The 72,089-nt window shown below is 33.1% G+C and overlaps 5 protein-coding genes across 5 annotated transcripts; all 5 read left to right on the plus strand.

Moving 5' to 3' along the window:
* The first annotated feature begins 14,732 nt into the window (after positions 1-14,732).
* On the plus strand, positions 14,733-17,013 carry LOC132273348 (F-box protein At5g03970-like). The gene is made up of 2 exons (XM_059774314.1): positions 14,733-14,822; positions 15,693-17,013. Exon 2 carries the CDS (start codon positions 15,697-15,699, stop codon positions 16,909-16,911), a length of 1,215 nt encoding a protein of 404 aa, XP_059630297.1. The 5' UTR covers positions 14,733-14,822; positions 15,693-15,696; the 3' UTR covers positions 16,912-17,013.
* A 5,522-nt stretch (positions 17,014-22,535) lies between these two features.
* LOC132274387 (F-box protein At5g03970-like) lies at positions 22,536-24,812 on the plus strand. Its single transcript, XM_059775656.1, has 2 exons — positions 22,536-22,640; positions 23,419-24,812. The coding sequence occupies exon 2, from the start codon at positions 23,423-23,425 to the stop codon at positions 24,629-24,631; it is 1,209 nt and encodes a 402-aa protein (XP_059631639.1). The 5' UTR covers positions 22,536-22,640; positions 23,419-23,422; the 3' UTR covers positions 24,632-24,812.
* Positions 24,813-48,773: 23,961 nt separating this feature from the next.
* On the plus strand, positions 48,774-59,122 carry LOC132272846 (F-box protein At5g03970-like). The gene is made up of 3 exons (XM_059773925.1): positions 48,774-49,788; positions 58,790-58,855; positions 58,974-59,122. The coding sequence occupies exons 1-3, from the start codon at positions 48,774-48,776 to the stop codon at positions 59,120-59,122; spliced, it is 1,230 nt and encodes a 409-aa protein (XP_059629908.1).
* Positions 59,123-63,332: 4,210 nt separating this feature from the next.
* On the plus strand, positions 63,333-65,796 carry LOC132274388 (F-box protein At5g03970-like). Its single transcript, XM_059775657.1, has 2 exons — positions 63,333-63,615; positions 64,393-65,796. The coding sequence occupies exon 2, from the start codon at positions 64,397-64,399 to the stop codon at positions 65,603-65,605; it is 1,209 nt and encodes a 402-aa protein (XP_059631640.1). The 5' UTR covers positions 63,333-63,615; positions 64,393-64,396; the 3' UTR covers positions 65,606-65,796.
* A 3,646-nt stretch (positions 65,797-69,442) lies between these two features.
* LOC132272847 (uncharacterized) lies at positions 69,443-70,336 on the plus strand. The gene is made up of 3 exons (XM_059773926.1): positions 69,443-69,655; positions 69,764-69,775; positions 69,878-70,336. Exons 1-3 carry the CDS (start codon positions 69,443-69,445, stop codon positions 70,334-70,336), a joined length of 684 nt encoding a protein of 227 aa, XP_059629909.1.
* The last annotated feature ends 1,753 nt before the right edge of the window (positions 70,337-72,089 follow it).

Below are 72,089 nucleotides of genomic sequence, written 5' to 3' on the forward strand. Positions count from 1 at the left end.
AAAACATTTTCTTTCTTCCCCTTCTCACTAATTAATGGTGTGTTGGACCATTACTGCATCAGTGTTAATGGTGAAAACAACTTCGGACGTTCGGAACTTTGCATCAAAATATTGAATGTCTTGGTTCAATATCGCCTCCAAGTACTTGATCCTCATTTTGGTTGATTGCCTCTGTCCTGTCCAAATCCAAAACCATAGTTTCTTCCAAATTCAAAGAAAAAAAAAAACTCATTTACACCCAAAATCAAAACCAATATTTATAGAGAGCAAAAAGAAAGAAAAAGAAATTGATGGAAGAAAGAAATGTGAGGGTGACCATGACCGTGGTCAGGCCAGTCATCGAAAAAGTGACGCTGACGAGATTTTGATTTGCTGTGCGAGGTGATCATTTGGATTGCTGTCTCTAATTGCTTGCACTTTGCGGTAAAAAAAGGTATGAGAATCATGGCAGACGTTATTGGCGACCAGAGAGAGAAGGTTCGAATGAGATTTCCAATCTGCTAATTTGGTATAATGTTATATCTCAGTTCCATCAAATAAAATTCTTTTTAGAATGGTGGATGTCTGGGTATTGTATGCCTTACCAGGGTTATTTTTTTATTATTATTATTTTTTTATCATGATCTTAATGATTCAACACAAATACTGTACATATATATTTATATGGTGGTGGTTGGTTGCTTGGAGTGGTGGCGACCGGTGGGTGGTTGGACTGGTGGAGGGGTGTGCAGTGGGTAGGGCTGTAAATGAACCGAGTTGAGCCAAGCTTTGGCTTGTTCGGGCTCGGCTCACCATGTTCAAAAGGTTGCTCAAGCTCAGCTCAGGCTAGCTTGCCTTAGCCAAGTTTGAGATCGGCTCGCCAATGTTCGAACAAGCTCGGGCTCAGCTCGGTTCAAGTTCGCATTGCAAAAAATCACAACCTTGTCTACAGACTACCTCCTTCATCCTCTAATGATGCCATCAAAGTTTTAAAAAATGGCAACCAAAAGAGAACATGGCTCTAAGAAGAGAAATTATAAATGGTTCAGAGACCTTCTAAAAGAAAAAAAAAAAAAAAAAAAAAAGGGTTGAGAGCGAGAATATGGTTGTGAGAACAGAAAACATGGTTAAGAGACCTTCCAATAGTTGGTGTTGGAGAAAAATAATAGCAGAAATTGTCGGCAGAGAAGACGCAGACATGGATCTACCATGGACGGACTACGAAGAGGCTGTGGCCACAATATGAGATTGCAGACATTAGGTTTGCTGACATTAGGTGTATAAGAAGAGTTAGGGTGCGTTTGGATACATAGGAGAGAAAAGAAAAGAAATGATAGTATTAGTTATAAGAGAAAAGAAAAAAAAGAAAGGATAGTAATAATTTCTATTTATGTTTGGATAGATATGGAGAAAAGAGAAGAAATAATAGTTATTCTTGTTTAGATAAATAAGAGGAGAGAAAAGAAAAGAAAGGATAATGACTAAATCACTGTGCTACCCTTTCATAATGTCGCTAGCTATCCCCTTTTATTCTCGTTTGTGGAGTCTATTTTTGGTATTATAAAAATACCACTTACTTTACTATGATTTCACTCTCTCTCTTCTCAAAATGAAAAAGAAACCAAATAAGGGATAGGGAGGGATATCTCTTTCTATCCTCTCTTTTTTCTCCACTTAACCCACCCAAACACACTCACACCCTATCATTTCTTTTCTTTTCTCTCCCTATCTCTTCAAATCAACCCATCCAAACACACTCTTACGGTTTTTATTTTTATTTTTATTTTTTTTATGTAGATTATAACATGAATAAATGTAATCCAACTGGGCCAGCCGAGCTTCTCTTGCTCGCCGGCTGCCGTAAAAAACCCCCTTACTCGCCGATCACTGCTGAGCTCGATCTCCACCATGACTACGTAAGTGGGCAAATGGAGGGTCTTGTCGGAGATGTCGATGCGAGAGAGGAGGGATTTGAGATAAGGGTCGCGATTGATGAAGGCGGTGATGTAGTGCATGCCATTCTTAATGTTGGTGTGGAAGGTGAGGATGAGGAAGGATGAGGGGAATATACGCAAGGCAGTATGAAAACAAGCAAGGGGGTTTTTTGTATAAGGTTAAAACTGTCTTTTATCTTTTTCGGTGGCCTGAGTGGGCAAATAAGGAAAGTTTGAATTCTCAATTTATTTAAAATGAAATTTTTTTAGTTTTTTCATTGGGTAAATTATACTGATACTCCAATCAGGTTAGATAGAAATTTTGGTTTTAACTTGCATACAAATTTTGAAGAATTGATCTGTATTTTACTTACACCCCAAATGTCACTTTTTAGAAGTGTCAAAACACTTTTGAATGCTGAATGACTATGTTACCTATTTGACTTATTATTGGCTTACAAAAAATGTATTTTATTTTTTAGATATAAAATGACTTAATTACCCATATGACTCATTTTAAGTAACCAAAATGCCCCAAAATTAAGCACCTCTTTTTCTTTTTCTTTCACTAACTATATATATATCTTCTTCTCTCAGATAGATATATGTATATATATATATATATATATATATATATATTGACTTTCCCATAAACAAAGGGTATAATTTCTAAATGTAAGGTTAATAATTAGAGGGACAAATGAGTGCTTAATTTACCAATAAATAAATAATTTTTTTTTTATATAAATTTTATATTTTTATGATTACATATTATTCATATAAAATAGGATTAATTAAGTTGCAATTTAATGATTTATTCTTTGGTGAGATAATGTTATTAGTTAATTGTAGTATTTTGGATATAAAGTGGGTGCGAGAGTAAAAAAAAAAATGTCCATTGTCTTTTTTTTTAATCTTCTAGCTACATAATAAGTGCACAAAATTTATTATTTTATATATATATTTTATTAGTATTTTTATTTTTTAAATATTATTATATGTATATTTAATGTTTTATATGTGTTAATTGAAAAATGAGAAGGAAAGAAGCAAAAATGGAGAATAAGTGAAGAAATTAGAGAAAACAAAGGTTACATTAATTATAATCAGTGGCTTGACACAAGTACGCCGCAGCAGACCTGTTGGTAGGGTGCTGGAATTATATCCATGAAGTTCTAACGTTCAAATCTCTTGGGAGCAAAAAGATGTCTAACCTGGAAAGAGGAGAGTGTAAAAGAGAGTAAGTACAGTATTACATTTCATTTAATTTAAGAAATTGATGAAATGTTTAGATAAATATCTCTTATTTCTTGTATTAATTTGTCTCTAAGATAGTAGTTTTGTGAATCTTAATGATATAAACTTTTCAATGAATGTTCGGCTAAAAAGTAAAAGGACGAATTTTTCGTAATGGCTAATTAATGGACATACGGGAATGCCAGCTAATATTTACTTAGAAGTGGATAAAAATAGAGGGAGTATTCTTCGTGATGTGTCACTTAGCGTCCATAGTAGTGTAGTGTAGTGCAGTGGAAAAATGGAAAATCCTTAAAACTATTTACAATACATTTACTAGAGGTATAAGGGCGGATTCTACGTGGTGGCCAGATAATGGACATATAGGAAATGACGACCACTATTTATTCTCTCTGGCTAGCAAGAGGTAGTGAAAGAAGTCAAAAAGATTTTACAAGAATTTTTCTTGTAAATAGTTAAGTTTTAATGTCATACTTTCTTTCTTCTTCTCAAGGGTTGAGAGCGAGAACATGGTTGTGAGAAGAGAAAACATGGTTAAGAGACCTTCCAATAGTTGGTGTTGGAGAAAAATAATAGCAGAAATTGTCGGCAGAGAAGACGCAGACATGGATCTACCATGGACGGACTACGAAGAGGCTGTGGCAATAATATGAGATACCAAACATTAGGTTTGCTGACATTAGGTGTATAAGAAGAGTTAGGGTGCGTTTGGATACATAGGAGAGAAAAGAAAAGAAATGATAGTATTAGTAATAAGAGGAAAGAAAAAAAAGAAAGGATAGTAATAATTTCTATTTATGTTTGGATAGATATGGAGAAAAGAGAAGAAATAATAGTTATTCTTATTTAGATAAATAAGAGGAGAGAATAGAAAAGAAAGGATAATGACTAAATCACTGTGCTACCCTTTCATAATGTCGCTAGCTATCCTCTTTTATTCTCGTTTGTGGAGTCTATTTTTGGTATTATAAAAATACCACTTACTTTACTATGATTTCACTCTCTCTCTTCTCAAAATGAACAAGAAACCAAATAAGGGATAGGGAGGGATATCTCTCTCTATCCTCTCTTTTTTCTCCACTTAACCCACCCAAACACACTCACACCCTATCATTTCTTTTTTTTTTTCTCTCCCTATCTCTCCAAATCAACCCATCCAAACACACCCTTACGGTTTTTATTTTTATTTTTATTTTTTTTATGTAGATTATAACATGAATAAATGTAATCCAATTGTGGTGCTAGATAAGTGAGTTAATGGGCTTATGGGCTGGTGAAATGGATTTATTATAAAGCTTATAAATAACAAACTACATGGGCCTTTAGAAAGTCAATTGTTTGGGCTAAACTTTAATTGCAAAATTTTAAAAATAAACCCTTTAACTAAATGAGTATGTTCACGACCAAAGTGAGCCGAGCTTGATATTATTCAAGCTTCGCTCATTTATTAAATGAGCCTGATAAATGAGCTCAGGCTTGGCTCTTTTGCTAAATAAATGAGCCCCAGCCGAACTTTAAACGAGCCGAGCCCGAGCTGTTCATAAATAGCATGAACAGCTCGATTCATTTGCAGCCCTAGCGGTGTGATAGGTGGTGATGGTGCAGTATTTTGGTGGCTTTCTAGTTTCTTCCTTTTTCTTTTGCAATTACGGTGTGTGTGTGTGTGTGTGTGTGTATATAAACACCAATATATATATGGTGGGCTTCCTCTTTCTTCCACACAAACTTAATAAACTCAATACAGGGGGAGAGAAAAAAATAGAAAAAAAAGAAGAGAGATTTGGTGGGTTTTGTTAGATTAATGAATAGAGATATTTTTGTCATTTAAGGTATAGATAATTTGTATTAAATTGTATTAAAAAATTAGGGGTAAATGGGTCATTTCATATGTGTCAGAGTTCGAAAAATAATTTAAAAAGATTTGACCTAACCTGAAGGGGTTTCGGTGTAATTTGTCATAAATATAAAAGAAAAATTCATATTAAATTTGGAGCCAAAAAAAAAAAAAAAAAAAGCTTTTTAACTAATTAAATTCCTTAGGAAAAAAAAAAAAATTTAAATTACTAATTTTGTTACATCACAATTTTAGTTGAACTCTAGTAAAAGGAATTTTTATTTTTTTGGGTAAATTACATTCACCTCCCCTCTAGTTAGCTAAAAACTCAAACTGTTCCACTCAATAATTTAAAATATCATTTTCCTCCCTTAGGACCAATGTCTGTTAAGCTCAATTAACAGATTACGGGATTTTACTAAAATGACCTCACATTTTAGCATATTATTTTAATATAATAATGGTAAATTTTTAATAAGACATTTTTGCCCTTATACATATATCCAAACACCTACACACGTTTTCCATTTTCTAACTAAAAAATCACTAACACATCCATTTAAACACATCTCCATTCTCAAAACTCTTTAAGAAACAAAGGAGAGACTGCAGAGACAGAGAAAAAGAGTATTGTACAAGCAAAGAAGAACAAAGAAAATCAAGAGGTTCCATTTACGTTTGAGGTAAGTTCTTCAAACTCATTTATGTTATTGTTTTGAAATTTGGGTTTTGGGTTTTGTTTAGAGTTTTAGATTTTCAAACTCGTTGGGTTTGCTTTGTGTTTTAGGTCATGAAATTAGGGTTTTGGTAATGTTTTGAAATTAGGGTTTTTTTTTTTGTTTTTTTTTTTTTTTTTGTTTTTGTTTTTTTGTTTTTCTTGTTTGCTTGTTTGTGATCCTCGAACTTGTATAGTGTTCATTTTTTTTTTTTTTTTCAAATGAAGTTTCTTGTAATGTTTTGAAATTAAAGTTTATTTCCATTGTTTGTGTTACTGAAAATGGTGTAGCAAAATAGGATACGAATATATTACTTGATCTCTGGTTTGTACTTGTTTTCTAGAAAACTAAAGTTGTTGGTTATGTTAATCTGTACTTTAAGGTTTTGAAGGTTTGAAGGAATTTGTATGTATTTGTGTTAATTATTTCTTTATACTCGTATGTTTATGCATTATATTACTACTCTGTTGGTTATTGGCAATCTGCAAATACGGTTGAAAAGTTAAGGCTTTCTAGAATTTGGGTTTCTTTGTATTGATTAGGCTAATTCCTTTCTTATCTAATGTTGATTCAATTTGGCCAAGATATCCATTTTTTGGGTTTTGCAATCTTTGTTAATGTTCAAGTATTTCTATATTCTTTATAATTTTTTCTTCTTAATTTTGTATTGACAGTGATGGATGCACCCATTGTTTATGACTTAGTTGTGCATTATGGTGAAAGTGTTAATGTGATAGTGAATACAGATCTTGGCGGATACAGTTACTTAGAGTTCATGGATCACGTTGTGGAGCTTGCATTATCTAATGTATCAGCACAAATTGGGATAGACGTTAACATATATCATGACTTACCTAACAATAATGAAAGGGTCTTAGTTAACAATGATAAAAAAAGTTAAGGACATGTTTATGTTGAATAGGTTTAGGTATATGATTAATGTGTTTGTAAAAACTGAGAAGCCTGTAAAAGTTGATCTTGGTTTGGTTGACTTAATGTTAGGTCCTGCAACAAGTGTTTAACCTACAACAGGTGTTGGGCCTTCACAACCTATATCAAGTTTTGCTCATGTTGATGTGGAAGATGAGGAAGCTGATGATGATATTTTTGGTTTTAGTTCTGAGGATGAAAAGTGGAAAGCTGTTGAAAACTAATGATTCAAGTTCAGAGTCATCTGGTGGTGGGTTGGTGAATGAAGAAGATGAAGGAATAGAAAATAACAGCAAGGATAGGCTTAGTGATTACCAATCTAATAATGATTGTAGGTCTAATTCTAAGGATGATGTTGTCAGTGGAAAAAAAAGATAGGAACATGGTGGGATTAAGCAAGGTACATAAACACTCTAAGTTTGGGAAGGAATTTCAATTAGAAGAAAATGGAAAGATCAAGTTACACTAGGGGCAGATATTTGATAATGTTAAAAAATATAGAGAAATATTGAAAGATTATGCAATTCAAGAAGGGTTTAAATTATGGAGGATAAAAAATGAGAAAAAAAGAATAACTTGTAAATGTGCAGCTAAGAATTGTCCATGGAGGATTCATGCTTCACCTCTTCCTGATTTGGTCACTTATCAAATCATGCTTTAGAAATAAGAAAAATAAGGAGGCAAGTTCAACAATGATAGTAAAGAAATTGGCTAATAGGTTCAAAGAGATGTGATACCCCCGGATTTCCGGATGCGGGTTGGCCAGGCCCACGCCCGACTACCCGAGGATATCAAAACAATTAGCAATAAACGAACACAGAATACAATGAAGAAAATAAGAATAAATAAATTGCTGAAAGAAACTAGGATGATAAACCAAAACTGGAAACCTCAAAATAAAGTTTTATAAATAAAGAAATAATCTGATACATCCAACTTCTCCAATTCTAATACAACTCGGGAATCCATCTGGTGGACCCCTAATAAAACCAACACTGAGAAATGAACCACCGAAAAGGAATCCAATGCTAAATCATACAGGAACCTCCTACGTCGTTGGTAGAGTGAGTAGTCGTCTCTGTTCAGCACGAATAAGCTCTAAGACTTGATACCGTCCGTTACCTGAAAAATAATAGTGGGTCAGGTCTACGAACAAGTTCTATCATAACTACAATTCAAACAGAGACCCGATACGCAGATACATCCTAGATGTCTCAATCATATCTATATAGCCCGTATATATATATATATATATATATATATATATATATATATATATATAACCACATTACAGGACTCTCACTAAGCTATGCTGAGGGTTTCAACCTGAATAGAAGGCAACATGCAAAAACGCACCTGAGTGGGCATGACTACCTAAGCCTAACAGGTTATACCTCAACCAGCATAGCTAGCTACGCATCCTACTGCATATACGCTCCCTAACCGTCGACTATGAAACTCAAGCTCAGACCGCAGTACCATAGTTTATATATATAAATTCCATCCAAACCAACGTAGTGCCGCTCAACAGTTCGTTGCCATGACACAACATAAAATTAGGGTTTAAGTGTTTTAATTAAATCCCTATCCATTTTACTAACATAAAATATAAACAACCATCCGTTATGTCATTCAATTGTTTTAGTTGACAGGACATGCATCCATGTAGGAATTAACTGTTTTAGTCAATTCATTCCGTATGTATGAAGGGGTATGACTTAGCTTTTTGATCTAATCCATCCCTGATATGTCACCGTCCCATACCGGTACATATAATGCAAATGATTCACAAATGATGCAACATTTTATACAGTACATCAAGCACATCCATATAATCCAAATAGATAATAAACAGAATCTAAATAGTTCATCATCTATAATCCAAAATCCATCCACGTAACTAACAAGATAAGGTTTAATAGTTCATCAAGTTAATTATCCAGCATCAATCCAAGTAATTGACAGAAAATATATATAATTAATTCTTCAATTAATTCTAGACCAACATCCAATTAGATTAACAGAACCTAAGTATTAGTTCAGCAATCTAAGTCCAAACTATAACCCAAATAATTGCAGAACAGTGTTTAATAGTACAACAATTATACATCTAAAATACAATCTAGTTCAAAACTATGTAAACTACAGAATTATAAAGAGTAGTTTAGCAACTAAAATCCAAAGCAGGCACAGGTCCACTCTATGAAATAAAAGACCCTACTGTGCATCTAAAACATGATTTAAAATTATATTATACTCCCTTAAGTCGCCGAATTACAATTAGGCAATTAATTTCCTTCCAATCTGTTAACAGCATGCGAAGTTGTTAAATTGCGCACTGTTGATTCCATTCATAACCCGGGGTAACTTGTGCAACTAGAGGCTTTGGTAACCCCTAGAGTTAATTATTAAACCCCCCAATAAAGTCCCAAAATTAATCGGTACAGCCCAAACATCCAACAGTTCTTAAAAAAAAATTTCAGAATGCGCAAATGGAGAGAGCCTGCTCTAAAAATAAAAGAGCAGGCTCCTTTTTAAACATGGAGCCGACTCCAAAAACATTTGGAGCCGCCTCCAAATAAGTGTGGAGCTGGCTCCACTTTAATAGAGCCGCCTCCATTGAAGGGTGGAGCCGCCTCCATTCTTCCCAGCCTCCGTCTTCTCTGACACCGGCTGTTTTTTGACCTCTGCTTCAACTCCAGCCTCTTCCTACCCCTCTGTTCTTTCTTACAACTGATCTGAACAGTCTAATATATATCCAGTAGCATCCCAATGGTTTGGTTTGACAATTGAAATTTATTACAGTGATCTACCGATTCCTTATGCGTTAACATATAACTTGATCTTCGATTTGCAGACATAATTACAGGTAATACGAGAACATATACAGATAATCAAAATCGATCTTAACCATCCTATATATATTCCATGACATCCTAATCCCTTGTTTATAACAATACGAATTAAATCATTCATTAAAACAGAACCAATCTGTAAGCTTAAAACAAACCAAACACAAGTCATTCAAGAATTGTTTTAAACAACCATATACATACTGATAATCAACTTGACATATATTTCACATGCCAGATTAGAATAAAATTCAATTAAAATCCTAGAGACATCTAGGTATGCACAGAACACAGGACAAAGGGATAGAGAGAGGATAGAACTTGCCTGCGATTTCAATTATGAAATCTCGGCGTCGTGTCCACTGTTTCGGCAACACGAACCTCTGTAAAGCCTCCTAGTGCTCTGGAATAATCCACCAAAATCCCACCTTGGTCCCCTCTGTTCTTCTCTTTGCCACCCATACAGTGTTCTGTTCCTTCTACCCTCTGCTTTTACAGAATTATCTCCCCGTTTTTGTTCTATGAGTTATGAGCGTAAACCCTAGACTATAACATAATGGTTGTATTTATCGACTTAAATTCTAAAATCCTCATTCTTGTAATAATAGAGACAGAGCCCTAACGTTACCCCAAGTCGGCTATAAAGCAACCAAGATGTATCCATGTTGGTTAAACACACTATCTTCCTAGAGACCCTAGTTAACTAACGTAATAACCAAAACTCATTTAACTTATTTATATCAAAATTAATAATTACTAAATTAATCCATTTAAACACACAAGCCAAATTAATTTAATTAAAAAAAATACAAGAAAAGAAAACAATCTATTTAAATCAACCAATAAAATAAAACCAACAATTAATTAAAATAAAATCCAACAAATAACCAATGTGACACATAAGCACCTAGCCACAAAAACAAATTAAAATTTCACACAAAATAAAATTTAAATTCCAATTTTATCATTTTGAAAATTAGGGGTATTACAAGAGACACCAAACATCAGTTTAAGTTCTTTATATGATGCAGTTCATACAGAGTATGGGGTTGAAGCTCATAGGATGCAACTTGATAGAGCAAAAAAGAAGGTTCTAGATGAGCTTGAGGGAAACCATGGGAAGAGTTATAGTTTTCTCCCTATGTATGCTACTGAGGTTATAAAATCAAACCCAGGAAGCTTGGTAGAATTTGAGCACCACTGGCCAACTCCCACATCCACACCAGAATTCTAAAGAATTTTTATCTCATTTGAGGCAATGAAAAGTGGCTTCCTAGAAGGTTGCAGGCTTTTTATAGGATTGGATGGATGCCACCTCAAGGGTGTCCATAAAGGTGTGTTGTTGGTTGCAATTGCCCTTGATGGGAATAATGGACTATTTCCTATTGCATTTGGTGTGGTGGACAGTGAGAGTAAAAGTAGCTGGACAATCACTTGCACACCGTTATTGCTATTGGGACTGAACCAAGGCATTGGTGTTTCATGTCAGACACGCAGAAGGTATATTCCTCTCTTATTTAATTTTTTTTTTTTTTTGTTGTATTCTCATTTAAATTGTTAATAACATGAACATATATGTCATGTATGGATTCAATAGGGTCTTGAACAAGCAATAGCCAACATTTTTCTTGATGCTTCTCATAAGAGATGTTGTAGACATCTCTTTAATAACTTTAAGAAGAACTACCCTGGGTTGATGGTAAAAAGATATTTTTGGAGGGCTGTTAGGGCATATAATGCGCTTGATTTTCAGGAAGCTGTGAACCATTTGAGGGAGTTGTCACCTAAAGGTTATGATTGATTAATGAGAAATGTTTTAGTTGAGAGTTAGTCTAGGCATGCATTTAATGAGAGGGTTAAAAGTGATCATGTGACAATCAACATGGCAGAGAGCTTCAATAGTTGGGTGGGTGAACTTAGACATAAACCCATTTTAACTTTGTTGGATGGAATAAGGACTAAACTGATGGAAAGGATACAAAAAAGGTTTGAAAAAGGGTGTGACTTTTCAGGAATGGTCACCCCTAAACATAAAGAAGAAGCTGAACAAAGTATTGGAAGATTCAAGGACTTGCACTGTAATATTTGCTAGTGGTGAAGAATATGAGGTCATGGTTCAGGGATTTATATATGTCATTCACCTTGGTAGGAGGACTTGTATTTGCAATTCATGGCAAGTCAGTGGTTTTCCATGTAAGCATACAGCAACAACTATTGCTTATAATATGTATAACATTGAGAGGTTCTATAATTCATGCTACACCAATAGGCAGTACTTGGCTGCTTATGAAAACATGATCCATCCAATTGTTGATCAACAATTATGGTCATCTACTAAGGCTGAACGAGTAGATCCTCCAACTTTGAGAAGGTTACCTGGCAAACCTAGAAAGAACAGAAGAAGAGAAGTTGATGAGCTAACTGCAGACGTTAGTGAGGTGAGAAGGTCTCTAACTGTGAGATATAAGATATGTAAAGCATTTGGGCATAATAGGAGGACATGTCAAATAGCAGAAGTGAGAAATAAAGGGTGTAGCACACAGGCCAATGTTAACCACAAGCAGCAGGTATTCCATGTTCTATTGCTTGTTTTATTTCAAAAAATTATATGAAATCTTATTTTATTTAACTTGTTCTATAACTTCTGTTGTGTTAGCCACAAGTTAGAAGAAACAGCGACACTCAAAGTAGTTAAGCAACTGTAAACCGTTCATGTATGAATGAGCAGCAGGTATACTTTTATTGATTGTTTTTAGAGCTCATTATTTTAGTTAATTTCATAAAGTATTTAAATTAATCATATATAGAGAGGGAGGGGAATTGGAAGGGGAGTCGATATGACCCGACAATAGGTATAATTATTTTGTTTAGTTATTTTTATTCTCTGCGGGTTTTTTTATAGCTTATAATTTTATTTTATTTATTAATATTTTATTTTTTTGGAATGAATCATATAAAGAGAGCGATGGGAATGGGAATGAGAGTAAATAGTATGAGTCAACCACAGGTTGGAGTCAATGTGAACCAGCAGCAGGTATAATAATAATTATTATTATTATTACTATTATTTTTTATTTTTTAGGTTGTATTTTTCAGCTTATAACCTTTTTTATTTGTTTCAATGAATCATATAAAGAGTGGGAGAGGAATGTAAATTGGTGTCAATGTGAACCAGCAACATGTATAGTTTTTTTTTTAATTATTATTTTTCCCTTTGTTCAGTTTTTATTTATTTGTTTGTTTGCGTATAACCTATATTTTTTTTTTAAATGAATCATATAAAGAGAGGGAGAGGAAAGGGAATTGGAGTCAGTAGTATGAGTTAGCCACATGTTGGGGTCAATGTGACCCAGCAACAAGTATAATTATTTTTTTAGTTTGTTCTTTTTCTTTTCTTTTTTTCTTTTTTCTTTTTTCAAGTTTTTTTTTCACATATTATAATTGAATGAATCATATACAGAGAGGGAGGGGGATGGGAAATCTGAGTCAACCAACACCAGTTCCACCAACGGCATATTCTGCAGGAAGGGGAGTTAGTAATATGAGTCTACCACCTGCAAGGATGAACGTTAACCATCAGCTGGTATAGCCTTGGTTGTCTTTTTTTTTTTTTTTTTAACTTATAACATATTTTAATTAGATGAATCATATACAGAGAGGGAGAGTGATGGGAAGTCTGCTTCAGCCAACACCAGTTCCACCAATGGCATATTTTGCAGGAAGGGGAATTAGTGGTATTAATCAACCACCTGCAAGGGTAAATGTCAACCATCAGTTGGTATTGTCTTGGTGTTTTCTTTTGTGAATAATTTTTTTTTTTTTTTTTTAAATAGTTGTATATATATTCAGCTGGTACAATCTTGGTGTTTTTTTTTTTTTTTATAAAAAAAATACTTGTATATATATATATATTCAGCTTACAATAAACTTCAATTAAATGAATCATATACAGAGAGGGAAAGGAATGGGAAGTCTGAGTCAGGCAACACCAGTTCCATCAACATCTTCTGCAGGAAAGGGAGTTAATAATGTCAACGAACATGTATGTTTTTCTTTTTCTTTTTCTTCTTGTATTAAAAAATAACTAATCATCATTTCTATTATGCATGCATAGGTTGGAACGGTTAACAAACTACTAGGACAGAGAGGGAAGGGAATCTGTGTAGGATCTTTCCATGGAAGGATAGTTAGCAGGGGAATGACACATTCAACGATGGGTAGCAATGTTGGTCATGGTGCAAGCTCCTCAAGCCAAATCAATTAATTACAGTTCCATTTGCAAATATCTTTTTTATTTATAAACTTTGTAGATGAATGCTACGTACTGATGTGTAGCTCTTAAACCCAGGTTTTTTGTGTTGTGATACAATAAATTGCAAATGATGTGGTACAATGTTTTTTTGGGGGATGCAAGTGACTTTTTTTTTTTTTTTTTTTCCTGGTGAAATGAAGTTATGTAATGACAATATAGAACCTGTTGGGTCTTTTATTAATTATGTAGTGAAAATTATGTTCACTATTAATTATGAATTTTTATTATATTTTTGGTTTTACTTCTCTTCTTGTGAATTTTTATTAAGAATTTTTACTATTTTATGTTTTTGTTTTAACTTATAACAAGTTGATCTAATTTTATTGATTTGTCATATGTGGCAATCTTAATTTTTTGCAAGTTAGGCAAATTCAACTGAGATGATTCCATCTGTAAACAAATTAAATAGGACAAATAATCAATATAAATAATCAATATATTAATAGAAAATCTCTAATACAATACAAATCATCAAATATAGAAAATATTCAATATAATATATAGAGAGAAAATGAAGGGAAATGAACCTGTTCGATGTGACGTGAAAAATGGAAGGAAATGTGTGCTTCATTTAGGCGTGACCATATTATTTGGGCAAAATGGTCTTCATATATATTTGGAGGGCAATATGGGCTTTCTGTAGTTTTAGATTGCTGACATCATCAATTAATTGACGAAAGTTTGTTTTAAGGGAGGCAAATGATATTTTGAATAATTGAGAGGAGTTGTTTGAGCTTTTAGCTAACTAGAGGGGAGGTAAATGTAATTTACCCTATATTTTTTTAATCTGATTAGGAAAGTTAGAATTTAGCAATTTCTTTTCCTACTATTATCAGGATGGTCAAACAGCTTTTCTATATATATATATCCCATACAAAAAAAACTACGTACGTTTCTATTCTCTCCTCTTTTGAGCCCTAGAAAGCTGCTCCCTTCTTCTCTTCCCTTGTAAGTGTAGCTCGCTCGGAGAAGCCAAAGCCAACCCATAGTTTTCTCTAACAAGTTCTGGTAAATAATAATTTCGATCTATTGGGATCCAATTTCACTCGAAACTCATTATTTGATGTTTTTCTTGGTCTAAAATTTGGATTATTTTGTTTTGGGTTTTGTGGTGTAAATTCCTTTTGTTGTTGAATTGTGCCGATTGGGTATGCAATTAATGGGTAAAATTGTTTTTTGTTTTTGGGTTGGGGTTGAGCTGATGCTGCACAGATTAGACTTGTGTTTTGTTCCGGTAAAAGTTAGAATCGTTTTTTTAGTGTAAATTTTGTTGTATTTTAGGAAGGAAAAAAAAATTAAAATTTAACAAAAATAATTTATTATTAATTTTTGATAATTTTCAGGAAGTTATTTTATTTCTAATCTCAACATCTACCTAGACTTTGGAAGTAAGAATAAAAATAAAATTTTACCTAAATAAAAAAATATTTTACTCTAGCCTTAGTTTTTAGTTTTTATATTTGTTGCCATTACTTCATTAATTTTTTTAGTCCAATTATCTTTCTTTTTGGGTGTTTGATTTTAAATTCTTTGATCTCCTTTTGTTGATGAATCGCCGACTGGGTATGCTATTTATGGGTAAAAAAATATGTTTTTTTTTTTTTTTCAATTTTTAATTTTTTCTGAGTTGGGAGTTGAGCTGATGCTAGGATTAGAGTTATGCTGATTTTGGTACAAGTTCAGAATTTTGAGTTTAGTTTCTCTATCTGTTACAATTACTTTTTTTTTTTATATTTATTTTTTAATTCAAATTTTTTTGCCTGTCACATTGTATGATTTTAATTTCTTATATGTTTTTATTTTTATTTTTTATTGATCTCCTTTTGGATATCTCTCCTATTCTATTTTCTCAATTGACAATCTCACATTAATTTCCAGGAGAATGAACCAGTACAGAAGCAGCAGCAGCTTTAGCAGTGTGGAAGTCGTGTCACAGTGCGATGACCTTGTAAATGAGATTTTGCTTCGATTGCCTCTACACTCCGTCTTCAAGTTCAAGTGTGTATCCAAGACATGGAACCGTTTGATCTCTGATCCTATTTTCTGCATCAATTACCAGTCCCAGAGAAAGAATTCTCCTCCCCCATTGTTGGGATTCTTTCGGGTTACTCTCACCAATGATCAGTCAATACTTAAGCTTTCATTCCTTCGAAATTGTAAAGAAAGGAAAGTTACAAAGTTGGATTACATTGAAAACTATTTAGTTATAGATAGTTCTCCTGAAGGCCTAATACTATGCAATTTAGAAACGTTCCAGGGTTTCAATTACTTCGTTTGTAATCCCATCAGAAACCAATGGTTTGCTCTTCCTACACCAAACAATGGACACGGTCTATCCTTTGTGAATTTGTCGTGTGAAGAATGTAGCAAAGATGGTGTGGTACATTTCAAAGTAATTGCAGCTTTCTTTGAGAAAGAGGAGCCAGCCACATATGACAGATTACATATAGAAACTTTCTCTTCTCGAACAGGCGAATGGAGTGAATCATTTCTCACTTCTCCATCTGAATTTTCACTTGGGAAGTCGTATGGAGGTCAATCAATAGATGGGATCTTCTACTGGAAAGTTGGTGGTCATTTCATCGCTTATGATCCCAACATGGGGGAAAATCGTCTCTGGCTGATAAGGTTGCCTGCTCGTTGCACCAAGAAAGAGCATCAGCCATTTATGAATTTTATATTGGGACAATCACCGGATGGTTGTGTACGGTTTGCCATAGATGACAGAGATCAATTCATAGTCTGGGATCTCAAAAAGAAGCTTTCTAGTTATAGTTTATGTCACACTATACCAAGCAGTGAATGGATGCTGAAGGAAGTTGTGGGTTACAAGATGTTGAACATCATTAACTATCGCGCCACTGGTGGTGATCCTTACATTCGTCAGCTTAAAAAATATCCAAGTCTGAATGCGTTTCATCCTCGGAATTCAAAATTGGTGTATCTCCGGCGGGGAAGCGTGATATTTTGCTATGATTTTGAGACTCGAAGAGTGGAACGAATTCAGTATCATGGAAAGGGAACTGTCATGGCAAACGATAGATTAGATCCTTACTTCGAACCTCCTTGGCGCCCGTCTTTGCCCCGTTTACGTTAGTTTGAACTCTTCCTAGGCTTAGGTTACATCAATTTAGGAAGCCTAAATAACAAATTGGTCTATTTTAACAATTTATTTTTTCTTTGATTGTATTAAACAAAATAGGTGCATTGACAATAATTTGTATTTTGGCAATTTATGAAGCCTAAATAATAAATTGATTTTTTTAACAGTTTATTTTGTTTTTGGTTGAATTAAATAAAATAGTTACATATGCGTTAAGACAATTGGTTTCATTCAGTTTCTATTTGCATCCAAATTCAAGTAGACTATTAACCCATCTTTTCACAACGCTCCTTCACTGTCATTGTTTTTTTGTCCCAAGGCAACGAAAATTTCAACAAGCACCATGGTAGCGTGACTAAGCATATTTATGCTATCTCTCTATATATATATATATTCAGTTTGCCTGTCTAAATTGTAAAACGTTTGGTTGATGCAAATGAATTATTCATTTAAATGCCTAATTGAAGGGTTGGGGATTAAAGGTTGACACAAATCCTTTTGGCCGAATAAGATACTAAACACTCTTTAAAACTATCAAATCTTATGTGACTTATTGGTGCATATATTTCTTAAAACATTCTTTGTGAGGTTCTTGGAATTATTTTATTTGAGAGGTGTAATTTAATATTTTAAAATAAGAGTTTGGAAGACATTTTAGAGCTAACTAATAATTGTCAATTCATACGTAATTATTTTATTTATATAATTAAATCAAAGTAAAAAACGATTTTGTTATTTAGGACTTCTAATACCATACAAATTTGAGATTCCAATTTATATTGCATTATCTGAGCTTTGGTTTTTTAAGTGCATTGTTGTCATTTGGGAAACGTGGAAGCAGAAAACATTCTCGAGAAGGTTGCTGGAGTAAGCTGTTTGTACAGATGAGCTCCTCTGAATAAAAAAATAATATAAAAATTAGATTTTAAGTAATCAAACTAAAATAAAATTGCTTTAAAGTGACTTCAATTGGAGTGGTTGGGTGATGGTAGTGGCATTGCCAATAGTCGTGGCGGGGTGCTGTCGTCAATTGTGGTGGTACCGGGCTGCCGGTGGTGGTGGTGGTGTCGTCAATTATGATGGAGGTGGTGGCTCTGGTATTTCCGTTGTGGCATTGATTTTGGGAGTGGTTGTCAACTAGAAAAAGAAAATAAAAGAAAAATTATAGTTTAGTGACTAAAATCAAAGATAATAGCAGTAAAGTGAACATAAAGTTACAAAAAAATAAATAGTTAGTAATATCATAATTATATGGCTCTTAAAGGACCATTTGAGGGTACTTTTGTCAAATAATTTTATGTATTTGCCAATAACAAGTATATAATTATTTTGTGTTTTTAAGTTTGAACACGGCCAAGAAGAAAGGGAAAGAAGGGTTGGAATGGGAAATACAAACACCCCCCCTCCCAAAAAAAAAATAATAAATAAATAAGTAAAATAAAATTTAGAACTTATCAATAGAGCTGCAAATATACCGACCTAAGCCTTGGCATGCTCGGGCTAGGCTCGCCACAATTAGGGAGGCGCCCTGGCGAGCCAAAAATAGCCAAGCTCGAGCTCGGCTCGTCAGAAGGGCTCGTCTACGTGCGCGCGCACAAACACACACACACACACACACACACACACACATATATATATATATATATATATATATATATATATATATAGGACACAGAGATTAACAATGCCAATATACACAGCACGTACATATATAAGTATATATAATACAAAACAGATTAGTGTTTAAATATAACACAAATATATCATATATATCAATGTGTTGAGTTATAGATCTATATATATATATATATGGGTCAAGTGCAGAAAACACCCTTCAACTATGCTTAAAGTGCATATCATATCCTTTCAGTGCAAAAAACACTCCTCAAGTTTCAATTTGGTGCAATCAAGTCCCTCTAGCACATTTAAAATAAAACTGGACTAAAGTACCCTTAGTCAACAATTTTATAAAATATATAAAAATACAAAATTTTCTAAAAAGACTAAAATGGACAATAAATAGTGACGTCTTTGTTTTGTACACCCATTTTGCAATTTGGTTTGGGTGAGGCATCGAGACGACGATGAGGATGGCGGCGATGAGATGGCAGAGGAAGGAATGTCGATTATAGGTATGAAATTGGATTGACTCAATTGCTTGAATTGAGCTTTGTTGAGAGTAGAGCATAGGAGAAAAATTAACAATATACGTTAACACTAAAAAAATTTAAGGGTGTGGGTGATGGTTTGGGTAATTGAAGGCGTCACGACCCTTGGAGAGAAGGAGATCAGCGGAGGAATCGGCCATTGCCGCCTCGCCCCAATTACATCCGCCAGAGGCAAAGAACAACCATGGATAAAGGCACCAACTAACCCAATTGCAATCAAAACATAGTCCAATCCATTTGCAAATTTGAAACTAAAAATCTCACCAAACCCATATGAAGGTGGTGACTGGTGAGCTTTAATATATATATAAACAGTGGGAGAGACCCAATCGGCAAAGCAACTCCGGCGACCATGAACACCGACGAGACTCGAGAACTTGTTCGATTTTAAGTTCTCTGCAAGAGCTGTGAGTTGCCAATGCGAGCACCAAACGCCGAAATTCAACGCCGTTGAATCTACGACTGTGTAGTCGTCGTTGAATCTGCATCATCGCCGTCGGCTGTGTAGTCGCCGTTTAAATCTGCTCTCCGAGGCTCTGCGTCATCGCCTACATCTTCTTCGGCTTGCCGTCACGTGCGAATTGGGTATCTTTAATGCGATCTTAAACGTTGAATACGACCAATTTCACTTAATTGTTCCTATAATTATAGTTTATCAAGCTTTAATTGTTCACATTGATTCATAATTGCAAGTTTATTGCAATTCTAGAGTTTCAAACTGAAAATTGCACGTTAGTGGCTAAGGAGAAGAGTTGCTGATATTGCTTGTTGTTTGAGTTCTGGGTTTGAAATAATTTTGAGTTCACAGGCCTATTGTAGAAGGCGAAGAGAGTGGATCTTGATTCCATTTCACAGACCCATTATCCTGGGTTCGCAATCTTGGCATCGAGATCAGGCCACCGCCACCTCCAATCCACAACCCGTAAACCATCGATACCACCGGAGCAGTCGCCGTGTATATATATGTGTGTGTGTGTGTGTGTGTGTGAGATTGATGGGTGTATATATATGTCTGTGTATAAATATGTATATATGTATGTGAGTATATTTATATATATATGAATGGATGAGATTGATGTGTGTGTATATATATAGATAGATATATACGTGTATGTGTGTATATATATTTGGATGAGATTGATGGGTGGAGTTAAGGAGTGAATTATGGTGTGAGGAGGAGGAGGAGGCTGTACCATCAAGTGGTGGTTGAAGAAGAAGAAGAAGTCGATGGTGGTGAGAGGAACTGGCGGCAGAGAGTAGAGATAGAAGGTTGGGTATTTTCGGAAGACTAAAAGGACAAAATGGGTATTACAACAATAATTTAGGGGTGTTTATTGCACATAGGTGTAATTTTACACAATTTCAAAAGATTAAGGGTGTTTATTGCACACTTTTTCAAATATGGGGTAAAAGTGTTACTCAGAGTATACTTCAGGAGTGTTTTCTGCACTTAACCCATATATATATATATATATACCTCTTCAGGTTATTTGAAATCATTTACAATTAGCAATTTTTTTCATTAGTCTTCCATTGTTGTCCTGAGAAAATGAAACATTGAAGGGCAGTCGGTGAAAGAAGAATCGTTGCAGAGAAGGAAAGAAGAGAATAGAGAAGATGAGAGGCGTTGCCGCTGCCGCTGTCGCCTATGCTTGGTTCGTGGTAGAGAATGAAAGTAGAATAAGGTTTGTTTGTTAACATAAATGGGTTGGGTCTTTAAAATAAATATGTGCCATTTTTATTGGGCTTTGTTATTTAGATTGTAGTAATAGTTTTCAACTGGGCCTATCATGTATAATTGTAATGGACTCACATTTATGGGCTGGATCAAAAATTTATAAATGGCTAATAAACAAGCCTTATTCACGAGCCTAAATGAGTTCATATTCACGAGCCCATATGAGCGCTTAACTTTTTTTGGGCTCGGCTTGTTTACTAAACGAGCCTAGAAATTGGGCTTGAGCTCGGCTCATTTTCTTAACGAATGAGTCCAGCCAAACTCTTAGCAAGTCGAGCCCGAGTTGTTCATGAACAACTCAGTTCATTTGCAGCCTTACTTATCAATAGCTATTCTCGTGAGAACAGAAGAAGAAACTGTAGAGAGAGAGAAAAACAGTATGGATCCAAAGGAGGAGAAGATTTTTTTTTTTTTTTTTGAGTTTGATACATTTTAGAGAGATTTATAAAATGAACACTTATTTTTATAGAATTTGTATAATGATTGAGTATCAAGGATTTGTTCCCAAAAATAGATAAGAGAAGATAATTATTATGTGATGTTTGTCAATAAAAAGGTATTAATAAAATTTATTCTCAAATAGTCACTAAACGACTTTTTGAAACTTTATGGTCACTTGACTAATTTTAAAGTTATTACGTTTAACGGTGAAGTAATCTTAACTCCCTTCACGTTTGTCAAAAATTGCTAATAGATTAAACCAGTGAAGAAGAAAGGGGAACCTCCCTTCAAGTTTGGTAAACTTTGCCCTCATATCTCCTTTGTTAGTTGACTGTCAAAAATTGCTAATAGATTAAACCAGTGAAAAAGAAAGGAACCTCCCTTCAAGTTTGGTAAACTTTGCCCTCATATCTCCTTTGTTAGTTGACTGTCAAAAATTGCTAATAGATTAAACCAGTGAAAAAGAAAGGAACCTCCCTTCAAGTTTGGTAAACTTTGCCCTCATATCTCCTTTGTTAGTTGACTGTTAGGCATGTCAAAAGTCAACTAATTTGAAAAAAAAAAAAAATATCAAAATTACCATTTCTTATTGTAAAATGTCCAAATAAACCTTACTCACTTTTGAAAAGTACAATTTTAATCTTAACCACTTGGACGTTTACACCCTCACATGTACTCCTGCAACCTCATTCACTGATCCAACTTTGCAAGCACCTTCTATCTTTGAGAAGGTGCATTTCAAGTTTGTTTGATCTATGAAAGAAAATCAGGAATGAGTTCTCATATACATGTCTTATCTTAAATAAATGAAGTAATGCTCAATTTGGGAAATTGGAATTTTGCGTCTGTTTAAGGTATTTTCATATTCGGGTGCCTTGCTGCTATTGAAACTCCATCTATAAATGGACAAGCAATGCTGTTTGGCGCAGGTTAGCAGATGCCAACACCTAATTGAAGAGAGAGATAAGAGAACTGAGAGAGATTATTTTAACTTGTATCCTTTTTTGTTATTTTACAAAATCATGTATTTATAAAAAAATTTAACTTGTTTCCTTAATTGTGTTAGTTTAGGATTTGTTTAACTTGTGTCTTTTTTTGTCATTTTACAAAATCATGTATTTTTATTTATTTTTAATTTGTGTCCTTAATTGTATTAGTTAGAAGTTATTTATATAATATATTTTTTTTTGTTATGTGATTAGGAAATTAACTGATTGGCAACTTCTTTTCCTACTATTACTAGGATGGTCAAACAGCTTATAAATAAATAAATAAATATATATATATATACACACACACACACACGGGAAGTGTAACTCCCTTGGAGAAGCCAAATCCAATCCGTAGTTCTCTCAGATCGGTTTCTTCAAGTTGAGGTAAATCATAATTTCGATCTATTTGGGATCCAATTTCACTCGAATCTCATTATTTGATGTTTTTCTTCGTATTAAATTTGGATCATTTTGTTTTGGGTTTTGTGTTGTAAATTCCATTTGTTGTTGAATTGTGCCGATTGGGTATACAATTAATGGGCAAGAATGTGTTATTAATTTTTTTTTTCGGGGGTTCCTTCTTCTTTTGGGTTGGGGTTGAGCTGATGCTAGCTGCACAGATTAGAGTTGTGTGTTTTTTTTTTTTTTTTTGGGTAGGTTTAGAGGTGTGTTTTGTTCCGGTAAAAGTTCAGAATTTAGTTTTTATATCTGTTACCATTATTTCCTTAAATTTTTTCAGTCCAATTATCTTTCTTTTTGGGTGTTTGATTTTAATTTCTTTGATCTCCTTTTGTTGATGAATTATGCCGACTGGGTATGCAATTTATGGGTAAAAAAATGTTTATTTTTTATTTTTTTTCCTGGTTTGGGAGTGGAGCTGATGCTAGCTGTACCTTGCGGGATTAGATTTATGCTGTGTTTTGGTTTTGGTACAAGTTCATAATTTTTATTTTAGTTAAAATGAAACTATTTTTAGCTTCTCTAGTCGTTACAATTACTTTATTTTATTCAGTTTTTTTTTTTTTTTTTTGTCTGTCACATTATCTTTCTTTTTTTTTTTTTTGGTGTGTGATTTTAATTTCTATTTGTTTGTTTATTGATCTCCTTTTGGATATATCACCTATTCTACTTGCTCAATTGACAATCTCACCTTAATTTTCAGGAGAATGGTGTACAGCAGCAGCTGCTTTAGCAGTGTGGAAGTTGTGTCACACTGCGATGACCTTGTAAATGAGATTTTGCTTCGATTGCCTCTACACTCCGTCTTCAAGTTCAAGTGTGTATCCAAGACATGGAACCGTTTGATCTCTGATCCTATTTTCTGCATCAATTACCAGTCCCAGAGAAAGAATTCTCCTCCCCCATTGTTGGGATTCTTTCGGGTTACTCTCGCCAATGATCAGTCAATACTTAAGCTTTCATTCCTTCGAAATTGTAAAGAAAGGAAAGTTACAAAGTTGGATTACATTGAAAACTATTTAGTTATAGATAGTTCTCCTGAAGGCCTAATACTATGCAATTTAGAAACGGTCAAGGGTTTCAATTACTTCGTTTGTAATCCCATCAGAAACCAATGGTTTGCTCTTCCTACACCAAACAATGGACACGGTCCATCCTTTGTGAATTTGTCTTGTGAAGAATGTATCAAAGATGGTGCGGTACATTTCAAAGTAATTGGAGCTTTCTTTGAGAAAGAGCAGCCAACCACATATGACAGATTACATATAGAAACTTTCTCTTCTCGAACAGGCGAATGGAGTGAATCATTTCTCACTTCTCCATCTGAATTTTCATGTGGGAAGTCGTGTGGAGGTCGGTCAGTAGATGGGATCTTCTACTGGAAAGTTAGTGGTCATTTCGTCGCTTATGATCCCAACATGGGGGAAAATCGTCTCTGGCTGATAAGGTTGCCTGCTCATTGCAGCAAGAAAGAGCATCAGCCATTTATGAATTTTATATTGGGACAATCACCGGATGGTTGTCTACGGTTTGCCGTAAATGACGAAGTTCAATTCATAGTCTGGGATCTCAAAAAGAAGCTTTCTAGTTATAGTTTATGTCACACTATACCAAGCAGTGAATGGATGCTGAAGGAAGTTGTGGATTACAAGATGTTGAACATCATTAACTATCGCGCCACTGGTGGTGATCCTTACCTTCGTCGGCTTAAAAAATATCCTCGTCTGAATGCGTTTCATCCTCGGAATTCAAAACTGGTGTATCTCCGGCGGGGAAGCGTCATGTTTTGCTATGATTTTGAGACTCGAAGAGTGGAACGAATTCAGTATCATGGAAATGGAACTGTCATGGCAAACGATAGAATAGTACCTTACTTCGAACCTACTTGGCGCCCTTCTTTGCCTCCTTTACATTAGTTTAAACTCTTCCTAGGCTTAGCTTACATGGATTTAGGAAGCCTAAATAACAAATTGATCTATTTTAACAATTTATTTTTTTCTTTGATTGTATTAAACAAATTAGATGCATTAAGAATAATTTGTATTTTTGCTTGCATCTATTTATGAAGCCTAAAGGACAAATTGATTTTTTTTAGCAGTTTATTTTTCTCTTTGTTGATTTAAATAAAATAGTTACATATGCCTTAAGACAAATCGATCGTTCCATTCAGTTTCTATATATATATATATATTTTCAGTTTTCGCCATTAGCCCCTTTTAATATATATAAACTGAAAATATATATATATATATATGAAAGGAAGGACGGGTAAAAAGGCTAATGGCAACAATTTAGGAAAAAAAAGAAGGAAAAAAATAACTAGCGGCCACAATTGAAATAAAAAAGAAAGAAATAAAGGCATTAAAAAATATATATATATATACACACGCGTATATGGACTGAGGGAAGACATATAAGAAATAAAAGGTTGCTTTTATTTTAAAGTGGGTTATATTTTTCACGTTTTTTGAAAATAGAGAAAGAGTAATTAATGAATAATGAGACTTAAAATAACCAATAAGGAGAGCGATTGAGTAAGATAGTCGCTTAGCATTCCTCTAATTGGAATTAGTTCTCAATGCCAAGGTTTTGCTATGGGCTTGTTGTTGCCCTTTTTCTCTTATTTTTTTTTGTTTTGGTATGGGCTTTTGGCCCAATGTTTTCCTTGGGAATGCTCCATATACATTTGTAAAGTTTTCTCATACTTATTTAACCCAAAAAATAAAAAAATAAAAAAAATGACCCTCGTACAAAATGGTTTAATTTCTTGGTCCAAGCATCAAAGTTCAGCCTCTTATTTAGTGACAAGATCGATGAATTAAACTCTATTTTCCCTTCACTGTCGTGATCGATAGAGTTTCAATAATTGTATACTCCTCCTCCAGTCATGTAGCAAAGTGAAAATGATAATAGATTTAATTAAGCATTTAAAATTTTTTCCTTAGGCGTGTTGTTTCAGAAAGCATCAGCGATTACACTTAAATGTAATATTGAAAGTACAAAATTTAATTTAATATATTGAGTTTCATTATCCATTTTAATTTGTCAAGGAGGCAAACTTGTTAGATATTTAGTTGTGTATAGGGAATGTTTTTTTTCACTTTATTCTTATTTATATCCATTTTTTAAATTGTTTATAGGGAGACTTCATCATTTTTTTTTAAAGTTAATCTTAAATGCTTCCTTTCAAATATATAGTTAAACCAATATTTGGAAAGTTAATAGACATACTCAAATTAGATATAATAGATTAATTTCCTTTTACAAACATGTCTTCTAAATTATTACCCTATACAAATCTATTAGAAGTTCAAGAAACTAAAATTTTCTTGTATTCTATACCAGAAAAGTTTTGGAGAAAATAAAAAAATAAACAACTTGCTGGAATCCAGCTTATTCCAAAAGTTTCATTTCCATCTAACCAAACACCTAAAAATATTATTTATTTATTTATTTCTTTTCCTTCTAACTCTACTTCATGCTAACCAAACCAACCTAAATGATAATAGAATTGGAATTAGTTCTCAATGCCAAGTTTTTGCTACGGGCTTGTTGCCTATAGTTTTTTGATATTTGTTTTTGGTATGGGCTTTTGGCCCAATGTTTCCTTGGGAATGCTCCATATACATTTGTAAAGTTTTCTCCTTCGTTGCATGCTTATTTATCCAAATAAAATAAATAAATAAATAAATAATGACCCTTGTACAAAATGGTTTAATTTCTTGGTCCATTCATCAAAGGTCAACCTCATATTTAGTGACAAGATCGATGAATTAAACTCTATTTTTCCTTCCTGTCACGATAGAGTTTAAATAATTGTATCATCCTCCTCCAGTAGCAAAAGTGGAAACGATAATAGATTTAATTAAGCATTTAAAATCTTTTCCTTCATCGAGTCGTCTCAGAGAGCATCAGTATAAAGTTTGACTACACTTAAATGCAAACAATATATTAAAAAAAAGTGTAATATTAAAAGTACAAAATTAAATTTAATTTCTTGAGTTTCATTATCCATATTAATTTGTCAAGAGGCAAACTTTTTAGATATGTTTATTTGTTTATATATTAGTACATTAAATATGGAACGTTGATATGTTGTAAGTACGGGTGGCAAAATGGGTCACAATCCATCAACCCGCTCATATCCGTCCGCTTTTTAATAATTTTGAGTTAACCATATTTAAAATGGGTTAAAAATAAATTAGGTAATTTTTAATTACTTAATTTGAGGGTCAAAATGGATTGATTATGGATATCCATATTCAACTCATATTTCACCCATCATATAATAGACACACAACACGCATCTATTCTATATTACAATCTCTCACTCACAATCCTCAAACTAAATTTCTCTCTCATTAATCCCATCTCTCTAAGTTTCTCTCTCTAGAAATTTCTTATCTTTTCTTCACTTCTCTCCCAAAAACGAGTCGATAACTATTGCTGAGTTTGAGATTATTTTTTTATTTGTTATTAAATAAAATTTTAAAACTTTCCGAAAAAAATTTAAAATAAAAATAATAATAAAATAATTAAAAATAAGTAAAAAATTTAAAAATTAAATTTTTATATAATTAAAAATAATTATAATTAAAAAATTTAAAATTAAAAATTAAAAATAATTAAAATAAAAAATAGTTAAAACATAATAATTAATGGGTTCACGGGTCATAACGAGTTGACCCTATATATTTTTTACCGGTTCTGAATAGGTTGAATATAAGTTTTGACTCATTTTCAATCTAGCCCAAACTTGGACCAATCCGCCCATTTGTCACTCCTAAGATATATATATCAGCAAATTAGATATGGTGTTATATATATGGGGCCCACAATATGGACATTCTTGGGCGTACAAAGGAAGCCCACTTTTGCTTATAATGAAAGCCATAATAAGGCTTGCTTGGGAAGCTAATGTTTGGAGCCTATAAAAGGCCATGTCGCCTGATGCTTTTGGAGCAGTTTAATGAATAATAGTTTCCCCACTTTTTTTACTCTCTATCTGTGTCTATAAGCTCTCACTCAATATATCTCTGTCTGAATATTACTCCATATACATATTTATATATTCACAACACGTTATCAATATGAGACTCTGTCAACTGAGAAGAAAATTATATTTTTCTTTCTCACTTCAAAGGGTAAGAAAAATAATTATTTATATTAAATTGTTGTTCAAATTTTACATATAATTAAAATTGTTGAGCCTGCAGTCTCGCAACTATTTATTTATTTATTTATATTAGAATATTTTTGTCCATTCTTGAAAAGTAAATTGTTGAGCCCGAAGTCTCGCAAATACTAAATTATTTAATTTGCAAACTCGAAGTTTTGCATATATTAGTATATTCTTTGTGAGCCTGAAGTTTCAAAAATATTTGGTACTCTTTGCAAACCCGAAGTTTCGCAAAATTTGTTGGCCTGAAGTCCAAATGAATCTGAAATTCTTTGACCTGAAGTCATTTACACTGAGTACCCTTACAAACCTGAAGTTTTGCAAAACGTAGAAAAATAAATTATATGTGCCTTTTAGTGTAAACATATTTTGTCTTTTTGTTATTGTTTTGTTTACTGAAAGTACATAATTAACTTTTGACATTATATATTTATTGGCAAATCACATTACAGTGACTGCATTATTTTTATAATCTCAAATTGATTATTCTTTTTGTGAAATAATTCTAACTATGTTATTTTATCATTTATAGTTCATAATGTCAAACTTACCAAGCTTGAATTTGTGGCACTTGATATCTCGAGCAAAAACTACTTGTCATGGATCCTTGATGCCGAGATCCACTTGGATGTCATGAATCTCGGTGAAACAATTAAGGAAAAAAATAATGCGTCCCTGCAGGACCGCGCGAAAACCATGATCTTTCTTCGCCATCACCTCAATGAGGAATTAAAAACAAAGTATTTCACGGTTAAGGATCCACTTACACTGTGGAAAAATCTGAAAGGACGATATGAGCATCAGAAAACTGTGATCCTTCCAAAAGCTCGTTATGACTGGATTCACCTGCGATTGTAGGATTTTAAAAGTGTAAGTGAATACAATTCAGCTTTATTTAAAATCAGCTCACAATTGAAATTATGTTTATTTAAAACATACTTCACATTTCATGCCTTAAATGTGCTCTTGCAGCAGCAATATAAAGAGCGCAGATTTACCAAATATTCTGAGCTGATTTCTTGTTTGTTGGTGGCTGAACAGAATAATGAGCTTTTGATGCAAAACCACCAGTCCCGTCCCACTGGATCTGTACCATTCCTAGAAGTGAATGTGTCATCATTTCACGGCCATGGACGTGGACGTGGACACGGACGTCGTGGTGGTCATGGATATGGTCGCAATAGAAATAATCGTGGTGGTCATAATTCCTCATTGGTTCCTAGAAGGAACTCCACACCGTCCCACCAGAAGTGGAATTCAAATGCGACTAAGCAGGCAAAAGAAAAAGCTTTGCAGAACAAAGCTCCTGAGATATATGATGACAAGCCTTGCTATAGGTGTGGAATGAAAGGTCATTGGTCGCGTATCTGTCGTACGCCCAAACATCTAGCTGATCTTTATTGTGCCTCAATGAATGATAAGGAAAAATGAAAGGAAATTGAAATGAATTTTGTGGATGACGATTTACCAACTGATATTACTCACTTTGATGTTTCTGATTTCTTTGCTGATACTAGTAGTAGTATTGATCATTTTATTGGTGATGGAAATGTCCATACCAATTAATGCGTCCTTCTCTAGCATGTTATCCCTCGTGTGTTTTATCTTATCCGTATCAATATGTCTCTATCTAGGTTATACTAGTATGTTTTTATGGCTATCTTGTATGTAAATTTAGTTTGTATTTCAAGTTTGAAGTAATGAAATATATATTTTGTGTATATGAAGAAGCATGGATCTGACTAAGGCATTGACTGTACCCAAGATAAATGATGAAGATATATGTCTGGCAGACAGTGCAACAACGCACACTATACTCCGAAATAGAAAATATTTTTCGAGTATAACATTAGTTGAAGCTTGTGTCAATACAATATCAGGTCCAGCAGATCTAATTGAAGGCTCTGGAAGAGCTATCATTGTGTGACCATGTGGAACACAATTGAATATTGATGATGCTCTATACTCTACCAAATCCAAAAGAAATTTATTAAGTTTTAAAGATATACGTCTCAACGGTTATCATATTGAGACTATAAATGAAGGGGGCGTTGAATATCTCTGTATTACATGCCAGAAGCATGTATTAGAAAAACTCCCTGCTTTATCTTCTGGGTTATATTATACAAATATAAGAGTAATTGAGTCACATGCAGTGACACATCAGAAGTGCTCCGACCCAAATATTTTTATACTTTGGCATAATCGCCTTGGTCATCCTGGGTCAACAACGATGCGCCGAATCATTGAAAATTCACATGGTCATCGACTAAAGAACCAAAAGATTCTTTTAGCAAATAATTATCCTTGTACCGCTTGTTCACATGGTAAATTAATAGTCAGACCATCACCTTCCAAGGTCGACGTTGAATGCCTACCATTTTTACAACGAATTCAAAGGGATATATGTGGACCAATTCATCCAGCGTGTGGACCATTTCGGTATTTTATAGTCTTAATTGATGCATCAACACGGTGGTCACACGTAAGTTTACTTTCTACTCGTAATGTTGCATTTGCTCGATTCCTTGCTCAAATAATCCGATTACGAGCACAATTTCCAGATTATCCAATCTAGACTATCCGTCTTGATAATACCGGAGAATTTACATCTCAATCATTTGATGACTATTGCATGTCAACATCTTGTTGCACACACTCACACCCAAAATGGTCTTGCAGAATCTTTTATCAAACGTCTTCAGTTAATAGCTAGACCATTACTCATGAGAACTAAACTACCTATTTCTGCTTGGGGACATGCGATATTACATGCAGCATCACTAGTACGCATTAGACCAACTGCATATCATAGTTTTTCACTACTGCAACTTGTGATTGGTCAACAACCAAGTATCTCTTACTTACGAGTTTTTGGTTGCGCTGTATATGTTTCCATTGCACCCCCACAACGCACCAAAATGGGTCCTCAACGACGACTTGGTATTTATGTAGGTTTTAATCCTCCATCTATTATTAGATATCTTGAACTTATGACAGGTGATAATTTTAAGGCACGGTTTGCCGACTGTCATTTCGACGAGTCTGTTTTCCCTCCATTAGGAGGAGAAAAAAAAAAAGCCAGAAGAGTAACGAGTTATTAATTGGAATGTCTCGACTTTATCTCATTTAGATTCTTGCACAAATCAATGTGAACTAGAAGTTCAAAGGATCATTCATTTGCAAAGTATTGTAAATCAATTACCTGATGCATTCATTGACACAAAGAAAGTGATGAAATCACATATACCAGCTGCAAACATTCCAGCAAAAATTGATGTCCCTATAGGACTGTTTGTCAATGTTGTTGCAAATGCATCTAAGATACGCCAGAAGCGTGGTAGACCAGTCGGTGCAAAAGACACTATTCCCCGGAAGAGGAAAGTATAAGAGAAATCAAATAAAGAAATTGGCGCTCCTGGAGAGGTCACACTTGCAAAAGAAATTGGCGCTCCTGAAAAGGTCACACTTGCAAAAGGAACAACGAAAATGATTGATCAATCTAAATTTTATAAGTAAGTAGCCCCAGAAAATATGCATGCCCCGGAAGTGGCATATGCCCCGGAAGTGGTACAAGCCCCTGAAGAGGCACTGGTACCTGAAAATAATGAGATCTCAATAAACTATAGAGAATTGTGGGATAGAAATATAGTCATTATTAACGATATATTCTCCTTTGCAGTTGCTCTTGATATTGCAGATGATAATAAGGATCCTGAACCTCAAAACGTTGAAGAGTGTCGACGTAGGAATGATTGGCCAAAATGGAAAGAAGCAATACAGGCAAAGCTAAACTCATTAGCTAAACGTGAAGTATTTGGACCTGTAGTCCAGACACCTGAAGATGTCATGCCTGTAGGGTACAAATGGGTATTTGTAAGGAAATATAATGAAAAAAATGAAATTGTAAGATTCAAAGCCGGACTTGTAGCCCAAGGTTTCTCGCGGAGACCTGGTATTGATTATGAGGAGACATACTCTCCTATGATAGATGCAATCACATTTCGCTTCTTGATCAGTTTGACAGTCTCAGAAGGACTGGATATGCGTCTGATGGACGTGGTTACAGCTTATTTATATGGATCACTAGATAGTGACATATATATGAAACTCCCTGAAGGATTTAAAATGCCTGAAGCAAATAGCTTGAAACCACGTACCATGTATTCGATCAAACTACAACGATCCTTGTACTGATTGAAACAATCCGGACGCATGTGGTATAATCGACTGAGCGAGTATTTACTAAAAGAATGATATGTGAATAATCAAGTTTGTCTATGCATTTTCATCAAGAAATCAAGATCTGGATTTGCCATTATAGCTGTATATGTTGACGATCTAAATCTTGTGGGAACTCCTGAAGAGCTCACCACGATTGCTAATTATTTAAAGAAAGAATTCAAAATGAAAGATCTTGGTAGAACAAAATTTTGTCTCGGCCTGCAGATCGAACATTTACCAAGTGAAATTCTTATCTATCAGTTAACATACACTGAAAAAGTCCTAAAGCACTTTGATATGGATAAAGCTCACCCTTTCAGTTCTCCAATGATTGTCCGATCACTTGATGTTAAGAAAGATCCTTTTCGCCCTCTAGAAGAAGGCGAAGAAGTTCTTGGTCCTGAAGTACCATATCTTAGTGCAATCGGTGCTCTAATGTACCTTACCAATTGTACCAGACCTAATATAGCATTTGCCATCAACTTACTAGCATGGTATAGTTCTGCACCAACTCGAAGACATTGGAATGGAGTCAAGCACATTATGCGTTACCTTCGGGGAACGACTGATATGGGGTTGTTTTATTTTAGAAAATCAAAGCCCCAGTTGATCGGATATGCAGATGTAGGTTATCTTTCTGACCCACATACAACCCGATCACAAACAGGGTACTTGTTTACTTGTGGTGGTACTGCTATATCATGGCGATCTATGAAACAGACCATGACTGCAACTTCCTCAAATCACTCTGAGATACTCGCAATTCATGAAGTAGGTAGAGAGTGTGTTTGGTTGAGATTTGTTATACAACATATTTGAGAATCATGTAGACTCTCCTCAATCAAAGATAGTTCAACAATATTATATGAAGATAATACAACATGTATTGCACAAGTAAGAGGAGGATACATAAAAAAGTGACAAAACCAAGCACATTTCACCAAAATTCCTTTCCACACACGAGCTTCAGAAGAGCTGTGATATCGATGTTCGGTAGATACGCTCTAGTGATAATCTAGCAGATTTATTTACTAAAGCGCTTCCAACTACAACATTCAAGAAGTTAATGGACAACATTGGAATGCGTCAACTAAAGGATCTTCAGGGTTGAACTAATGAGGGGGAACAATTGATCAAAGAGGTATTAGCATACTGTACTCTTTTTCCTTCATCCAGGTTTTATCCCACTGGGTTTTCCTGGCAAGGTTTTAATGAGGCAATTTTAATCTATGCAATACCATACACAAAGATACTGTACTCTTTTTCCTTCACTAGGGTTTTGTCCCACTGGGTTTTCCTTAGTAAGGTTTTAACGAGGCATATTCTTAGTGTAGTATTGTGGACCCCAAGGGGGAGTGTTATATATATATTCCATGACATCCTAATCCATTATTTATAATAATACGAATTAAATCATTCATTAAAACAGAACCAATCTGTAAGCTTAAAACAAACCAAACACAAATCATTCAAGAATTGTTTTAAATAACCATATACATACTGATAATCAACTTGACATATATTTCGCATGCTAGATTAGATTAAAATTCAACTAAAATCCTAGAGACATCTAGGTATGTACAAAACACAGGACAAAGGGATAGAGAGAGAATAGAACTTGCCTGTGATTTCAATTATGAAATCTCGGCGTCGTGTCCACTGTTCCGGCAACACGAACTTCTGTAAAGTCTCCTAGTGATCTGGAATAGTCCACCAAAATCCCACCTTGGTCCCCTCTGTTCTTCTCTTTGCCACCCATACAGTGTTTTGTTCCTTTCACCCTCTGTTTTTATAGAATTATCTCCCCGTTTTTGTTTTATGAGTTATGAGCGTAAACCCTAGACTACAGCATAATGGTTGTATTTATAGACTTAAATTCTAAAATCCTCATTCTTGTAATAATAGAGACAGAGCCCTAACGTTACCCCAAGTCAGCTATAAAGCAACCAAGATGTATCCATGTCGGTTAAACACACTATCTTCCTAGAGACCCTAGTTAACTAACGTAATAACCAAAACTCATTTAACTTATTTATATCAAAATTAATAATTACTAAATTAATCCATTTAAACACACAAGCCAAATTAATTTAATTAAAAAAAATACAAGTAAAGAAAACAATCTATTTAAATCAACCAATAAAATAAAACCAACAATTAATTAAAATAAAATCCAACAAATAACCAATGTGACACATAAGCACCTAGCCACAAAAACAAATTAAAATTTCATACAAAATAAAATTTAAATTCCAATTTTATCCTTTTGAAAACTAGGGGTATTACAAGAGACACCAAACATTAATTTAAGTTCTTTATATGATGCAGTTCATACAGAGTATGGGGTTGAAGCTCATAGGATGCAACTTGATAGAGCAAAAAAGAAGGTTCTAGATGAGCTTGAGGGAAACCATGGGAAGAGTTATAGTTTTCTCCCTATGTATGCTACTGAGGTTATAAAATCAAACCCAGGAAGCTTGGTAGAATTTGAGCACCACTGGCCAACTCCCACATCCACACCAGAATTCCAAAGAATTTTTATCTCATTTGAGGCAATGAAAAATGGCTTCCTAGAAGGTTGCAGGCTTTTGATAGGATTGGATGGATGCCACCTCAAGGGTGTCCATAAAGGTGTGTTGTTGGTTGTTATTGCCCTTGATGGGAATAATGGACTATTTCCTATTGCATTTGGTGTGGTCGACAGTGAGAGTAAAAGTAGCTGGACATTCTTTCAGAATCACTTGCACACCGTTATTGCTATTGGGACTGAACCAAGGCATTGGTGTTTCATGTCAAACATGCAGAAGGTATATTCCTCTCTTATTTAATTTTTTTTTTTTTGTTGTATTTTTATTTAAATTGTTAATAACATGAACATGTATGTCATGTATGGATTCAATAGGGTCTTGAACAAGCAATAGCCAACATTTTTCTTGATGCTTCTCATAAGAGATGTTGTAGACATCTCTTTAATAACTTTAAGAAGAACTACCTTGGTTTGATGGTAAAAAGATATTTTTGGAGGGCTGTTAGGGCATATAATGCGCTTGATTTTTAGGAAGCTATGAACCATTTGAGGGAGTTGTCACCTAAAGGTTATGATTGGTTAATGAGAAATGTTTTAGTTGAGAGTTAGTCTAGGCATGCATTTAATGAGAGGGTTAAAAGTGATCATGTAACAATCAACATGGCAGAGAGCTTCAATAGTTGGGTGGGTGAACTTAGACATAAACCCATTTTAACTTTGTTTGATGGAATAAGGACTAAACTGATGGAAAGGATACAAAAAAGATTTGAAAAAGGGTGTGACTTTTCAGGAATGGTCACTCCTAAACATAAGGAAGAAGTTGAACAAAGTATTGGAAGATTCAAGGACTTGCACTATAATATTTGCTAGTGGTGAAGAATATGTGGTCATGGATCAGGGATTTATATATGTCATTCACCTTGGTAGGAGGACTTGTATTTGCAATTCATGGCAAGTCAGTGGTTTTCCATGTAAACATACAACAACAACTATTACTTATAATATGTATAACATTGAGAGTGTGATACTCCCGAATTTTCGAATGCGGGTTGGCCAGGCCCACGCCCGAATACCCGAGGATATCAAAACAAATTGATAATAAATGAACACAGAGTACAAAGAATAAAAAAGAATAAATAAAATGCTGACAAGAAACTAAAATGATAATCTAATAATAAACCTCATAATATATTTCCATTAATTAATAAACTCTTCTGATACAACTGATCCTCTAAAATACAACTCGGGAATCCATACTGTGTGGACCCCTAGAAAATCCAAACTAAACAAATGACAGTAATCTAAAACAGGAAACTGAATCATAAAAGAACTCCTATGTAGCATCGGAAGAATGAAGTAGACTGATCCCCGCTCAGCACGAACAACCTCTACTCGTGACGAACACCTGAAAAATAATGGTGGGTCAGGCCCACAAACAAGTTCTACTCTACTACAGTCCAAGCAGAGATCCGATACACGTATACATCCTAGTCAATCCAACAGTAACTAGTAGTCCGTATATATATATATATACACACTAAAGGAACTTCACTAGACTATAGGGTTGTCTCAACTTGAATAGTAGGCAACATGCAAAACGCACATATAGTGGGCATGAGTACCTAGACCTACCAGGGTACACAACTACACTATATCTAGCTACACATCCCTGACAATATACGCACCTTAACCATTGATCCTGAGACTCAAACTCATATCATTGCACCATACTTATATATATATAATCTAGTATCCATCCTATCCAGTATAAATTAATCCTCCATAAGTCATTCAACTTGTTCAGCTGACCTGACTTGAATATAAGTAGGACTTAACATTTTAGTTAATCCATTCCCTTATATAATAAATTAATCCTCCATAAGTCATTCAACTTGTTCAGCTGACCTGACTTAAATATAAGTAGGACTTAACATTTTAGTTAATCCATTCCCTTATATAAAATAGGTAGGACTTAACTGATAAGTTAATCCATCCCTAGAATGCCACTGTCCCATACCGGTGCATTAAACCACACAATCCAACAATTAATGTAACAATTAAGGAAATACATCAAACATTCCATAAATAATTATGATAAATATGATATCAAGTTATCACATAATAGGAATGACTTATTATTTCTTTAAACTTCCTATATCATATGTCCTACACAAATTGAATCTTATACATGATGATAATTTATTATACCGTTAAATAAGGATTTTCTATATCCAATTTATCCTACACATTTAATCTCAATTGCTAAAATATTTTAAAAGATTAAATCCATTCGTTTGTTTAAAACATTCAAATAGCAAGCATCACTATGATTGAGTCTATTTAAATTTATTAAAACCCAAACCTAGTCCCTATTTAATGTTCAGGAATCCTATGTATGTTTCTACGTTCCATCATTCCACAGATATGAAAATTACATAATTTAAACATGTAAAAATTCACATAAGAAATCAAATCAAAATCATGCATTTTATCAATTCATAACACAAGAACAAATATGAACCAATTTCATAAAACCTATGTTCTAACCCAATTAAACATGCATAATTATTTAATTTTATGTGTTTAATAAATTTTAGAATTTCCTAGGCATGTACAGAAACACGAATCAAAGGGAAAGAGATAGAAGAAGAACTTGCCTTAAACTTTCGGATCGAAAGTTAAATTTCTTCTTCCTTGATTTTCTCTCTATAGGATTTTTCTCCTCATTCCTTCCTTTTCCTCCTCCCTCTCTAACACTATCTCTCCAGTATATATTACGTGAATATTTCTAACCCCCTTTTACAACCTATAGCTATATATTTATAGGCTAAATAAAATAACCCTAACCCTTTTCTCAATCCAAGTCAACTAAAAAAAAAATGAAAATAAAAATATTAAAAAGGTAAGCAAAATATGTTACGTATATAATTTATGTATATGTTTATTAAATAAATAAATTATACACATTCCATTATTTATTAATGGATTATCCAATAATATTTAAGTTACCATAATATTATAAAATAACTTAAAACATAACACGTATCAAATATATGTATATTTTTATTATTTAAATAAACATATACATCATATTAAATATTACTACCCAAATTACCATAAAAGTAATTAATAAATTATTTTCTCTTTTATATATATATTAAAAAGGTAAGTAAAATATGTTATGTATATAATTTATGTATATGTTTATTAAATAAATAAATTATACACATTCCATTATTTATTAATAGATTATCCAATAATACTTAAGTTACCATAATATTATAAAGTAACTTAAAACATAACACGTATCAAATCTATATATATTTTTATTATTTAAATATAAAACATATACATCAGATTAAATATTACTACCCAAGTTACCATAAAAATAATTAATAAATTACTTTCCTTTTTATATATGTATATAATATATATCTATATATATACATACATTATCCATGGGTAATAATCCATACATATCCAACCTCCTATCCAAGTAGTTCATGGGACCCAATTGGTTGGCCCATTACTACTAACCATAACCATAAAAGAAAAATAAAATAAAATAATAAAAGAAAAGAAAACATTTAATTTACAATTAAAACAAATAAATAAATATCGAGACTATCCTTTTAAAATTAGAGGTATTACATTCTTCTCCCCTAATAAAAGAAATTCCGTCCTCGGAATTCGCCCTTACTTTCTTCCATTATGCTTGAAAACTGTGAGCGAAAAACATCCTCATATTCCCAAATAGACGCAACCTCACTATAAGGGCTCCACTTAACTCCAATATACCAAGTGGTATACAGAGTTCCTATATTTTAAGAAACACAATAATCATACAATGCGTAGGTTGTATCAAATAACAACGTAATCCTCCTATGTCGACAAGGGAATGATCTACATACCTCCAAGTGCCATAGAATATACGCACAAACTCCTATGCACCCAGCGCTAATAATTTGGTAACGCTAATTCAGAGGTGACTGCCTCAATTGCGAAACACAATCTTATAAAAGTCAATGTAATAAGTAAAATTGACCTTTCTCCAAAAATCGCTTTTCTTCCTACATAGAAAACAGAACGAGCAAACTACTCCCTGATAGAAAAACTCTAGTATACGAGTTCAACTATTTACAACATCCTACTGTTGCCTCCCAACCGCGCGCAGTTCATTATAAAGGGAAGTATCTATTTCCGACATATTTTTAAATGAAGTCGAGATCTGATTGTACAACCCTTACTTCCATTTCCAACCAACAAATGAGAAGTATGCATTGTGAAAGATACAAAACCTCCAAAGTTGTCACACTAACCTCCTTGTGCCAACAATATCACAGACAAAATTTCGACAAGTGAAGTAAACACTTCCAACAGTCTATGAAAATCTAGGATATACGCCTCAAACATATCCTTTATGGTCTAATTTAATCTCTCGATTAATTCCTCCGTCTATATATATGAAGTAGAGCTGCTGCTCCAAAATCTTTATAAAGCTCCTTCGAAATGGCACTTTGCATCCACTAATATGGACATCCACATGCTATAACACCACTATCACTAGACTATATAACTATTATGAAGTTCTAAAATAAGCATCACTCAAATTTATGTCCTCAAGCGATCTTTCTCAATCCACCACTCGGATTCCATATGGAAAATTGAAATTCCAAATCAATGTCGATCCTTCCCACCAACTATCACTCCTATTTAGTTCAACTTCCATATTTGTTATAGGAAATGGCTAAAGATTCCTATGATATCTAATAATCAACTTTCCACCTTTGTAGCAGGTTTTACGCTTAGGGCAATTATATACACATCCCTATCCGTACCTGTTCACCAAAACTGACATTTGATGTCATGATGTACCTTCTAAACATCTGGGTGTACCAAGAAAAATTATAAATTTCCATCTCAGTCGCCCGACAGTCATATCACTATTTATAGAAACTACTAACTCCTCCTCCAGTACCTTAAACTCCATCTGAGTAAGGTAACACCTTCTCTAGGGTCAGCTCCGATATTCAAAATTGACCTCCTGAACTACCTTGGTAATAACAAGTGTTATTATTCGCACTTTGCATCCATCTAAGCCGTCTCGTGATCCGTTATATTCGTATGAACTGATATCTTACCAGCTCGATCAAAATAGACAAAATGAAACTGATTTAATTTTATCAGTCAACCAATATTCCATCTAGAATCCTGACCCTTGCATCAAATCAGCAATCCCTCAACTAAATCCATGAAAATGCTCTATCATTTCCACTTCAGTATAGAAAATAGCTGCAAAAATTCAGTGATCTCTGATGGTCCATCTCTACTATTTAATAAATATTAGACTTAGAGAAAAAACATTATATTCCTCTTCCTGCCTGTCCTCCAAACATCTGCTTCATACTGTGAAGCATCATATTTCTACTAAAGTGAATAAAGAACTAAGAGTTGTGAAACTCAATCCTTGCATCCTCCATCAAATTTGTCTACAGAAAGTACCGTTAGTCCGGTACCACCAGCTTTCGTCTGTACTCATTGTTTAAATTGGAGCATCTTCAAAAGCAAATTCTGTAACTAAATCTATCCACCACTGATCCGTGATAAACTTGCCGATATTAAAAATCAATCGGTAATTCAATTTATTAATAGTTAACTATGACTTTAACTCAACAAAAGTCAACAAACTACAACCTTTCCATACATACCATGCACCTCATCTTTATATAAGTATTTTGTCTCACCATTTTGTCTTTGACACACCCTGCTTCTTTAAGATAAGTTAATGACAATCCGACTTCTTTATCTAACTTCAAAAGAATATGAAATCTTCCCATCCTCTACATAAGTCATCAATTTTCTTGCAACAGCTAATTGTTGCAAATTATGACTAAAAAAATAATTCCATTTTATTTATGGAAATGAAGAGACTTAGTTTCCTCCTCCATGTGCAACACCGGCAAATTCCTCCCAATGACACACCCTCTTGAATAAATTCTTGATTAAGAATTTACTGATGAATATTTATTCAGTCTCCTATCCTCACTCGGTGTCATTCCAATAAGTACTTAATCCAGTACTAAATCCTCCTTCTGACTTGGTAACAACTTCTGAAATTTTCAAGAAGATGTTTAGCAAATTCAGCACCTCTGATATATCATCATAGCGTTTTAGTGATCTTTATTTACCACTACCTCACGCATACCGAAACATTAACAATCACCAATATCATGACGTTGTAATATGATACGAATCCATACCTAACGTAAAGTATATCAAATTAATCGTTCTAGATTGTTTGACTCGTAGTGATGGTTTAATTATCCCATCCCAAAACACACCATAATGACACATGTCCAGGTCCAATAGATTGGTTAGATTTATGTGTATCTACCAAATCCTATGACCGTATGCTCACAAATTTAGCTTAAATAGCGCTATGACTCCATGTTATTAAAACAATAATTGGTTGATCACACACTTATGTCCCCAACTAAACCACATACCAAATCCCGAGTAATTAACAAAAAAGTAAAATAAAACACGTATGATAAACACAATAGAACAAAATATACTCCTACTTAGGACATCATTCTTTCTAGAAAAGAAAGTCTCCTTTGAAATCAACCTTACTAGATTGCTTCAAAATTTCCTTTTATAGTTTCGTAAATAATCATTCAACCTCGAAACATATCATTTAAAACATCGCTTAAAAGTACAAATGTTTTCCTAAGCAAATACCAAGGGCTTAACCCTCATCCTCCTTATATGCGGAATGTAAACTATCTTACTTTACTTTATAAATCGAATTAGAATGTCACAACATAATACCAATGCCTTTTTATATGTGATTTAAAAATTATGTATTTCGTTCTGATAAGAACACATCTGATCCCCAAACTCCTGAACAATAATTCTTATATACCTCTTTTAGAGATGATAAGAAAGATTTAATTATTTGTAGATTGATCAATCCCAATTCTACTAATAACATTCGCTATACTACTAGCAATTCAGATCACCTTGCGCAATCATCCCTCTTCAAGATTTAGTACCCTCTCTATCGGATACACATAAATCTCCTCCATTAGGATCCTCTTCGGCTCCTACTCCTTGATTGTCTTCTTTTTGAGATCAACTGAAGTCGTGTTGGTCCCGATATGCGGTGACCTATCACGTACACCTAAATCCTTCCTTGGCTTATACTTTTAAAGTAACGCCAAACGAACATAAACCGTCAATCCTTAACTCTGCCTTCTGGCAACGAAATCGATAACATACTCCTCTACTCCTTTGGGTCTTTATTGTTTTCGCCTTGAACCCATCCTTTTTCTAATGCCAACCATTCTATGACTACAGAATATAATTGACATCAGCTCCTCCTAACAAACCGTAAATAAAGTACAACAAATCGTAATATGGGCTCTAAGTTTTAAGAGACGCAACGCGGAAGTCACATAACGAACGACACTCTTAAGGACACTTGAACCTAGAGTACTCTGATACCAATTGTGATACCCCCGAATTTCCGAATGCGGGTTGGCCAGGCCCACGCCCGAATACCCGAGGATATCAAAACAAATTGATAATAAATGAACACAGAGTACAAAGAATAAAGAAGAATAAATAAAATGCTGACAAGAAACTAAAATGATAATCTAATAATAAACCTCATAATATATTTCCATTAATTAATAAACTCTTCTGATACAACTGATCCTCCAAAATACAACTCGGGAATCCATACTGTGTGGACCCCTAGAAAATCCAAACTAAACAAATGACAGTAATCTAAAACAGGAAACTGAATCATAAAAGAACTCCTATGTAGCATCGGAAGAATGAAGTAGACTGATCCCCGCTCAGCACGAACAACCTCTACTCGTGACGAACACCTGAAAAATAATGGTGGGTCAGACCCACAAACAAGTTCTACTCTACTACAGTCCAAGCAGAGATCCGATACACGTATACATCCTAGTCAATCCAACAGTAACTAGTAGTCCGTATATATATATATACACACTAAAGGAACCTCACTAGACTATAGGGTTGTCTCAACTTGAATAGTAGGCAACATGCAAAACGCACATATAGTGGGCATGAGTACCTAGACCTACCAGGGTACACAACTACACTATATCTAGCTACACATCCCTGGTGATATACGCGCCTTAACCATTGATCCTGAGACTCAAACTCATATCATGGCACCATACTTATATATATATAATCTAGTAACCATCCTATCCAGTATAAATTAATCCTCCATAAGTCATTCAACTTGTTCAGCTGACTTGACTTGAATATAAGTAGGACTTAACATTTTAGTTAATCCATTCCCTTATATAATAAATTAATCCTCCATAAGTCATTCAACTTGTTCAGCTGACCTGACTTAAATATAAGTAGGACTTAACATTTTAGTTAATCCATTCCCTTATATAAAATAGGTAGGACTTAACTGATAAGTTAATCCATCCCTAGAATGCCACCGTCCCATACCGATGCATTAAACCACACAATCTAACAATTGATGTAACAATTAAGGAAATACATCAAACATTCCATAAATAACTATGATAAATATGATATCAAGTTGTCACATAATAGGAATGACTTATTATTTCTTTAAACTTCCTATATCATATGTCCTACACAAACTGAATCTTATACATGATGATATTTTATTATACCGTTAAATAAGGATTCTCTATATCCAATTTATCCTACACATTTAATCTCAATTGCTAAAATATTTTAAAAGATTAAATCCATTCGTTTGTTTAAAACATTCAAATAGCAAGCATCATTATGATTGAGTCTATTTAAATTTATTAAAACCCAAACCTAGTCCCTATTTAATGTTCAGGAATCCTAGGCATGTTTCTACGTTCCATCATTCCACAGATATGAAAAATACATAATTTAAACATGTAAAAATTCACATATGAAATCAAATCAAAATCATGCATTTTATCAATTCATAACACAAGAATAAATATTAACCAATTTCATAAAACCTATGTTCTAACCCAATTAAACATGCATAATTATTTAATTTTATGTGTTTAATAAATTCTGGAATTTCCTAGGCATGTACAGAAACACGAATCAAAGGGAAAGAGATAGAAGAAGAACTTGCCTTAAACTTTCGGATCGAAAGTTAAATTTCTTCTTCCTTGATCTTCTCTCTATAGGGTTTTTCTCCTTATTCCTTCCTTTTCCTCTTTCCCTCTCTAACACTATCTTTCCAGTATATATCACGTGAATATTTCTAACCTCCTTTTACAACCTATAGTTATATATTTATAGGCTAAATAAAATAACCCTAACCCTTTTCCCAATCCAAGTCAACTAAAAAAAAAAATGAAAATAAAAATATTAAAAAGGTAAGCAAAATATGTTACGTATATAATTTATGTATATGTTTATTAAATAAATAAATTATACACATTCCATTATTTATTAATGGATTATCCAATAATATTTAAGTTACCATAATATCATAAAATAACTTAAAACAAAACACGTATCAAATATATGTATATTTTTATTATTTAAATAAACATATACATCAGATTAAATATTACTACCCAAATTACCGTAAAAGTAATTAATAAATTATTTTCTCTTTTATATATATATTAAAAAGGTAAGTAAAATATGTTACGTATATAATTTATGTATATGTTTATTAAATAAATAAATTATACACATTCCATTATTTATTAATGGATTATCCAATAATACTTAAGTTACCATAATATTATAAAGTAACTTAAAACATAATACGTATCAAATCTATGTATATTTTTATTATTTAAATATAAAACATATACATCAGATTAAATATTACTACCCAAGTTACCATAAAAATAATTAATAAATTACTTTCCTTTTTATATATGTATATAATATATATCTATATATATACATACATTATCCATGGGTAATAATCCATACACATCCAACCTCCTATCCAAGTAGTCCATGGGACCCAATTGGTTGGCCCATTACTACTAAACATAACTATAAAAGAAAAATAAAATAAAATAATAAAAGAAAAGAAAACATTTAATTTACAATTAAAACAAATAAATAAATACCGAGACTATCCTTTTAAAATTAGGGGTATTACAGAGAGGTTCTATGATTCATGCTACACCAATAGGCAGTACTTGGTTGCTTATGAAAACATGATCCATCCAATTGTTGATCAACAATTATGGCCATCTACTAAGGCTGAACGAGTAGATCCTCCAACTTTGAGAAGGTTACTTGGCAGACCTAGAAAGAACAGAAGAAGAGAAGTTGATGAACTAACTGCAGACGTTAGTGAGGTGAGAAGGTCTCTAACTGTGAGATATAAGATATGTAACGCATTTGGGCATAATAGGAGGACATGTCAAATAGCAGAAGTGAGAAATAAAGGGTGTAGCACACAGGCCAATGTTAACCACAAGCAGCAGGTATTCCATGTTCTATTGCTTGTTTTATTTCAATAAATTATATGAAATCTTATTTTATTTAACTTGTTCTATAACTTCTGTTGTGTCAGCCACAAGTTAGAAGAAACAGCGACACTCAAAGTAGTTAAGCAACTGCAGACCGTTCATGTATGAATGAGCAGCAGGTATACTTTTATTGATTGTTTTTAGAGCTCATTATTTTAGTTAATTTCATAAAGTATTTAAATTAATCATATATAGAGAGGGAGGGGAATTGGAAGGGGAGTCGATATGACCCGACAATAGGTATAATTATTTTGTTTAGTTATTTTTATTCTCTGCGGGTTTTTTTTAGCTTATAATTTTATTTTATTTATTAATATTTTATTTTTTTGGAATGAATCATATAAAGAGAGGGATGGGAATGGGAATGAGAGTAAATAGTATGAGTCAACCACAGGTTGGAGTCAATGTGAACCAGCAGTAGGTATAATAATAATAATAATTATTATTATTATTATTTTTTATTTTTTAGGTTGTATTTTTCAGCTTATAACCTTTTTTATTTGTTTCAATGAATCATATAAAGAGTGGGAGAGGAATGTAAATTGGTGTCAATGCGAACCAGCAACATGTATAGTTTTTTTTTTAATTATTATTTTTCCCTTTGTTCAGTTTTTATTTATTTGTTTGTTTGCGTATAACCTATTTTTTTTTTTTTAAATGAATCATATAAAGAGAGGGAGAGGAAAGGGAATTGGAGTCAGTAGTATGAGTTAGCCACATGTTGGGGTCAATGTGACCCAGCAACAAGTATAATTATTTTTTTAGTTTGTTCTTTTTCTTTTTTTTTTTTTTCTTTTTTCAAGTTTTTTTTTCACATATTATAATTGAATGAATCATATACAGAGAGGGAGGGGGATGGGAAATCTGAGTCAACCAACACCAGTTCCACCAACGGCATATTCTGCAGGAAGGGGAGTTAGTAATATGAGTCTACCACCTGCAAGGATGAACGTTAACCATCAGCTGGTATAGCCTTGGTTGTCTTTTTTTTTTTTTTTTTTTTTAACTTATAACATATTTTAATTAGATGAATCATATACAGAGAGGGAGAGTGATGGGAAGTCTGCTTCAGCCAACACCAGTTCCACCAATGGCATATTTTGCAGGAAGGGGAATTAGTGGTATTAATCAACCACCTGCAAGGGTAAATGTCAACCATCAGTTGGTATTGTCTTGGTGTTTTCTTTTGTGAATAATTTTTTTTTTTTTTTTTAAATAGTTGTATATATATTCAGCTGGTACAATCTTGGTGTTTTTTTTTTTTTTTTTATAAAAAAAATACTTGTATATATATATATATATATATATATATATATATATATATTCAGCTTACAATAAACTTCAATTAAATGAATCATATACAGAGAGGGAAAGGAATGGGAAGTCCGAGTCAGGCAACACCAGTTCCATCAACATCTTCTGCAGGAAAGGGAGTTAATAATGTCAACGAACATGTATGTTTTTCTTTTTCTTTTTCTTCTTGTATTAAAAAATAACTAATCATCATTTCTATTATGCATGCATAGGTTGGAACGGTTAACAAACTACTAGGACAGAGAGGGAAGGGAATCTGTGTAGGATCTTTCCATGGAAGGATAGTTAGCAGGGGAATGACACATTCAACGATGGGTAGCAATGTTGGTCATGGTGCAAGCTCCTCAAGCCAAATCAATTAATTACAGTTCCATTTGCAAATATCTTGTTTATTTATAAACTTTGTAGATGAATGCTAAGTACTGATGTGTAGCTCTTAAACCCAGGTTTTTTGTGTTGTGATACAAGAAATTGCAAATGATGTGGTACAATGTTTTTTTGGGGGATGCAAGTGACTTTTTTTTTTTTTTTTTTCCTGGTGAAATGAAGTTATGTAATGACAATATAGAACCTGTTGGGTCTTTTATTAATTATGTAGTGAAAATTATGTTCACTATTAATTATGAATTTTTATTATATTTTTGGTTTTACTTCTCTTCTTGTGAATTTTTATTAAGAATTTTTACTATTTTATGTTTTTGTTTTAACTTATAACAAGTTGATCTAATTTTATTGATTTGTCATATGTGGCAATCTTAATTTTTTGCAAGTTAGGCAAATTCAACTGAGATGATTCCATCTGTAAACAAATTAAATAGGACAAATAATCAATATAAATAATCAATATATTAATAGAAAATCTCTAATACAATACAAATCATCAAATATAGAAAATATTCAATATAATATATAGAGAGAAAATGAAGGGAAATGAACCAGTTCGATGTGACGTGAAAAATGGAAGGAAATGTGTGCTTCATTTAGGCGTGAGCATATTATTTGGGCAAAATGGTCTTCATATATATTTGGAGGGCAATATGGGCTTTCTGTAGTTTTAGATTGCTGACATCATCAATTAATTGACGAAAGTTTGTTTTAAGGGAGGCAAATGATATTTTGAATAATTGAGAGGAGTTGTTTGAGCTTTTAGCTAACTAGAGAGGAGGTAAATGTAATTTACCCTATTTTTTTTTTAATCTGATTAGGAAAGTTAGAATTTAGCAATTTCTTTTCCTACTATTATCAGGATGGTCAAACAGCTTTTCTATATATATATATCCCATACAAAAAAAACTACGTACGTTTCTATTCTCTCCTCTTTTGAGCCCTAGAAAGCTGCTCCCTTCTTCTCTTCCCTTGTAAGTGTAGCTCGCTCGGAGAAGCCAAAGCCAACCCATAGTTTTCTCTAACAAGTTCTGGTAAATAATAATTTCGATCTATTGGGATCCAATTTCACTCGAAACTCATTATTTGATGTTTTTCTTGGTCTAAAATTTGGATTATTTTGTTTTGGGTTTTGTGGTGTAAATTCCTTTTGTTGTTGAATTGTGCCGATTGGGTATGCAATTAATGGGTAAAATTGTTTTTTGTTTTTGGGTTGGGGTTGAGCTGATGCTGCACAGATTAGACTTGTGTTTTGTTCCGGTAAAAGTTAGAATCGTTTTTTTAGTGTAAATTTTGTTGTATTTTAGGAAGGAAAAAAGAATTAAAATTTAACAAAAATAATTTATTATTAATTTTTGATAATTTTCAGGAAGTTATGTTATTTCTAATCTCAACATCTACCTAGACTTTGGACGTAAGAATAAATATAAAATTTTACCTAAATAAAAAAATATTTTACTCTGAGCCTTAGTTTTTAGTTTTTATATTTGTTGCCATTACTTCATTAATTTTTTTAGTCCAATTATCTTTCTTTTTGGGTGTTTGATTTTAAATTCTTTGATCTCCTTTTGTTGATGAATCGCCGACTGGGTATGCTATTTATGGGTAAAAAAATATGTTTTTTTTTTTTTTTTTTCAATTTTTAATTTTTTCTGATTTGGGAGTTGAGCTGATGCTAGGATTAGAGTTATGCTGATTTTGGTACAAGTTCAGAATTTTGAGTTTAGTTTCTCTATCTGTTACAATTACTTTTTTTTTTTTATATTTATTTTTTAATTCAATTTTTTTTGCCTGTCACATTGTATGATTTTAATTTCTTATATGTTTTTATTTTTATTTTTTATTGATCTCCTTTTGGATATCTCTCCTATTCTATTTTCTCAATTGACAATCTCACATTAATTTCCAGGAGAATGAACCAGTACAGAAGCAGCAGCAGCTTTAGCAGTGTGGAAGTCGTGTCACAGTGCGATGACCTTGTAAATGAGATTTTGCTTCGATTGCCTCTACACTCCGTCTTCAAGTTCAAGTGTGTATCCAAGACATGGAACCGTTTGATCTCTGATCCTATTTTCTGCATCAATTACCAGTCCCAGAGAAAGAATTCTCCTCCCCCATTGTTGGGATTCTTTCGGGTTACTCTCACCAATGATCAGTCAATACTTAAGCTTTCATTCCTTCGAAATTGTAAAGAAAGGAAAGTTACAAAGTTGGATTACATTGAAAACTATTTAGTTATAGATAGTTCTCCTGAAGGCCTAATACTATGCAATTTAGAAACGTTCCAGGGTTTCAATTACTTCGTTTGTAATCCCATCAGAAACCAATGGTTTGCTCTTCCTACACCAAACAATGGACACGGTCTATCCTTTGTGAATTTGTCGTGTGAAGAATGCAGCAAAGATGGTGTGGTACATTTCAAAGTAATTGCAGCTTTCTTTGAGAAAGAGGAGCCAGCCACATATGACAGATTACATATAGAAACTTTCTCTTCTCGAACAGGCGAATGGAGTGAATCATTTCTCACTTCTCCATCTGAATTTTCACTTGGGAAGTCGTATGGAGGTCAATCAATAGTTGGGATCTTCTACTGGAAAGTTGGTGGTCATTTCATCGCTTATGATCCCAACATGGGGGAAAATCGTCTCTGGTTGATAAGGTTGCCTGCTCGTTGCACCAAGAAAGAGCATCAGCCATTTATGAATTTTATATTGGGACAATCACCGGATGGTTGTGTACGGTTTGCCATAGATGACAGAGATCAATTCATAGTCTGGGATCTCAAAAAGAAGCTTTCTAGTTATAGTTTATGTCACACTATACCAAGCAGTGAATGGATGCTGGAGGAAGTTGTGGGTTACAAGATGTTGAACATCATTAACTATCGCACCACTGGTGGTGATCCTTACATTCGTCAGCTTAAAAAATGTGATACCCCTAATTTCGGAACACGGGTTGATCAAGTCCGCGCACAAAACCAGAGGATATCAAAACAATTAAAGTATTTAATAAGCACAGAATACAAAGATGAATAATAAAGAATAAATAAACCGCTGAAGAAAACTAATAAATAAATATTACTTAATGATTCTCCAACAATTACAATTCGGAAATCCCATAACTCAAGGACTCCTTAAAACATTATCCAATAATCCAATACTATTTAAAAGTACACAAGATGAATAGACGAATGACAGTCTCCCAGCTGCGGATCCTCAACCTCGAGACTGGAACCTCTAATAACCTGAAAAATAAATCGTGGGTTAAACCCTACGAGCAAGTTCACTCTACCAGGCCTCTGAAAACCAATAAGCAGATCATCTCTGATCAAAACCAAACCTAATAAAGTTTTAACTTTAATAAAGCACGATATACATGTCTATATATAAATATATATACTATACTAATCACATCCATTAATAGGTTTATTAAATTTCCATACCTATTAAATAATTATTAAAATAATATTCATACCTAGACCAATCTACCATTTCATTTTATAAAAACTCCTTTGACCTTAATCCCATCCTAGTCAGTTGTCTAATCATTTAAACAACAAATTATAATAAAAGAAATACTCTATTTAATCCCAACCCGATAATGATTTAAATTGTTTAAATCACATATCCAAAATCCAAGTTTTGACAAATCATCCACGTCTTCCCCAATATTATTTTATTAATGTAAAATAATACACTAACCAGTAAGTACTAAACTATTCTCATTTAAGAATATCTAACCCTAATCCAATCCATACATACAACAACCATAGATGATATTTTAATCATCTAACACATAACAACGTAATTATGCTTTGGCAAATCAACCATGCCATTGTAAATATTTTTATTTATATATTGGCAATTCAACCATGCCTCCATAAGTATATTTATTTATACATTGGCAATTCAACCATGCCTCCGTGTATGTATATTTATACATTGGCAATTCAACCATGCCTCCACAGGTATATTTATTCATACATTTAATTAGCAATTCATCCATGCTTTCCATATATGTATTCTATTCATACAAATATTTAGGTAATATATTTAATCATTTGACAATTCATCCATGTCCACACTTTAACCATGAATTAACTTTAAAATTAACAATACGCTAAATCATACATAGCCATCACATGCATATTATACGCATATCATTAATTTAACAACCAGCCTATTAAGATATGCCAAATAAGAATGATAATATTAATCATCTTAAATGATTTATATATATATATACCTACACATATGTTATTTAATGTATATATGTGTTTAACACCTTCTTTAATAATCCTTGATTATTTAAAATCAATATACATACATACATACATACATACATACATATATATATATATATATATATATATATATATACACACACTTCCTTCCATAACAAATTATTAATTTATTATATTTACACAAATTAGTGCAACTAAATATGTCAGAAATAGTTTCCTTTAAATACTCCATATTGGTTTAAATAGTTTTCCGACACTTTCTCACTAAAACATAAATATCTCCTAGTAGGATGGGAATCTGATAATGAAATTGGTACCATTGGAAAGAAGACGAAAAATCCTTGAATTTGAGTTCAAGAATGACCCAATTTCGATTTAAAATGACTAAGTTATGACCGTTTTAATTTCTAGTGTCGAATTAGGCCAACATAGTTACCTACGCGCGCCCACGTGCTTACTATGCACTTGCACGCGCTGGATTCAAGCCTCCTTGTGTACTGGTATTGGCTAAGCTCTTTCAGCTACCGTGAGCTCACCACACTGAATCCATCACTTCCTTTATGCCGCATCCAATGGTCATAAATGAGTGCGCAAATGAACACGCTCACACTAGATTATTTTCTATTAACTATAATAGATCTAAGGTCCAGATCAGCGAGTGCACCATCTTCTCATGGTCTGCAATACACCAAATAATCCCATAGTTGACCAGACCACTTCTATTGTCCAGATACACATGCACACCAAAGTTTTATGCGCCGCGATGCACCATATCAATTCACATAAGTTTAATTAATCAAATGGCCCTAATTGGCGTATACACCCTATTATCCTACACCGCGCCGCACTGGATCAATTCTTTATTGTGCCGCCGCTCCACATGCGCCAGTTACCTAGTATATATATATATATATATATATATATATATATCCTAACAAATAATAGGAAAATAAATCCTAATAAATTCCTAAAAATATCAGAAAAATTCCAGAAAATTACAGAACAATTCTAGAAAATAAAGAAACCATAATTAACTCTCTTGGGTCACAAATCCACCTATAGATTGATTTTAAAATATACATAACACCTATATATATCAATTAAAATCCAATAATCTAAAAATCAAATATAATAGTTTATACTTTTTAATTATTCCGATCTAACCATAATTTTTAAACAAATAAATTTAATTAAAGCCTTGATACTCAAGGTGAAATCCTTATGAGTTCTAAGAGGAAAGTTAGAGAAAACTCGCCTGAAGGTTTCGAAACGAAACCGACGCTTTAAGCTTTAATTATCTCTTCCAATTCCGACGTCCTCCTTTTCAGATCCGACCTCCTCCTTGTCAGCCCTTCTTCTTCCTCTCTCTCTCTCTCTGTTTTATTTTTCTAACGTGTAAAACCTTTAACCCTAAAGTTTTATGTGTATTTTTATACACCTTAAATTCCAAATCCTATTCCAACTAGTATTATGAATTAAAATAATAACCTTTAAATAATTTATATCTATAAACATATATTATATATAAATATATATTCCTTCCATAATTAACTCATTAGTTAATTAAATCATATATACTTATAAATATCAATAAATATATATCTATATATATATCTTTCCATAACAATTATTAATTAATTATATTTATATATAATTATATATATATATATATATATATATAAATATAATTGATACAAAAGTGATCATTTAAATAATTAAATAACCACGGACCTTCATTAATTAACCCAATAAGGTTTCATACAAGCCCAAGACCACATCTTTTGGTCCAACTTTCCTTAAGCCCAATCCAATTAATTTAAATAAATAAGATAATTAATTAAATACAGAAATTAAAATAACTAATTACATGAAGCACATAAACAAACAAGAATTTACAACTAAGTCATATAATACCAATAAAATCAACACACCAATAATTCAATCAATAATCAACCACACAAACAATCAATCATCATACATAATCACGAAATATAACTTAATTAAAATAAGATAATTAATCTAGCACTCAATAAAATAAAATAAATCATTGAAAAATAAAATAAAATAATTAATCCTAATTAATAAATCTTTTAAAATTATCGGGGTATTACATTCTTCCCCCCTAACAAACGGAATTCCGTCCTCGGAATTCACAAATCCATGAAATAAAACTTTGATTATTTAATTTCAAATTTCATTATTCCTTTTATCCGTGTGGAAATTAACCCATCCACACATATTCATTATTAGCAGACACATCACGTAATTAGCTAATTCCATATTTATATAATTGATAAATATAAGTACACACTAGAGACTCTCACTGGACTAAAGCAGTTTCAACCGGATAGTGGGTATCTCATGTAAAACGCACACAAAGGTGGTTACGAGTCCTCCTTCTACCAGAGCCCACACATCCTTAAACCCAGCTACCCATCTCAATCGGCAATATACGCCTCCATCCTAACCACTGATCCTGAGACTCAAGCTTATATCATGGCCCATATATGTGTGTGTGTATGTATGTATATATATATATATATATATAATCCATTATATCCACATAAAAGTAAACTATCCAACCATATTATTTCAATGGCATACCATCCAACTATTCCGTTAACCTGACACGAATAAGTAGGACTTAACGCTATGGTTAATCCGTTCCCTTATAAATATATAGGTAGGACTTAACTTCTTTGGTTAATCCGTCCCTGAAATACCACTGTCCCATACCGGTGTATTAAACCATACCATTCATAAATAAATAGGTAGGACTTAACTATTCCGTTAATCCGTCCCTAAAATACCTCCATATTATTTTATTGGTGCATAAATCCATAAAACCCATACTTCAAAATTAGGGGAAGACTCAACGATTTACCAATACCTTCTAAATCGATGTCTTACCATTTTCCTGATAAGACTCAATGATTTACCATTAGGACACACTAACGGACCGAATATAGAATACAATGAATCCTAAACTTAAGCTCTAAGTAAAAGAGTACACAACGCGGAAGTCACACAACGAAAGACACCCTAGGGACACTTGAACCTGGAGTGCTCTGATACCAACTGTGATACCCCCTGATTTCGGAACACGGGTTGATCAAGTCCGCGCACAAAACCAGAGGATATCAAAACAATTAAAGTATTTAACAAGCACAGAATACAAAGATGAATAATAAAGAATAAATAAACCGCTGAAGAAAACTAATAAATAAATATTACTTAATGATTCTCCAACAATTACAATTCGGAAATCCCATAACTCAAGGACTCCTTAAAACATTATCCAATAATCCAATACTATTTAAAAGTATACAAGATGAATAGACGAATGACAGTCTCCCAGCTGCGGATCCTCAACCTCGAGACTGGAACCTCTAATAACTTGAAAAATAAATCGTGGGTTAAACCCTACGAGCAAGTTCACTCTACCAGGCCTCTGAAAACCAATAAGCAGATCATCTCTGATCAAAACCAAACCTAATAAAGTTTTAACTTTAATAAAGCACGATATACATGTCTATATATAAATATATATACTATACTAATCACATCCATTAATAGGTTTATTAAATTTCCATACCTATTAAATAATTATTAAAATAATATTCATACCTAGACCAATCTACCATTTCATTTTATAAAAACTCCTTTGACCTTAATCCCATCCTAGTCAGTTGTCTAATCATTTAAACAACAAATTATAATAAAAGAAATACTCTATTTAATCCCAACCCGATAATGATTTAAATTGTTTAAATCACATATCCAAAATCCAAGTTTTGACAAATCATCCACGTCTTCCCCAATATTATTTTATTAATGTAAAATAATACACTAACCAGTAAGTACTAAACTATTCTCATTTAAGAATATCTAACCCTAATCCAATCCATACATACAACAACCATAGATGATATTTTAATCATCTAACACATAACAACGTAATTATGCTTTGGCAAATCAACCATGCCATTGTAAATATTTTTATTTATATATTGGCAATTCAACCATGCCTCCATAAGTATATTTATTTATACATTGGCAATTCAACCATGCCTCCGTGTATGTATATTTATACATTGACAATTCAACCATGCCTCCACAGGTATATTTATTCATACATTTAATTAGCAATTCATCCATGCTTTTCATATATGTATTCTATTCATACAAATATTTAGGTAATATATTTAATCATTTGACAATTCATCCATGCCCACACTTTAACCATGAATTAACTTTAAAATTAACAATACGCTAAATCATACATAGCCATCACATGCATATTATACGCATATCATTAATTTAACAACCAGCCTATTAAGATATGCCAAATAAGAATGATAATATTAATCATCTTAAATGATTTATATATATATATATATACCTACACATATGTTATTTAATGTATATATGTGTTTAACACCTTCTTTAATAATCCTTGATTATTTAAAATCAATATACATACATACATACATATATATATATATATATATATAATTATTTATATATGGGTATATATAGTTTAACTTGTCTATGAGTTATATATATATTCATCCTTCCTTACAACTCATAGACAAGTTAAACTATATATACCCATATATAAATAATTATATATATATATATATATATATATGAGTTGTATGGAAGGATGAATATATATATATATACACTTCCTTCCATAACAATTTATTAATTTATTATATTTACACAAATTAGTGCAACTAAATATGTCAGAAATAGTTTCCTTTAAATACTCCATATTGGTTTAAATAGTTTTCCGACACTTTTTCACTAAAACATAAATATCTCCTAGTAGGATGGGAATCTGATAATGTAATTGGTACCATTGGAAAGAAGACGAAAAATCCTTGAATTTGAGCTCAAGAATGACCCAATTTCGATTTAAAATGACAAGTTATGACCGTTTTAATTTCTAGTGTCGAATTAGGCCAACATAGTTACCCACGCGCGCCCACGTGCTTACTATGCACTTGCACGCGCTGGATTCAAGCCTCCTTGTGTGCTGGTATTGGCTAAGCTCTTTCAGCTACCGTGAGCTCACCACACTGAATCCATCACTTCCTTTATGCCGCATCCAATGGTCATAAATGAGTGCGCAAATGAACACGCTCACACTAGATTATTTTCTATTAACTATAATAGATCTAAGGTCCAGATCAGCGAGTGCACCATCTTCTCATGGTCTGCAATACACCAAATAATCCCATAGTTGACCAGACCACTTCTATTGTCCAGATACACATGCACACCAAAGTTTTATGCGCCGCGATGCACCATATCAATTCACATAAGTTTAATTAATCAAATGGCCCTAATTGGCGTATACACCCTATTATCCTACACCGCGCCGCACTGGATCAATTCTTTATTGTGCCGCCGCTCCACATGCGCCAGTTACCTAGTGTATATATATATATATATATATATATCCTAACAAATAATAGGAAAATAAATCCTAATAAATTCCTAAAAATATCATAAAAATTCCAGAAAATTACAGAACAATTCTAGAAAATAAAGAAACCATAATTAACTCTCTTGGGTCACAAATCCACCTATAGATTGATTTTAAAATATACATAACACCTATATATATCAATTAAAATCCAATAATCTAAAAATCAAATATAATAGTTTATACTTTTTAATTATTCCGATCTAACCATAATTTTTAAACAAATAAATTTAATTAAAGCCTTGATACTCAAGGTGAAATCCTTATGAGTTCTAAGAGGAAAGTTAGAGAAAACTCGCCTGAAGGTTTCGAAACGAAACCGACGCTTTAAGCTTTAATTATCTCTTCCAATTCCGACGTCCTCCTTTTCAGATCCGACCTCCTCCTTGTCAGCCCTTCTTCTTCATCTCTCTCTCTCTCTCTGTTTTATTTTTCTAACGTGTAAAACCTTTAACCCTAAAGTTTTATGTGTATTTTTATACACCTTAAATTCCAAATCCTATTCCAACTAGTATTATGAATTAAAATAATAACTTTTAAATAATTTATATCTATAAACATATATTATATATAAATATATATTCCTTCCATAATTAACTCATTAGTTAATTAAATCATATATACTTATAAATATCAATAAATATATATCTATATATATATCTTTCCATAACAATTATTAATTAATTATATTTATATATAATTATATATATATATATATATATATATATATAAATATAATTGATACAAAAGTGATCATTTAAATAATTAAATAATCACGGACCTTCATTAATTAACCCAATAAGGTTTCATACAAGCCCAAGACCACATCTTTTGGTCCAACTTTCCTTAAGCCCAATCCAATTAATTTAAATAAATAAGATAATTAATTAAATACAAAAATTAAAATAACTAATTACATGAAGCACATAAACAAACAAGAATTTACAACTAAGTCATATAATACCAATAAAATCAACACACCAATAATTCAATCAATAATCAACCACACAAACAATCAATCATCATACATAATCACGAAATATAACTTAATTAAAATAAGATAATTAATCTAGCACTCAATAAAATAAAATAAATCATTGAAAAATAAAATAAAATAATTAATCCTAATTAATAAATCTTTTAAAATTATCGGGGTATTACAAAAAATATCCAAGTCTGAATGCGTTTCGTCCTCGGAATTCAAAACTGGTGTATCTCCGGCGGGGAAGCGTGATATTTTGCTATGATTTTGAGACTCGAAGAGTGGAACGAATTCAGTATCATGGAAAGGGAACTGTCATGGCAAACGATAGATTAGATCCTTACTTCGAACCTCCTTGGCGCCCTTCTTTGCCCCGTTTACACTAGTTTTGAACTCTTCCCGGGCTTAGCTTACATTGATTTAGGAAGCATAAATAACAAATTGGTCTATTTTAACAACTTATTTTTTTCTTTGATTGTATTAAACAAAATAGGTGCATTAACAATAATTTGTATTTTAGCAATTTATGAAGCCTAAATAATAAATTGATTTTTTTAACAGTTTATTTTTGTTTTTGGTTGAATTAAATAAAATAGTTACATATGCGTTAAGACAAATGGTTTCATTCACTTTGTACTTGCATCCAAATTCAAGTAGACTATTAACCCATCTTTTCACAACGCTCCTTCACTGTCATTGTTTTTTTGTCCCGAGGCAACGAAAATAAAATCCATTTCAACAAGCACCATGGTAGGGTGACTAAGCATATTTATGCTATCTCTCTCTCTATATATATTCAGTTTGCCTCTCAAAATTGTAAAACGTTTGGTTGATGCAAATGAATTATTCATTTAAATGCCTAATTGAAGGGTTGGGGATTAAAGGTTGACACAAATCTTTTTGGCCGAATAAGACACTAAACACTCTTTAAAACTATCAAATCTTATGTGACTTATTGGTGCATATATTTCTTAAAACATTCTTTGTGAGGTTCTTGGAATTATTTTATTTGAGAGGTGTAATTTAATATTTTAAAATAAGAGTTTGGAAGACATTTTAGAGCTAACTAATAATTGTCAATTCATACGTAATTATTTTATTTATATAATTAAATCAAAGTAAAAAACCATTTTGTTATTTAGGACTTCTAATACCATACAAATTTGAGATTCCAATTTATATTGCATTATCTGAGCTTTGGTTTTTTAAGTGCATTGTTGTCATTTGGGAAACGTGGAAGCAGAAAACATTCTCGAGAAGGTTGCTGGAGTAAGCTGTTTGTACAGATGAGCTCCTCTGAATAAAAAAATAATATAAAAATTAGATTTTAAGTAATCAAACTAAAATAAAATTGCTTTAAAGTGACTTCAATTGGAGTGGTTGGGTGATGGTAGTGGCATTGCCAATAGTCGTGGCGGGGTGCTGTCGTCAATTGTGGTGGTACCGGGCTGCCGGTGGTGGTGGTGGTGTCGTCAATTATGATGGAGGTGGTGGCTCTGGTATTTCCGTTGTGGCATTGATTTTGGGAGTGGTTGTCAACTAGAAAAAGAAAATAAAAGAAAAATTATAGTTTAGTGACTAAAATCAAAGATAATAGCAGTAAAGTGAACATAAAGTTACAAAAAAATAAATAGTTAGTAATATCATAATTATATGGCTCTTAAAGGACCATTTGAGGGTACTTTTGTCAAATAATTTTATGTATTTGCCAATAACAAGTATATAATTATTTTGTGTTTTTAAGTTTGAACACAGCCAAGAAGAAAGGGAAAGAAGGGTTGGAATGGGAAATACAAACACCCCCCCCCCCCTCCCAAAAAAAAATAATAAATAAATAAGTAAAATAAAATTTAGAACTTATCAATAGAGCTGCAAATATACCGACCTAAGCCTTGGCATGCTCGGGCTAGGCTCGCCACAATTAGGGAGGCGCCCTGGCGAGCCAAAAATAGCCAAGCTCGAGCTCGGCTCGTCAGAAGGGCTCGTCTACGTGCGCGCGCACAAACACACACACACACACACATATATATATATATATATATATGACACAGAGATAAACAATGCCAATATACACAGCACGTACATATATAAGTATATATAATACAAAACAGATTAGTGTTTAAATATAACACAAATATATCATATATATCAATGTGTTGAGTTATAGATCTATATATATATATATATGGGTCAAGTGCAGAAAACACCCTTCAACTATGCTTAAAGTGCATATCATATCCTTTCAGTGCAAAAAATACTCCTCAAGTTTCAATTTGGTGCAATCAAGTCCCTCTAGCACATTTAAAATAAAACTGGACTAAAGTACCCTTAGTCAACAATTTTATAAAATATATAAAAATACAAAATTTTCTAAAAAGACTAAAATGGACAATAAATAGTGACGTCTTTGTTTTGTACACCCATTTTGCAATTTGGTTTGGGTGAGGCATCGAGATGACGATGAGGATGGCGGCGATGAGATGGCAGAGGAAGGAATGTCGATTATAGGTATGAAATTGGATTGACTCAATTGCTTGAATTGAGCTTTGTTGAGAGCAGAGCATAGGAGAAAAATTAACAATATACGTTAACACTAAAAAAAATTTAAGGGTGTGGGTGATGGTTTGGGTAATTGAAGGCGTCACGACCCTTGGAGAGAAGGAGATCAGCGGAGGAATCGGCCATTGCCGCCTCGCCCCAATTACATCCGCCAGAGGCAAAGAACAACCATGGATAAAGGCACCAACTAACCCAATTGCAATCAAAACATAGTCCAATCCATTTGCAAATTTGAAACTAAAAATCTCACCAAACCCATATGAAGGTGGTGACTGGTGAGCTTTAATATATATATAAACAGTGGGAGAGACCCAATCGACAAAGCAACTCCGGCGACCATGAACACCGACGAGACTCGAGAACTTGTTCGATTTTAAGTTCTCTGCAAGAGCTGTGAGTTGCCAATGCGAGCACCAAACGCCGAAATTCAACGCCGTTGAATCTACGGCTGTGTAGTCGTCGTCGAATCTGCATCATCGCCGTCGGCTGTGTAGTCGCCGTCGAATCTGCTCTCCGAGGCTCTGCGTCATCGCCTACATCTTCTTCGGCTTGCCGTCACGTGCGAATTGGGTATCTTTAATGCGATCTTAAACGTTGAATACGACCAATTTCACTTAATTGTTCTTATAATTATAGTTTCTCAAGCTTTAATTGTTCACACTGATTCATAATTGCAAGTTTATTGCAATTCTAGAGTTTCAAACTGAAAATTGCACGTTAGTGGCTAAGCAGAAAAGTTGCTGATATTGCTTGTTGTTTGAGTTCTGGGTTTGAAATAATTTTGAGTTCACAGGCCTATTGTAGAAGGCGAAGAGAGTGGATCTTGATTCCATTTCACAGACCCATTATCCTGGGTTCGCAATCTTGGCATCGAGATCAGGCCACCGCCACCTCCAATCCACAACCCGTAAACCATCGATACCACCGGAGCAGTCGCCGTGTATATATATGTGTGTGTGTGTGTGTGTGTGTGTGTGTGTGTGTGTGTGAGATTGATGGGTGTATATATATGTCTGTGTATAAATATGTATATATGTAAGTGTGTATATTTATATATATATAATGGATGAGATTGATGTGTGTGTATATATATAGATAGATATATACATGTATGTGTGTATATATATTTGGATGAGATTGATGGGTGGAGTTAAGGAGTGAATTATGGTGTGAGGAGGAGGAGGAGGCTGTACCATCAAGTGGTGGTTGAAGAAGAAGAAGAAGAAGAAGTCGAAGTCGATGGTGGTGAGAGGAACTGGCGGCAGAGAGTAGAGATAGAAGGTTGGGTATTTTCGGAAGACTAAAAGGACAAAATGGGTATTACAACAATAATTTAGGGGTGTTTATTGCACATAGGTGTAATTTTACACAATTTCAAAAGATTAAGGGTGTTTATTGCACACTTTTTCAAATATGGGGTAAAAGTGTTACTCAGAGTATACTTCAGGAGTGTTTTCTGCACTTAACCCATATATATATATATATATACCTCTTCAGGTTATTTGAAATCATTTACAATTAGCAATTTTTTTCATTAGTCTTCCATTGTTGTCCTGAGAAAATGAAACATTGAAGGGCAGTCGGTGAAAGAAGAATCGTTGCAGAGAAGGAAAGAAGAGAATAGAGAAGATGAGAGGCGTTGCCGCTGCCGCTGTCGCCTATGCTTGGTTCGTGGTAGAGAATGAAAGTAGAATAAGGTTTGTTTGTTAACATAAATGGGTTGGGTCTTTAAAATAAATATGTGCCATTTTTATTGGGCTTTGTTATTTAGATTGTAGTAATAGTTTTCAACTGGGCCTATCATGTATAATTGTAATGGACTCACATTTATGGGCTGGATCAAAAATTTATAAATGGCTAATAAACAAGCCTTATTCACGAGCCTAAATGAGTTCATATTCACGAGCCCATATGAGCGCTTAACTTTTTTTGGGCTCGGCTTGTTTACTAAACGAGCCTAGAAATTGGGCTTGAGCTCGGCTCATTTTCTTAACGAATGAGTCCAGCCAAACTCTTAGCAAGTCGAGCCCGAGTTGTTCATGAACAACTCAGTTCATTTGCAGCCTTACTTATCAATAGCTATTCTCGTGAGAACAGAAGAAGAAACTGTAGAGAGAGAGAAAAACAGTATGGATCCAAAGGAGGAGAAGATTTTTTTTTTTTTTTTTTTTGAGTTTGATACATTTTAGAGAGATTTATAAAATGAACACTTATTTTTATAGAATTTGTATAATGATTGAGTATCAAGGATTTGTTCCCAAAAATAGATAAGAGAAGATAATTATTATGTGATGTTTGTCAATAAAAAGGTATTAATAAAATTTATTCTCAAATAGTCACTAAACGACTTTTTGAAACTTTATGGTCACTTGACTAATTTTAAAGTTATTACGTTTAAAGGTGAAGTACTCTTAACTCCCTTCACGTTTGTCAAAAATTGCTAATAGATTAAACCAGTGAAGAAGAAAGGGGAACCTCCCTTCAAGTTTGGTAAACTTTGCCCTCATATCTCCTTTGTTAGTTGACTGTCAAAAATTGCTAATAGATTAAACCAGTGAAAAAGAAAGGGAACCTCCCTTCAAGTTTGGTAAACTTTGCCCTCATATCTCCTTTGTTAGTTGACTGTTAGGCATGTCAAAAGTCAACTAATTTGAAAAAAAAAAAATATATCAAAATTACCATTTCTTATTGTAAAATGTCCAAATAAACCTTACTCACTTTTGAAAAGTACAATTTTAATCTTAACCACTTGGACGTTTACACCCTCACATGTACTCCTGCAACCTCATTCACTGATCCAACTTTGCAAGCACCTTCTATCTTTGAGAAGGTGCATTTCAAGTTTGTTTGATCTATGAAAGAAAATCAGGAATGAGTTCTCATATACATGTCTTATCTTAAATAAATGAAGTAATGCTCAATTTGGGAAATTGAAATTTTGCGTCTGTTTAAGGTATTTTCATATTCGGGTACCTTGCTGCTATTGAAACTCCATCTATAAATGGACAAGCAATGGTGTTTGGCGCAGGTTAGCAGATGCCAACACCTAATTGAAGAGAGAGATAAGAGAACTGAGAGAGATTATTTTAACTTGTATCCTTTTTTGTTATTTTACAAAATCATGTATTTATAAAAAAATTTAACTTGTTTCCTTAATTGTGTTAGTTTAGGATTTGTTTAACTTGTATCTTTTTTTTGTCATTTTACAAAATCATGTATTTTTATTTATTTTTAATTTGTGTCCTTAATTGTATTAGTTAGAAGTTATTTATATAATATATTTTTTTTTTGTTATGTGATTAGGAAATTAACTGATTGGCAACTTCTTTTCCTACTATTACTAGGATGGTCAAACAGCTTATAAATAAATAAATATATATATATATATATACACACACACACACACGGGAAGTGTAACTCCCTTGGAGAAGCCAAATCCAATCCGTAGTTCCCTCAGATCGGTTTCTTCAAGTTGAGGTAAATCATAATTTCGATCTATTTGGGATCCAATTTCACTCGAATCTCATTATTTGATGTTTTTCTTCGTATTAAATTTGGATCATTTTGTTTTGGGTTTTGTGTTGTAAATTCCATTTGTTGTTGAATTGTGCCGATTGGGTATACAATTAATGGGTAAGAATGTGTTATTAATTTTTTTTTTCGGGGGTTCCTTCTTCTTTTGGGTTGGGGTTGAGCTGATGCTAGCTGCACAGATTAGAGTTGTGTGTTTTTTTTTTTTTTTTTTGGGTAGGTTTAGAGGTGTGTTTTGTTCCGGTAAAAGTTCAGAATTTAGTTTTTATATCTGTTACCATTATTTCCTTAAATTTTTTCAGTCCAATTATCTTTCTTTTTGGGTGTTTGATTTTAATTTCTTTGATCTCCTTTTGTTGATGAATTATGCCGACTGGGTATGCAATTTATGGGTAAAAAAATGTTTATTTTTTATTTTTTTTCCTGGTTTGGGAGTGGAGCTGATGCTAGCTGTACCTTGCGGGATTAGATTTATGCTGTGTTTTGGTTTTGGTACATGTTCATAATTTTTATTTTAGTTAAAATGAAACTATTTTTAGCTTCTCTAGTCGTTACAATTACTTTATTTTATTCAGTTTTTTTTTTTTTTTTGTCTGTCACATTATCTTTCTTTTTTTTTTTTTTGGTGTGTGATTTTAATTTCTATTTGTTTGTTTATTGATCTCCTTTTGGATATATCACCTATTCTACTTGCTCAATTGACAATCTCACCTTAATTTTCAGGAGAATGGTGTACAGCAGCAGCTGCTTTAGCAGTGTGGAAGTTGTGTCACACTGCGATGACCTTGTAAATGAGATTTTGCTTCGATTGCCTCTACACTCCGTCTTCAAGTTCAAGTGTGTATCCAAGACATGGAACCGTTTGATCTCTGATCCTATTTTCTGCATCAATTACCAGTCCCAGAGAAAGAATTCTCCTCCCCCATTGTTGGGATTCTTTCGGGTTACTCTCGCCAATGATCAGTCAATACTTAAGCTTTCATTCCTTCGAAATTGTAAAGAAAGGAAAGTTACAAAGTTGGATTACATTGAAAACTATTTAGTTATAGATAGTTCTCCTGAAGGCCTAATACTATGCAATTTAGAAACGGTCAAGGGTTTCAATTACTTCGTTTGTAATCCCATCAGAAACCAATGGTTTGCTCTTCCTACACCAAACAATGGACACGGTCCATCCTTTGTGAATTTGTCTTGTGAAGAATGTATCAAAGATGGTGCGGTACATTTCAAAGTAATTGGAGCTTTCTTTGAGAAAGAGCAGCCAACCACATATGACAGATTACATATAGAAACTTTCTCTTCTCGAACAGGCGAATGGAGTGAATCATTTCTCACTTCTCCATCTGAATTTTCATGTGGGAAGTCGTGTGGAGGTCGGTCAGTAGATGGGATCTTCTACTGGAAAGTTAGTGGTCATTTCGTCGCTTATGATCCCAACATGGGGGAAAATCGTCTCTGGCTGATAAGGTTGCCTGCTCATTGCAGCAAGAAAGAGCATCAGCCATTTATGAATTTTATATTGGGACAATCACCGGATGGTTGTCTACGGTTTGCCGTAAATGACGAAGTTCAATTCATAGTCTGGGATCTCAAAAAGAAGCTTTCTAGTTATAGTTTATGTCACACTATACCAAGCAGTGAATGGATGCTGAAGGAAGTTGTGGATTACAAGATGTTGAACATCATTAACTATCGCGCCACTGGTGGTGATCCTTACCTTCGTCGGCTTAAAAAATATCCTCGTCTGAATGCGTTTCATCCTCGGAATTCAAAACTGGTGTATCTCCGGCGGGGAAGCGTCATGTTTTGCTATGATTTTGAGACTCGAAGAGTGGAACGAATTCAGTATCATGGAAATGGAACTGTCATGGCAAACGATAGAATAGTACCTTACTTCGAACCTACTTGGCGCCCTTCTTTGCCTCCTTTACATTAGTTTAAACTCTTCCTAGGCTTAGCTTACATGGATTTAGGAAGCCTAAATAACGAATTGATCTATTTTAACAATTTATTTTTTTTTTTGATTGTATTAAACAAATTAGATGCATTAAGAATAATTTGTATTTTTGCTTGCATCTATTTATGAAGCCTAAAGGACAAATTGATTTTTTTTAGCAGTTTATTTTTCTCTTTGTTGATTTAAATAAAATAGTTACATATGCCTTAAGACAAATCGATCGTTCCATTCAGTTTCTATATATATATATATATTTTCAGTTTTCGCCATTAGCCCCTTTTAATATATATAAACTGAATATATATATATATATCTGAAAGGAAGGACGGGTAAAAAGGCTAATGGCAACAATTTAGGAAAAAAAAGAAGGAAAAAAATAACTAGCGGCCACAATTGAAATAAAAAAGAAAGAAACAAAGGCATTAAAAAATATATATATATATAGACACGCGTATATGGACTGAGGGAGGACATACAAGAAAGATAATTAAAAAAGATTTAAAGGATAATTTTATCTTTAAAAGGTTGCTTTTATTTTAAAGTGGGTTATATTTTTCACGTTTCTTGAAAATAGAGAAAGAGTAATTAATGAATAATGAGACTTAAAATAACCAAATTAGTTCTCAATGCCAAGGTTTTGCTATGGGCTTGTTGTTGCCTTTTTTTTTTTTTTTTTTTTTTTTTTCGCTATGGGCTTGTTGCCTTTATTTTTTTTTGTTTTTGGTATGGGCTTTTGGTCCAATGTTTTCCTTGGGAATGCTCCATATACATTTGTAAAGTTTTCTCATACTTATTTAACCCAAAAAAAAAAAAAAAAAAAAAAAATGACCCTCGTACAAAATGGTTTAATTTCTTGGTCCAAGCATCAAAGTTCAGCCTCTTATTTAGTGACAAGATCGATGAATTAAACTCTATTTTCCCTTCACTGTCGTGATCGATAGAGTTTAAATAATTGTATACTCCTCCTCCAGTCATGTAGCAAAGTGAAAATGATAATAGATTTAATTAAGCATTTAAAATTTTTTCCTTAGGCGTGTTGTTTTAGAAAGCATCAGCTATTACACTTAAATGTAATATTGAAAGTACAAAATTTAATTTAATATATTGAGTTTCATTATCCATTTTAATTTGTCAAGGAGGCAAACTTGTTAGATATTTAGTTGTGTATAGGGAATGTTTTTTTTCACTTTATTCTTATTTATATCCATTTTTTAAATTGTTTATAGGGAGACTTCATCATTTTTTTTAAAGTTAATCTTAAATGCTTCCTTTCAAATATATAGTTAAACCAATATTTGGAAAGTTAATAGACATACTCAAATTAGATATAATAGATTAATTTCCTTTTACAAACATGTCTTCTAAATTATTACCCTATACAAATCTATTAGAAGTTCAAGAAACTAAAATTTTCTTGTATTCTATACCAGAAAAGTTTTGGAGAAAATAAAAAAAATAAACAACTTGCTGGAATCCTGCTTATTCCAAAAGTTTCATTTCCATCTAACCAAACACCTAAAAATATTATTTATTTATTTATTTCTTTTCCTTCTAACTCTACTTCTACTTCATGCTAACCAAACCAACTTAAATAATAATAGAATTGAAATTAGTTCTCAATGCCAAGTTTTTGCTACGGGCTTGTTGCCTATAGTTTTTTGATATTTCTTTTTGGTATGGGCTTTTGGCCCAATGTTTCCTTGGGAATGCTCCATATACATTTGTAAAGTTTTCTCCTTCGTTGCATGCTTATTTATTCAAAAAAAATAAAATAAAATAAATAAATAAATAAATAATGACCCTTGTAAAAAATGGTTTAATTTCTTGGTCCATTCATCAAAGGTCAACCTCATATTTAGTGACAAGATCGATGAATTAAACTCTATTTTTCCTTCCTGTCAAGATAGAGTTTAAATAATTGTATCATCCTCCTCCAGTAGCAAAAGTGGAAACGATAATAGATTTAATTAAGCATTTAAAATCTTTTCCTTCATCGAGTCGTCTCAGATAGCATCAGTATAAAGTTTGACTACACTTAAATGCAAACAATATATTAAAAAAAAAGTGTAATATTAAAAGTACAAAATTAAATTTAATTTCTTGAGTTTCATTATCCATATTAATTTGTCAAGAGGCAAACTTTTTAGATATGTTTATTTGTTTATATATTAGTACAGTAAATATGGAACGTTGATCTGTTGTAAGTACGGGTGGCAAAATGGGTCACAATCCATCAACCCGCTCATATCCGTCCGCTTTTTAATAATTTTGAGTTAACCATATTTAAAATGGGTTAAAAATAAATTGAATAATTTTTAATTACTTAATTTGAGGGTCAAAATGGGTTGATTATGAATATCCATATTCAACTCATATTTCACCCATCATATAATAGACACACAACACGCATCTATTCTATATTACAATCTCTCACTCACGATCCTCAAACTAAATTTCTCTCTCATTAATCCCATCTCTCTAAGTTTCTCTCTCTAGAAATTTCTTCTCTTTTCTTCACTTCTCTCTCTAAAACGAGTCGATAACTATTGCTGAGTTTGAGATTGTTTTTTTATTTGTTATTAAATAAAATTTTAAAACTTTCCGAAAAAAATTTAAAATAAAAATAATAATAAAATAATTAAAAATAAGTAAAAAATTTAAAAATTAAATTTTTATAAAATTAAAAATAATTATAATTATAAATTAAAAATAATTAAAATAAAAAATAGTTTAAAAATAATAATTAATGGGTTCACGGGTTATAACGAGTTGACCCTATATATTTTTTACCCGTTCTGAATAGGTTGAATATAAGTTTTGACTCATTTTCAATCTAGCCCAAACTTGGACTAACCCGCCCGTTTGTCACTCCTAAGATATATATATGTATATATATATCAGCAAATTAGATATGGTGTTATATATATGGGGCCCACAATATGGACATTCTTGGGCGTACAAAGGAAGCCCACTTTTGCTTATAATGAAAGCCATAATAAGGCTTGCTTGGGAAGCTAATGTTTGGAGCCTATAAAAGGCCATGTCGCCTGATGCTTTTGGAGCAGTTTAATGAATAATAGTTTCCCCACTTTTTTTACTCTCTATCTGTGTCTATAAGCTCTCACTCAATATATCTCTGTCTGAATATTACTTTATATATATATTTATATATTCACAACATGTTATCAACACGAGGCTCTGTCAACTGAGAAAAAATTCTATTTTTCTTTCTCACTTCAAAGGGTAAGAAAAATAATTATTTATATTAAACTGTTGTTCAAATTTTACATATAATTAAAATTGTTGAGCCTGCAGTCTCGCAACTATTTATTTATTTATTTATATTAGAATATTTTTGTCCATTCTTGAAAAGTAAATTGTTGAGCCCGAAGTCTCGCAAATACTAAATTATTTAATTTGCAAACTCGAAATTTTGCATATATTAGTATATTCTTTGTGAGCCTGAAGTTTCAAAAATATTTGGTACTCTTTGCAAACCCAAAGTTTCGCAAAATTTGTTGGCCTAAAGTCCAAATGAATCTGAAATTCTTTGACCTGAAGTCATTTACACTGAGTACCCTTACAAACCTGAAGTTTTGCAAAACGTAGAAAAATAAATTATATGTGCCTTTTAGTGTAAACATATTTTGTCTTTTTGTTATTGTTTTGTTTACTGAAAGTGCATAATTAACTTTTGACATTATATATTTATTGGCAAATCACATTACAGTGACGGCATTATTTTTATAATCTCAAATTGATTATTCTTTTTGTGAAATAATTCTAACTATGTTATTTTATCATTTATAGTTCATAATGTCAAATCTTACCAAGCTTGAATTTGTGGCACTTGATATCTCGGGCAAAAACTACTTGTCATGGATCCTTGATGCCGAGATCCACTTGGATGTCATGAATCTCGGTGAAACAATTAAGGAAGAAAATAATGCGTCCCTGCAGGATCGCGCGAAAACCATGATCTTTCTTCACCATCACCTCAATGAGGAATTAAAAACAGAGTATTTCACGGTTAAGGATCCACTTACACTATGGAAAAATCTGAAAGGATGATATGAGCATTAAAAAACTGTGATCCTTCCAAAAGCTCGTTATGACTATATCCACCTGCGATTGCAGGATTTTAAAAGTGTAAGTGAATACAATTCAGCTTTATTTAAAATCAGCTCACAATTGAAATTATGTTTATTTAAAACATACTCCACATTTCATGCCTCAAATGTGCTCCTGCAGCAGCAATATAAAGAGCGCAGATTTACCAAATATTCTGAGCTGATTTCTTGTTTGTTGGTGGCTGAACAGAATAATGAGCTTTTGATGCAAAACCACCAGTCCCGTCCCACTGGATCTGTACCATTCCTAGAAGCGAATGTGTCATCATTTCACGGCCATGGACGTGGACGTGGACACGGACGTCGTGGTGGTCATGGATACGGTTGCAATAGAAATAATCGTGGTGGTCATAATTCCTCATTGGTTCCCAGAAAGAACTCCACACCGTCCCACCAGAAGTGGAATTCAAATGCGACCAAGCAGGCAAAAGAAAAAGCTTTACAGAACAAAGCTCCTGAGATATATAATGACAAGCCTTGCTATAGGTGTGGAATGAAAGGTCATTGGTCGCGTACCTATCGTATGCCCAAACATCTAGCTGATCTTTATTGTGCCTCAATGAATGATAAGGAAGAATGAAAGGAAATTGAAATGAATTTTGTGGATGACGATTTACCAACTGATATTACTCACTTTGATGTTTCTGATTTCTTTGCTGATACTAGTAGTAGTATTGATCATTTTATTGGTGATGGAAATGTCCATACCAATTAATGCGTCCTTCTCTAGCATGTTATCTCTAATATGTTTTTATTTTGGCTATCTTGTATGTAAATTTAGTTTGTATTTCAAGTTTGAAGTAATGAAATATATATTTTGTGTATATGAAGAAGCATGGATCTGACTAAGGCATTGACTGTACCCAAGATAAATGATGAAGATATATGTCTGGCAGACAGTGCAACAACGCACACTATACTCCGAAATAGAAAATATTTTTCGAGTATAACATTAGTTGAAGCTTGTGTCAATACAATATCAGGTCCAGCAGATCTAATTGAAGGCTCTGGAAGAGCTATCATTGTGTGACCATGTGGAACACAATTGAATATTGATGATGCTCTATACTCTACCAAATCCAAAAGAAATTTATTAAGTTTTAAATATATACGTCTCAACGGTTATCATATTGAGACTATAAATGAAGGGGGCGTTGAATATCTCTGTATTACATGCCAGAAGCATGTATTAGAAAAACTCCCTGCTTTATCTTCTAGGTTATATTATACAAATATAAGAGTAATTGAGTCACATGCAGTGACGCACCAGAAGTGCTCCGACCCAAATATTTTTATACTTTGGCATAATCGCCTTGGTTATCCTGGGTCAACAACGATACGCCGAATCATTGAAAATTCACATGGTCATCAACTAAAGAACCAAAAGATTCTTTTAGCAAATGATTATCCTTGTACCGCTTGTTCACAGGGTAAATTAATAGTCAGACCATCACCTTCCAAGGTCGACGTTGAATGCCTACCATTTTTACAACGAATTCAAAGGGATATATGTGGACCAATTCATCCAGCGTGTGGACCATTTCGGTATTTTATAGTCTTAATTGATGCATCAACACGGTGGTCACACGTAAGTTTACTTTCTACTCGTAATGTTGCATTTGCTCGATTCCTTGCTCAAATAATCCGATTGTGAGCACAATTTCCAAATTATCCAATCTAAACTATCCGTCTTGATAATACCGGAGAATTTACATCTCAATCATTTGATGACTATTGCATGTCAACATCTTGTTACACACACTCACACCCAAAATGGTCTTGCAGAATCTTTTATCAAACGTTTTCAGTTAATAGCTAGACCATTACTCATGAGAACTAAACTACCTGTTTCTGCTTGGGGACATGCGATATTACATGCAGCATCACTAGTACGCATTAGACCAACTGCATATCATAGTTTTTCACTACTGCAACTTGTGATTGGTCAATAACCAAGTATCTCTCACTTACGAGTTTTTGGTTGCGCTTTATATGTTCCCATTGCACCCCCACAACGCACCAAAATGGGTCCTCAATGACGACTTGGTATTTATGTAGGTTTTAATTCTCCATCTATTATTAGATATCTTGAACTTATGACAGGTGATAATTTTAAGGCACGGTTTGCCGACTGTCATTTCGATGAGTCTGTTTTCCCTCCATTAGGGGGAGAAAAAAAAAAGCCAGAAGAGCAACGAGTTATTAATTGGAATGTCTCGACTTTATCTCATTTAGATTCTTGCACAAATCAATGTGAACTAGAAGTTCAAAGGATCATTCATTTGCAAAGTATTGTAAATCAATTACCTGATGCATTCATTGACACAAAGAAA

This window comes from Cornus florida, unplaced genomic scaffold (assembly GCF_030987335.1).
Source record: "Cornus florida cultivar Cherokee Brave unplaced genomic scaffold, ASM3098733v1 CherokeeBrave_3.0.0_Hap2_Chr09, whole genome shotgun sequence".
Taxonomy (NCBI): domain Eukaryota; kingdom Viridiplantae; phylum Streptophyta; class Magnoliopsida; order Cornales; family Cornaceae; genus Cornus; species Cornus florida.

Excerpts from the sequence above, each read along its gene's own strand:
- LOC132273348 (XM_059774314.1), top strand. The coding sequence starts at position 15,697 with ATGAACCAGTACAGAAGCAGCAGCAGCTTTAGCAGTGTGGAAGTCGTG.
- LOC132274387 (XM_059775656.1), top strand. The coding sequence starts at position 23,423 with ATGGTGTACAGCAGCAGCTGCTTTAGCAGTGTGGAAGTTGTGTCACAC.
- LOC132272846 (XM_059773925.1), top strand. The coding sequence starts at position 48,774 with ATGAACCAGTACAGAAGCAGCAGCAGCTTTAGCAGTGTGGAAGTCGTG. Across the intron at positions 49,789-58,789 it reads CATTCGTCAGCTTAAAAAAT|TGCATTGTTGTCATTTGGGA; the intron begins GTGATACCCCTA and ends TGGTTTTTTAAG. Across the intron at positions 58,856-58,973 it reads GAAGGTTGCTGGAGTAAGCT|TGGCATTGCCAATAGTCGTG; the intron begins GTTTGTACAGAT and ends GGGTGATGGTAG.
- LOC132274388 (XM_059775657.1), top strand. The coding sequence starts at position 64,397 with ATGGTGTACAGCAGCAGCTGCTTTAGCAGTGTGGAAGTTGTGTCACAC.
- LOC132272847 (XM_059773926.1), top strand. The coding sequence starts at position 69,443 with ATGTCAAATCTTACCAAGCTTGAATTTGTGGCACTTGATATCTCGGGC.